Here is a 67613-nt window from a genome sequence, read left to right on the forward strand (position 1 = left end):
TGCTGTCACAAGTGGTAAGATTTCATTCTTTTCTATGATTGAGTAATATTTCATTGTGTACATGTACCACAACATTTTTATACATTCATCTATTTATGGGTACTTGGGCTCCTCCCATATCTTCCAGATTGTAAATAATGCTGTAATGAACATAAGAGTGCATATATTCTTTCAAATTAATGTTTTGAGTTTCTTCAGATATGTACCCAGAGGTGGAATCAATGGATCATGAGGCAGTTCCTTTTGTAAAGTTTTCAGGATCTTCTAAACAGTTTTCCACAATGGCTGCACCAGTCTGCATTCCCACCAACAGTGCATGAAGGTTCCCCTTCTCCACATCCTCATCAGCACTTGATGTTTGTCGATTTATCGATGGTAGCCATTCTTACCAGTGTGAGGTAATATCTCATTGTGGTTTTAGTTTGCATTTCTCTGATTATTAATGTTGAGCATCTTTTCTTTTATAATTTTTTAAATTACACTTTTTAATTTTGAGATAATTGTAGGTTCAAATGTAGCTGTAAGAAATAATACAGAGAGGTCCCTGATTCCTACAGTGGTAACATCTTGCAAAACAACGGCAGAACATTACAATCAGGAAACTCATGTTGATACAACTCACCAATCTTATTCAGACTTTGCTGTACTGTTCATATTCCCCCTTGCCTTCCCCAAAGCTACCTGTGGCACCTCCCAGAATGACTATGAATTAGAGAAAAGAAAATCTGAGAAATAATTGTGTCTTTTTATTCCATTACTGGGCATTGGTTCTCAACTGATAGTAATTTCTTTTTAAAAAAATTTTAGTAGTCACTTTTTAAGAAAAATTTATTGAATGTATTGAGGTGATATTAGTTAATAAAATTATGTAGGTTTCAAGTGTACAATTTTATAATACAGGGGAGGGAAAAGTAGGTTCACTTTTGTAAGTTGTGAGTTGTATTATTATTTATTTATTAATTATTATAATTTGTATTTGTATTATTTGTCTTTTTCCATACAAACAATTGTAAAAGTGCTTTGCCCACCCCTGCATAATTGCAATTTCAAGCCAGATCCAGAGAGTCAGAAGAGAAGTCAATAGAAATTGACAAACATTTGCCCTTCCAACTCCTTTTTTAAACTTTATTCACAATAGACAAGCAGCCTTTCAGAATTGATAAATGGGTCCTGAAGTGTAAACCTTAAAAACTGGAATAAATACACTTGTACATCAATGTTTACAACATTCTTGATTACAGCAGCCAAAAGGTGGAAACAACCCAAGTATCTATCAATGAATAAATGGATAAACAAAATGTGGTATATCCATACAATGGAAAATTATTTACCTATAAAACCTAATAAAGTACTGATACATGCTACAGCATGGATGAACCTTGAAAACATTATGCTAAATGTAAGAAGCCAATCACAAAATGTCATGTATTATATGATTACATTTATATGAAATGTCTAGAACAGGCAAGTCCATAGAGACAAAAAGCAGATAGTAGTTGCCAATGACTGAGGGTAGGTTGGAATGGGGAGTTACTACTTCACAGATACCAGATTTCTATTTGGAATGATGAAATTTCTGAAACTAGGTAGGGATGATACTTGCACAGAATTGTGAATGCATTTAATGCCACTGAATTGTTTACTTTAAAATGGTTATAGTTACAGTGATAAATTTTATCATTGTGTATGTGTATTTTACCACAATTTTTTCTTTCTTTTTTTATTTTATTGTTGTTCAAGTCCAGTTGTCTGCAATTTCCCCCACCACTCCCCCCACCCCTCCCCCCACCCCAGCCATCCCTACCTCCCTCCTTTGATTCCAACCCCCCTTCGGTTTTGTCCATGTGTCCTTTATATATTTTCCTGAAACCCCTACCCTCTCTTCCCCATCACCACCTCCCACCTCCCCTCTGGTTACTGTCAGATTGTTCTTAATTTTTAAAAGGTAAAAATAAAACCAGAATCAAAATTCACAGGCTGAAAAAACAACCAACAAACAAAAAGAAATCAGCAGCTTTTATAAGAGAAAATGATTAGCTCAGTATTATTAATTCACTTTTTTACACACTGGGTGTGGTTACTATTACTACTACTATACTACCATTTCTACACAACTGACACTTAGTTTCACAAACAATTTAATTTAAAAATTGAATGAAACTAACTTGATACTTAGAAGACCAATTACTGTGTTTAAATTAGTTTTTTTCTGTATTTGAGATTAAAATTTAAATGGCTAATTTATTTAAAAAATGTATTTCCCATGGACAGAGCCAAGATGGGGGTGGGAGGTTGGTGTGGTGTAGGGCAGAAGAAAGTGGTGGTAGGAAAGTAGAGACAACTATATTCAAACATCAATAAAAAAGGAAAAGAAAGAAAAAAACATATGTATTTACCTAAATATTTTTGTTGATATCTCTAAGCACACCAGCCAGGAGACAAAGAACTATCCTTGAGAGACTAAGCAAGTTATTACTAACTCTGGCCCTCAGCTCTTTCATCTCTAAAATGAAAGTGATAAATGAGAATTATACTTTCTTAAGATAACCTCCTAAAAAGTAGGAAAAGAAATTGATGGCATGGCTTTTCATGGCAACAATTCATGTATTTTATCAGGCTACCCAATTAGTTGGGTCCAACCATTTCTAACAAAGGAAACATAAACCAAGAATGGCAGACTCAATGAAATATGAGTATATGCCTCTATGAGCCAGTCAAGGAATAAAATAAGTGAGGAACTAGGTGGTAGCAATGGTGAATTGAAGAGCTTAATGCCCCATCGAAATGGAGCAGCCCCTACCCAATTCCAGTTTATTATTGCTACAAAAAAGAAGTGAGCCCAGTGAGGTCAGAGCTTCCTTAAAAAAGGAAAACCAAAAAATTCAGATTTCTTCAAGAAATCTGTATGTTTTGAAATATTTAAATATAGTTCAAGTTCAAGCTTTTTAAAATATTCATTTATTTATTCTTCAGAAGGGAAAGAGGGAAGAAAGAGAGGGAGAGAAACATCGATGTAAGAGAGAAACATAGATAGGTTGTCTCTCGCACAAACCCCAACTGGGGACAAAACCTACAATGTAGGCATGCGCCCTTAATGGGAATCGAACTAGCAAGCCTACACTTTGTGGGATGGCATGCAACCAACTAAGCCATACCAGTTAGGACACAGTTCAACTTCTTCTCAAAAATGTGTGCAGGCCAAAATAAACATTTCTACCAGGATATATATATATATATATATATATATATATATAGAGAGAGAGAGAGAGAGAGAGAGAGAGAGAGATATCCCAGGATCACCAATGTTCAACCTCTGGAATATTTCTTTACCATGCTTAGCTGGCAATGCTGACAGGAAAGCCACTACGTGCACCTAGGCTTCTTCAATACCCCCCATGAAACAAAGTATATTAATTATAATTTTGCTCAAATCATTTGTTCAATGTATTTATACAAAACACATAAATTGGACACCTATTGAGCTCCAGACACTACTAAGTACTCTGGCAAGACAAGGGTGAGCAAAAGTTGACACTGTTCCTGCCCTCATAGAATTTACAGTCTAGTAAGGTATATGAACCTTAATCAGAGAATCATAGTGTTAGATGAGTCATTATAAGCTGTGCAAAGTGCTCTCAAGGAAAGGTACTCAGTCCTAGAAGAACCTGTAACAAGGCAACTCTAGTAGCATCTAAATTAGGGCATTAAGGAAGCCTTCCATAAGCAAGTGACATTTAATTTGAGATTCAAACCATGATTGGAAGTCAACTGGGTAGAGGAGGGAAGGTGATGGGATTGTTCTGGGTAATCTTCAGATGCAGAGGTCTTATTGGAGGAGTGGGTGTAGGGAGTCGGAGGGACTAAGAAAAGTTGGCTGGAACATAAGGAGAAGGAAGAAAAGTTGGGGAGGGGTAAAGCTGAAGAGGACAGTAATGGCCAGCCTTGTAGGCCTTCAAGGCCATATGAACTTTGATCTTTGTTCTATGAGTAATGAAAAACCATTGATATCTTTAAGACGAGAATAACATGATCCTACTTAAGCATAAAAAGTTTCACACTGGCTCCTGAAAAGATGTATTGAAGTGCGGGGCAAAGTGGGTTCAGATTCTGGTTGAGTTTACGATAGTAGCCAATATGGGAGTTTTTGGTAGCTTGGACTAGGGGGAAGAGATAAGTGGGTTTGAGAAATAGTTCAGGAAGCAAAATCAACAAGAAATGAATGGATTTGATATAGGAAATTAAGAGGGAAGGACTGGTCAGCACTGTTTCTCCAGCTTCTGGAATACATAAATTAATGACTGGGTGGCGCCACTTATGATAAGGAGGAATACTTTTAGGAAGAAGATATCATAAATTTTGTTTTGCAGTGACAAATTTGGCCTGCTTTTGAGATATTCAAGTGGACATGTCAAGTATCCAATTGGATTTATAGGTCTGTTGCTCAGCAGAGAGGTATTTAGGCTAGAGATAGGCATTTATGCATCATTAATATAGAGATCAAAATAGAAGTTATGAGTACCTAATGGGATTATTTAGAGAACGAGCATAAAATAGAAGCAAAGAAGGCCTACAATCTCCAACATGTAGGGGCTTAGTAGAAGGGAATGAGCTAGAAAATAAGACTGAACAGGAGTCGCCACAGACATCAAAGGAAAACTAGAAGTATGGTCACAGAATCCAAGAGAAGAGACTTTCTAAGTAGAGGGAGTGGCCATTGTTGTTGAATACAGCTAAGACTTTAGGTAACAAGGTCAGGAGAATATTCACTAACTCTAACAACATAGAAGGCACTGGTAACTTAATGAGCACTACTGTGTTTCAATGAAGGTGGTGAAAGTCAGATGAGAGGGAGCCAAGTGCCTGGGAAGTGAAGAAATGATGGCATTTAGAATGCACAACTTTTTCTACAAGTCTGACCATGAAAGGAAAGCATGAGATGGAACAGCAGCAGGAAAGTGTGGGGCCAAGGAATAGGGTCTTTAGCTTTGATAGTCTTCTTAAACAATTCCATATTGAGTACAGTGAAATACTCCACTCTCAGTGTTTCTGACCCACAGCTCAGCTACCTTATACTAGCAGGAATGTACCCCTGATCAACACCCACATGTACCTCATGCAAAGTTTTACTCACTTTCAAAATACAGCATCATGAAAAAAGAGAGAAAGCAGTTCCTTATGTTTGCCTTCCCTTTCCCTCTTTATTTTCTATCTGAACCTTCTTTTTTCCCTAGTTACTTCTCGTATTACCTATCTCCTTTCTATCTCAGCTAACCTAACACATGCCCTCATAAATTCTGACCTAGACTATTTTAAAATATATTTTATTGATTATGCTATTACAGTTGTCCCAATTTTTCTCTCCTTTATTCCCTTATACACTGTACCCCCCTTCCACCAAGACCCCCTGCCTTAGTTTATATCCATGGGTCATACATGTAAGTTCTTTGGCTTCTCCACTTCCCATACTATTTTATTTTAAAGTATCTTTATTGATTATGCTATTACGGTTTTTCCAATTTCCCCCCTTTATTCCCCCTCCATCCTGCCCCCCAACCCTACAGTATTCCCCCCCTTAGTTCATGTCCATGGGTTGTGCATATAAGCTCTTTGAGTCCTCTATTTTCTATACCATTTTTTTATCTCTCCCCATCTATTTTATGCCTACTAATTATGCTTCTTCTTCCCTGTACCTTCCTCCCCTATTCCTCCCTTCTCCCTCCCCACTGAAATCCCTTCATGTAATGTCCATTTCTCTGATTCTTTTCCTGTTCTGGTTGTTGGCTTAGATTTGGTTTTTGTTGGTTTTTATTCTTTTAGGCTTGTTTGTTAATAGTTGTGTGTTTGTTGTCATTTTACTGTTCATATTTTTTATCTTCTTTTTCTTAGACAAGTCCCTTTAATGTTTCATATAACAATGGTTTGGTGATGATAGACAAAGAGACAATCCTAAAAGAAGCAAGGGGAAAGGAGAGAGTTACCTACAAAGGGGTGCCTATTAGACTATCAGCTGATCTCTCAAAAGAAACATGGCAGTAGAGAAGAATCTGGAAAGAAGTATTTGAAGTCATGAAAGGCAAGGAACTACATCCAAGATTACTCTATCCAGCAAAGCTATCATTTAGAATGGAAGGACAGATAAAGTGCTTCCCAGGTAAGGTCAAGTTAAAGGAGTTTATCATCTCTCATACTATTCTTAACCTCACCCTGTCTACTTTGTACCTACAATTTATCCTTCTTATTCCCTATACCTTTTTCCCCATTCTCCCTCCTAACCCTCCCCACCAATAATCCTCCATGTGATCTCATTTCTGTGATTCTGTTCCTGTTCTAGTTGTTTACTTAATTTGTTTTTGTTTTTAGGTTCAATTGTTGGTAGTTGTGAGTTTGTTGTCATTTTACTGCTCATAGTTTTCATCATCTTCTTTTTCTTGGATAAGTCCCTTTAACCTTTCATATAATAAAGGCTTGGTGATGATGAACTCCTTTAACTTGATCTTATCTGGAAAGAACTTCATTTGCCCTTCCATTCTAAATGATAGCTTTGCTGTACAGAGTAATCTTGGAGGGACTGGGCCAGAGCCCCTTCTTGCCTGCAAGGTTTCTTTTGAGAAATCAGCTGATAGCCTATGGGTGCTCCTTTGTAAGTAACTCTCTCCTTTCCTCTTGATGCTTTTAAGATTCTCTCCTTATCTTTAATCTTGGATAATGTAATTGTCATGTGCCTTAGTGTGTGCTTCCTTGGATCCAACTTCTTTGGGACTCTCTGAGCTTCCTGGATTTCCTGGAAGTCTATTTCCTTTGCCAGATTAAGGAAGTTCTTCATTATTTGTTCAGATAAGTTTTCAATTTCTTGCTCTTCCTCTTCTCCTGGCACCCCTATGATTCAGATATTGTAACATTTAAAGTTGTCCCGGAGGTTCCTAAATCTCTCCTCATTTTTTTGAATTCTTGTTTCTTCATTCTGTTCTGGTCGAGTGTTTATTTATTCCTTCTACTTGAAGTCATTGATTTGAGTCCTGGTTTCCTTCCCATCACTGTTGATTCCATGTTTTTCTTTATTTCACTTTGCATAGCCTTCACTTCTTCCTCTATTTTACATCCATCCTCAACCGTTTCTATGGACATCCTGATTACCAGTGTTTTGAACTCTGCATCTGATAGGTTGGCCATCTCTTCATTGCTCAGTTCTATTTTTGGAGATTTGATCTACTCTTTCATTTAGGCCATATTTTTTGGTCTTGGTGTGCCTGTTATGTTCTAAGGGATTGAGCCTTAGGAATTCACCAGGGCGGGGCAACCCACAGCACTGCATTGTGGCGCTGTATATGGGGGAGGAGTCCAAAAGGTAACACTGCTGCTTGCTCAGCTCTTGGCCAGCTCTTAGTCACTTCCTCTGCTACCCACAAGGAAATTGGACCCTTCTGCTACCCACAAGGAAATCAGCACCTTCTGGTGTTGATTCCCAGGTGGGTGGATTTGTGTAAGTTCTAGGACCCTGTGGGTCTCTCCAACAAACACTCCTGTGAGGCTCGTAGTTTCTCTTGCTGCAATTCCCACAAGTTTTTACAGCCAAAGTCTTTGAGGTTTTATTTCCCCATGCTGGAACCCTGGATTGCATGTTCTGTCTCACTGCCCAGTTGTTTCTCCCAGTTTATCCACATGTAAATGTGGGACCACCTGGTCTGCCAGCTGCCACCTCACCCGCCCAGTCCTCCAGCCGCCACCTTGCAGCACATCTTCTCCACCCCAGCTGCCTGTCTCTGCCCCTTCTACCAGTCAGACTGAATGTTTCTTCTTTAACTTCTTAGTTGTCAGACTTCCATATAGTTCAATTTTGTGTTCTGACCATTGTGATGGGGGGGAGTGTTGTTTGTTTTTTCATTTGTTGTTGTCTTTCTTTTGGTTGTGCAAGGAGGCAAAGTGGATCTACCTATGCCTCCATCATGGCCAGATATAGTCTTTCCTGGACTATTATAACAGCCTTCCAAAACACTGTCATGCCTTCAGTCTTACAATCAATCACTGCAAGAGTAATCTTTTCAAAAGGCAGCTCTAAATATGTTGGTCTCACCAAAAACCTTCAGTGATTTCTTGCTGCCCAACAAATAAACAAAATTTGCAATCTTGCTGTTGCTCTGGCTATGTCCTGCCCTGCTTCCTAATATATTACTACTGCTACTCTCTACATACCCCATGTTCTGGCATATTCTACTATTTGTAATTCCTTCACTATACACTAAATTTTGCCTCTCCACACCTTTACTCAGGCTGTTTATCATCATCATCATCATCATCATCATCATCATCATCATCATCATTCTACCCTTCCTTTATCTCTGCTATTGAAATCTTACCTATCCTTTCTTTAACCTAGGTGCCACCCTAAAGAATAAACTTTCTATGATACCCAGTTCCCCCTCTATTTCAAACCTAAATAACCATTCTTTTCACTGAAGAGTTGTAAGAGGGATTGGAGACAGGGGCCACAGACATAAAACAATGGGAATTTATATGGCATTACCTAGTATTTTTTTTTTTGTATATTTGTCAAATCTTTTTACTGAATGCACTGAACTCTTGAAAGACTGGAATATGAAAAATTTATTTTTGGATCCACCATGGCACCCAGCCAAGGCCTTGCACAGAGCAGGCCCTCAGCTAATGTTTACTCACTAAAGGATCAATGAAAAGAAAGAAATAAGGAGAAGGGTGAAGGAGAAGTAGGGATAGAAGAAGAAATCCTAATACCAGGTCCTCAAGGCAAGGAACAAACGGAAAAGTCCACTAAAAATTCTCATGTGGCAATTCATTTAACATATGAGAAACCCTTTCATTCCTGAAAACTTCTCCAGGATCTCCTAATAAATTTCTTCAAATAGTTACAGTTTCCACAGTACAATAAAATCTGTCTTAAGAATATTAATTAAAAGTGACCCACTCTTCTGGCTATGGTTAATAGCAAGTGATTTAAATGCTGAAAGATCATTCCAGGTAGAAGACATTCTAAGAACAGAGCTCTGAGCTTCTACTAAGCCCTGTTGAGTCCTTCAGCTTAAACTCTTCCTCCCCACAACTCCTATATTCCCTCAGACCAGGCTGTTGAGTCCTCCCATTGGCATTGGGACAACAGCTTTGTAACTGATCACATGTCTGGTCTCCTCCCCAACCTAATCAATCCTTACTTAGTCTATAATTAATATTTATCTAAAAATTTTTTCACTGTATACCAACCAGAATGGAAAAAATTGAAAAGATTAACAATAGCAAGTATTGACAAAGTTATGAAGAAATGAATCTCTCATTCATTGCTGGTTTGAGTATAAATTGATAACAACCACTTTGCATAACTATTTGGTAGTAACTACTAAAGCTAAATAGATATTGACCCTTTGGCCCAATGCCCCCCTCCTAGAGAAGTGAGTGCATGTATCTACCAAAATAGATGTGCAAGAGATTTTATTCATAATAGCCCACAACTGGAAACAACCCACATTTCCATTAACAGGAGAACAGATAAAGAAATTGGTGCATGTTCATTCAATGGAATATTACTCAGCAATAAAAAGAAAGAAACTAATTATCTCAAAATATTAAGCTGAATGAAAGAAACCAGTTATAAAACAACACACACTGTACGATTCAATTTATATGAAGTTCAAAAACAGTTCAACAACACTTCTTAATAGTGGTTAAACAATGAGGGCAAGGTAGTTTTTCACTGGGAAGTCTTGTAAAGGGCCTTTCTTGGGTGATGGAAATATCCCATATCTTTATCTGGGTGATGGTTACCTAGGTAGAAAAGTTATATAAAGTTATCAAACTGTGCACTTAAAAACTGACCAAATTATTTTATATAAATTATACCTCAACTAAAAATAAACAATCTATATTAACCAGGAAAATAAAAAATCTTTTGAACCTGTCTCTTCCCTAACTTCTGAAATGAATCCAGTTCCAAGACCTCTGCTTCATTGTCAAGATTCCCCATCACTTAAGGATAGCCAGCTAGCCCTTCACCACTTCTTTCCAAATAATCAATTTCACCAGTCTTCCCCTGAAACTTAACACTTTTGGAAAACCACCTTGATTTTGGTCATACCACTTCACTTTTCTATACTTCCCTCCCTCTTTCTTTTCTATAAGCCTAATCTTTCAGGTCAAGCACTAAATTTGCCTTCTCCTGAACTTGCTCTACAGTGATATTCTCTTTATTTATCATTCCTTTAGCATAACCATGTATATCCCACATTACACTGTCTACACTGGCTAGTACATAACTCTAAAATTAATTTATAATAAATTGTAGAAATTGTATAATCTCTGTCACTTCTAACATATAACTTTTCTCCCTGCTCTATTATAAATTCTAGAAGGCTGGAACTAAAGTCTCTTTATCTTCCAAATACTTCTCATCTCTCAGTGCCTGGCATAATGCCACATACTCAATGGGTACACTAAAGTAACCCTTGAGCCTCAAGGTCAAATAAAAAATAATAATAATAAATATTAATGAAATGGAATAGAAAAAGGCCCTTTGTTAAAATGATAAAATTGTCAGATTATCTATCTGACACAGGCAAATAAAAAGAGTAATCTCTACAGCTTATTTTTTTATTATTTGTACATGCACATAATTTGGTGAATTAAATAGTTCTGCAAGGCATATAAACAGCATCGGTTGTCCTCAAACTTATTTAACCATTTAACTTTATTTATAATAAATAACTTAGCTCCCCTTACCCCTGAGATGGGATAACTCAGAATGAATGTTCTTCACTGTCTCCCAGAGGTCTCCAGTGGGACTGAACCTCAGTGGCCCACACCCATAACCTGATCATTTTTCCTTTTCTTGTCCCTCTTTCTTTCTTTGCCAAATAGTTCTAATTTGATCATTTCTGAAATTCACTACTTGACCTCGAGTCCTTCTCTCAGGGTCTGCTTCTAGGGAAACCCAACCTAAGACCATGAAAAAAAGCATCCCTAGAAGTCAAAGATGAAAAGGCTATTTGTAAAGATGGGGCTAAAGAAATGGTAAGGATGGAGAAAGGGAGGGATAATGAATGAAAAGGATTAGAATGAAAGATCTCATGATTGAAATGCTACCTTCTATGCCCAGTGCTCACAGGCATATCCATGTGAGACTTCCTACTAGACAAGGCCCTCAGTACCCAGAATTCTTTGCATTGATACCAAGCACAGAATTTTGCACAACTAGAATATTAGGAATGCTTTTTTGGCTACTTTTAAAATTGTATCTAATAATGTATGAACTCAAAACTCTCCCCGTACTTGTAGAACCAATGGCCTTTGTGGGAAATTTTCTGACTTCCATACCAATTGTAAAAGACTCTGGAGATAAAAGGATTGTACAAAGGTTAAGTTTTATTGCTCCAAATATCTTGTGAGAAGTCATTTATCATGAAACAAAAGCTGAAAAAAGAAAACCAGGAAAGTGATATAGGAGGAAAAACATATCTTGAGCAAAAAACAATATGACCTTTCTGGTGTCCAAAATGACTTCAGGAAATCAGTATAATCTGGCAGGTGAACTTTCTAACAGTAATAAAGGAATCAATCTGTGCTTTAAGGTATAACAAAAGTAGTTGGTGAAATCAGAAAGCCTTCTATGAGTGGAACAATATTCCCTCTCCTTTGTAACAGTCAAGAAAGCAGAGCCTGAACTGAGGGTTGAAGAAATTTCACATCAAGATAACATTTTCATTACTATAACTTTCCCCTATTAAAAATGAACCTTTAGAAATATTTTAAGGAATACTATATCATAGAGACCATGGTTACTGATGGTTTCTCTGCTCTACCATTGGTATTCTTTTCCTTTGTTTTTCAGATTTTGGGGGGCACCAGTCTCATATAATCAAACATCAGACATAATTTTGTACCCATTAAGATGAACAGAAAATTGCCACAGATGAACAAAAAATATATAAATAAAACACTTAACTTCAAATAGGTAGAACTTTATTTTATTTTCCTACAAAAGCTTAGAAATATGCAGACCAAGGATAATATTACAGCTCTGCTCATGAAGTTGTCGGCAATGCAAATTCCTTCCCACTCACTGCTCCACCATCCTGAGGATCTGTCCTTGTCTTCATAAGCCAAGGTGGTAACTACTGGATTGTGGGAAACAGCTAAACAAAGAGATGAATAAAAATACCTTACATAATGCTTCTATTTACATTTCATTGGCCAGAATATGGATACATGGCCACACCTAGCTACAAGAGAGGCTAGAAAATGTATTCATTATTCTGAACAACATATATCCACCTAAAGTCCCTAGTACTCTGAAAAGAAAGAAAATCAATTCAGGAGTATTTGTCATTATACCAGCTTCTTTCCTGTCTTTCCTCCAATTTCATCTTCAACAATTCTCTGAGACAAGAGTTCAGATAGTAAGTCAATTCCAGGATGATCTTGACCTATGAAAGTAACCTCCTCCTCCAGCATCCCCAGTCTACTGCCACCATCATGAGACCCTGTCTAAAAATTACTTTGAGGGTGTAGAGTGATTGAGACAAGAGAAATGCTCTGAAAAGCAGAAATAGCTCTGGAACCTAACCCCAGCAGCATGATTTAAGATAGGACAGCCTGCTTAGGTGCTTTGTGGCACTTTCCCAAGCACACACATACACACACACACAAAAACACCAATTCACTCATTACTTTGAATGAAACCTATGATTTATATCCTCAAGAAGCTTGCAAGCAATGGAGGGGGATGAGGACAACTGTAACTGAACAACAATTAAGAAAAGAAGCTTGCATATTACAGGAAAGGCAAATGACAAAGAAATGAACATGAAAGTAAATATCTAATTACAAATTGTAATATGTACTAAGAAAAAGTAACAAGAGCTAGAAGATCAAAAAGAGGAAGTTACTTTAGACAAAGCACTGAGCAAAAGCCTTCCTGCATGATTACTATTCAAGTTACCATCCCTAGTTTAAGTAGATATTAGTCCATCAGAGCAGAATACAAGCTATTCTAGGTAAGGAAAAGGTGTGTGCAAACTTTCTGAAGTGGGAAAGAACCTGGCACATTTGAAAAATTAAAATAAGACCAGTATGGATGGAAGTTTGCACCCACATATGCTTTACCCAAGACACTGAATTTATTTTGTTTTTATCATATAGCTTGAGAACTCACCAAAGAGAGATTTACTAACATTAGAGATCCATTAGAATTACTTTTTTAAAATATTGCTTTTCTTTTTTCTTAAATATTTTATTTATTTTTAGAAAGGGGAAGGGAGGGAGAAAGTGAGGGATAGAAACATCCATGTGTGGTTGCCTCTTGCACCCCCCTACCAGGAACCTGGCCCACAACCCAGGCATGTGCCCTAGACTGGGAATCAAACCAGCAACCTTATGGTTTGCAAGCCAGCACTGAATTGACTGAGCCATACCAGCTAGGGCTGGCTTAGGTTTTTCTCTTGAACTGAGACTCTTTTGATATACAAAAGTGTATCAAGAAGGGTTCCAAAAATGAGCAACCCTAAAACCCACCACCATTTGTAAGGTTGTTTGAGAACCAAATTCACTTGTAAAATAATAACTGCCTGGGTTGGAAGCAAAAGTTGTAAAATGCTATAATAGTAGACTTTTTCATAATCAGGCCAGTCTTTCATGTTCTCTGTGTCTGCCTACACTTTCCCTATGTAAACACTTCAAATTTACCCAAATTATTAATTATTCTAGTAATTGGGTCAGGAGTGGCCAGAATAATTGCCAAAAAAACCTCAAGCTTCAGATAAGTGTGTACTTTCAAACCAAATATCAGAGTTGCCTAAAGTGAGTTGCACTGCTTTGCTCTGCCACCCTAGATGATGGAAGGAGACTTGGCTTGGAGTAGTGAACCCACAATACAATATAGAGATGATGTATTATAGAATTGTACCCCTGAAATGTACATAATTTTATTAACCAATGTCACCCCAATAAATTCAATAAAAATAAAATAACATAAATAAAAAATAGATAATGAAACAGTAAGGAATTAAAATGAATACAAAGGCATATAAATATACACTAGAAAGCAGAAAGACTTAGTATAAAGGAGTCAGACAAGAAATTAGGAGACTTAAGACCTTAATTTGATCAACAATCAGTAACCTTACACAAATCTAATCTCCCTGACACACATTTTCTTCATCTGGTCATTGGGGAGAAAAACCTTAAAAGTTCACAAAATTGTTATGAAAATCTATGTGATCATTAGTATGAATGCACCCCTTGACATGCACACACACAGTTAAAGTGTCTACAAATGTTAATTGTTAACAAAGAAATTATATGCAGAATAAACAGAGAGCTATATGCAAATCATGGTGGAGATTATCTGATACAACTTATTTATCTTGAAGATGACAAAATTCAGGTCTAAACAAGTTTAGTGGTTCATGAAGACTGTAGAGCAAATGCCTCGAATTCTCTTCACACCCAGCCTAGTGGTCTGACAACTGCCTGATTACTCTTTACCACCTATCATGTTGCAGGCAATGTCTAGAATGCTCATCAACATGTGTGTGGCTCTCAGGGCTTTATTGATTAAAGTCAGAAGTCACAAGTCAGTCTCTGTAGCCAATCCATCACTCAGTGCTGCTAGCTTTACTTCTTAAATTTTTCTGGAGATACAGTCCCTTCTCTTTATTTATATAGCCAGTCCCCAATCCAAGCTTCCATCCTTTCTCAGCTGGTCTACCCTAACTGCTCTACTAGCTTCCATTCTTTGCCCCTCTAATCTGTTCTCCATTCCAGAGCCAAAAGAACTTTCTCAAAATGAATATCTAATTATATCTGCCTGCTTAAAAATTTTCAAATATTTCTCATTTAAAAAACAAGCATAAGGAATATAGTCAATAATATTGTACTAACTATACATGGTGCCAGATGAGTGCTAGATTTATTGAGGTGATGATTGCTTTATAAGGTATATATATATGTCTAATCACCGGGGTGTACACCTGAAACTGATATAATTAAAGGATGGGAAAAAGTAGGTTTATTGATAACAATAAAGAACTCTGTACCAAAGTGTGCTTGAGCATGGCAAGTAGACTGCAAGAATGTGTACATAATGAAGGCTGACAATTTGAGCACTTAAGAGATTGTACCTAAGTGCACTGTGCCATTGTAATATTTTCTGAGTTAATAAAACTATTGTAATAATCATAACCTGCATGTCTTTTCCCATACAAACAACTGTAAACCTACTTTTGTCCAACCCTGTATTGTACGTCAACTTTAATTTAAAAATTATAAAATATACACTTAAAAAGAAAAAAAAACCACAATGCCTTCCCATGGCCAACCAGACTCACAGGATCTGGCACTTGCCAGTCTCTTTAAACCCATTTTCTTCTCTCTTTCCCATTCCAGAGTCAAGCCAAGCCCTGCCAGTGTGCCATTCTCTTCTGATATGTCCATGACCACTCCAAACCCATTTGCCTCATTAGCACTTTGCCCCCACAAATCTAAATCAACTCAAATGTCTTCATCCCCCATAAAATTTTATGAGCCACCCTCTAGACTAGAACAGGACTCAGAGTTTCCTGTAATTTCCTTTCTAGGTATTTTCAGAGTTTGGTATTTTTTTTTAATCTGAGTAATTATTTGAGCTATGTCAATCTCTTTCATCACAGGTCCATGGGAGCAATGCCCATGTCTGTTTTGCTAATTATTTGTTCACTAGTCAGTGCCTTGGCATGCAGTAAGTCCTCAATAACTGTTGATTGGGAAAAATAGCAAAGAAAAAAGACTCCAGGGCATAACAATCAGCATTTTTCTTGAATTCTCTAAAAATAAATAGAAATGTCTGAAAAAATAAAATGAAGGCAGTTTTTATTTTAGAAGGATTATTTAAGTTCTAATGATTCATGAACTCCAGTGGAAAACAATCCTTACTTTCAGGAAATTATCTGAAGCTCTTCCTTTTGGTCTACCAAATGATGTCAATTCCTCTCTCTCCTTGTCACTGAGCCAACAATATTCTAAATCTAAGGTTTGAATAGGTATGAAATTTATTAAAAATCAAAAATAAATATAACTTAAGATTTTCCAGCTAGGCAGAGAAAGGTAAAGAGAGGACCAAACCCTTTCTACCCAGATGCTCTAGCATACATGGAGAAAATACAAAATCTTTCTTTTTTAAAAGCAAGTGAATCAGAGAAACTCATTTGCTACCAAGCTTCTAATAAATTCCAAACATGTGCTAGACACTGTACATATCATTTAATCTCACAACAGTGCTGTTGGTTAGATATAACTCATTTTATATATAAGGAAGTAAGAAAGCAGTTAGCCCAAGGTTATTTAGCTTTATGCACTGGCACAGCTAGATTTCAAACTCAAAGCAATCTGTCTCTAAAGCTTATCTGCCTTTTCTTAAATCCCATTCAATCGCCCCTAAGAGGGATGCACAAAAGCACTTCCCATTGCAATACAATTACGTTCATTTTCTCTCTCAAAACTATCTTCCCAAACTAATTTCGGAGGATTTGCTGGAAATAAGCTGCAGATAAATCTTCACGTAGCTTCATTCATTCTGCACACTCATGATTTTGACTACTTGTTAAAGTTTGAAGCACTAAAATGGACACACACACATTTATTTACACCAGTCACACCTCTGTGCTTAGCCTGTAAGCTCCCTTAAGTGCAAGGGCCATGTCGCATTCATCTTTGGAGCCCTGGTGCTGAGTGCAGTCTTTGACTCTCAATAAATCTTTGTTAAATTAACTGGATGAGTGTGGACTAATGCAGAGATGAATAAAGCATGGTCCTTGCCCCCAGTACATTTAAGATCTAATAGGAAACAGAACACATACTAAACACAATAATAAATGGCAGTAGTAAAAGTGTCACAGATAGTCAAAGGCCAAGAAAAGGTGTTGAGTGGGGCCTGAAAGACATGGTGAGGTTACAACAAATAAGGTAAGAACAGGGTTTGTGGAGGATATTGCATGTGCACAAAACAACTTAGAAAGAGGTGCATTAGAAAGAAACCCTAAATATGATCCACAATAATTTTATTTGGGTGAAGCACAGAGTATAATAGGAGAGATGTCTGGCAAATAGGCTAGAATCAAATTAGGGAAAGTAGTCTTAGAAGACAGGGTAAGGAGATAGGCATAGAGAAAGGGCAGCATTCTAGGAAAGGCTTATTTGGAAACCATGTGAAAGATAAACTGAGAATTAGGGAGAAATTAGAAAAATACTTATAGAGAAGATAGTTACAGCTCAGGTCAGAAGAAACTGTGCTCTTAGGGTCACCTATCAATCGGGAGAACTTAGACACCATAACTTAATGTTACACTACTTTCTTCCCCAAAAGGTAAGTGAGTAAAAGCAACCAAGGATCAGGACAGGCACTGCTTTTCTTAAGTTCATTTTTTAAATATAAACTATCAGCAGACATCTCTCTTCTTTGGTATTTATCATGAAGATGAGTGAAGCATATGCTGGGAGCTAATTCCCCTGGGATCATTCTTTGGTAAATGATGGATGGAAGTTGAAGGACAAATACCCCAGCTTACTCGCTGAGGCAACTCTGAAGCATTTTTCACACTGTGTACCAGAGGCCCCCAGTAGAACTGAAACTCTATTGCCCACAGTAGTAACCTTGATGCTGTCCTTTATAAACTGGCCTTTCTTGATACCACACCTTTATAAATTGGCTCCTCTTTCCTGTATCAGTTGCCCTCTCCTCCACTGCTATTTCCTAGATAACTTCCCAAACTATTTGGCCTTAAATTCTTGTCTCAGGGTCAGTTTCTAGGGGAACTCAAACTAAGACACAGGGATTCTTCGATTATTCAAGATGGTTAAGTGTCTACCACCTAAAGGAGGAAGACCCACGTAGTACTGGGTTCATGACAGCATGGGATTAACTTTGCCATGGAGAACCCCCTCCCCAAGGTATGGGATATCAGACCTGCCTGAACCAACATACCAGGATACCCTGCCAGAGGAAAGAAAGGTATCTCTCTTCCAGGCAGTGAACTATGATGAATCAACTGACCAAATCTCTCATGTATGGTCATGGCTGCCACATTCAACAGACATACCCAAAGAAAGATATTGAAGCCAGGATTTAGGTCCCCGAGTTATCTTCCAATCTAAATTGCTGCTGTCACATATCTGGAGCTTCCCCCAAGGGCCTTTTACAGAAGCTTCCCAAACGCTACCATGGGCTGAAAAAGAGAGAAGCAAAGAGGGACTGTGTGTGGAGCAGAAAATGACTCTGCTCTTAAAACAGAAACTTTGAGAAAAAACCCAGAAACTTAGTCTAAGGACAAACACCTCAAAAAGGGAACTCACTACCTTAGTGGGCTAGAATTTTCAAGTCAAGCTTTTGCTCTGGCCTAGAATCATGGTCAAGCTCTCCATTGGTACAAGCTTAACAAGTAAGGGAAACACCTCATTACAGCTCAGGAGGTAACTTCCTAAATTGCATTAGGCTAGATTGTGCTAAAACATCCATCTGGTCCCTCTCCTAGCAGCAATTCAGGAGCAGGGAAATGGAGTGCACTTCTAAATGACTAAAAGCATACATAGGCATATGGATGCTCCCTCCCATTCTGGTTTAAAAGCTATAGACCCAATAAGTGTCCCTGAGCTTTGCTGTCTGCCATGATGTTAAATTAGGTTTTACTGCACAAACACAACGTTTAGTACATTTCAATTGTTCAAACAAAGAATGTAGTATATTTTCCTATTAAGAATGCAGTTTTCAAATACACTAAATCTCTAAGTTGTAGTTGCCCACAGCCTTTAAGATTTGGCAATGCAGAGCAACATCCTTGTTAAATGATATGAGGGACAAATTCCACATTTGGAGTTTTGAACATACAAGTCATGAGACAACAGGATCTAATAAAAAAGGCCAAGGTCCAGGTGAATCAAAATATTTAGATGATTAATGCAAAAACTTGGCATAGAGATTGCCAGGAAAAAAACCATGCAATTTCAGATCTTTTCCATCTACTTATGGCAACTAAATGGTTACTTGTTTAATTTTATCTAAAGATAACCTTGAAGGCAGTGACTGAAATAGACAGTAAGTTTAGAATCCAGTGCAATGAAAAAAAAAATATGACTGAAAAGTCATTCTTTAAGGCATAGCATGCAAGTCAGAGTACACAGCACCCTGTGTAATTGCAAAGAACAGCTGTAAAAACTCTGGAACTAGATTATTATGTCACCTTATTTTAAAACAAGCACACACTGAAGCTCATGTTTTGAGCTTATATTTTGGGGCAGAGCTCTAGACCAATGCTGCAAATCTTTGAAATATATTAATCCTTTAATTAAATCAATTCCACACCATAGAACGGGAATTTGAAATTCCATAGAACCAGAATGGACACTGCCTGTTATTGGTTGGCTTACAAAGACAAATGAAGCCCAGGCATAAGTTGGACCCCCAGGTAAGCCAGTTGGCCCTGATCCTCATTACTCCACTGGCTACTGGCTTGTTTCCCTAACTTCCCTGCCCTGCCCTGCCCTTTAATCTCTTTTCTTTGCTCTCTATCCACTAGCTTCTCACCTCCTCCTCCCCCAAGACCTGGACCTTGGTCTTTCTGTCTTTCATCTTTTCATTCTTCCTCCAAGGTATGATCCTCTCATATACCTTCAGTCTCCACCTAATAACTGATGTCTCCCAGACTTTCTCTGGGCCATGTTGCTCATTATTGTAGTTCATTTGTCTTGCAACACTCTACAAGTAAAATATTTAAAAGTAGGCTCATGCCCTGGCTGGTGTAGCTCAGTAGATTGAGCGCGGGCCTACGAACCAAAGGATCGAGGTTCGATTCCCAGTCAGGGCACATGCCTGGGTTGCAGGCCAGTTCCTGGCAGGGGATGCACGAGGGGCAACTATACATTGATATTTCCCTTCCCCTCTAAAGATAAATAAATAAAAATTAAAAAAAAATAAAAGTAAGCTCATTGATCTTGCACCTGATCTCTCTTGTTAGGCTTCCCCTTATCAAGATTAAAATTTTTCAGCTATGCATATCCCGTCCCTACTCTTTCCAAATTCCAACCCAAACCAAGCCCGCATAAACTCAAGTGGAAATTAATCTGAAAAAAATTTATTCCCCTGTCTCTACATCCTTCCCACTTATTTATCTGGTACTACTCTACATCTTATGTCCAGGATAACTAGCCTATTTATTCTTGCACACCAAATCAAACCCAAACACATTATGTACCCAATGTGTAAGACTAACCCTCATTGTATACAAGAAAGCTGGTGGCTGTCCTTCACACCTGCTGCTGATTATAGGCTTTGTGGAAGCCCCCTTCTAGCCCTGGTATGAAATGAGCTTCTTCCCTTCAGTAGCTGTCAAACTTTAGACAAGTTATAGAACTTCCAAGTTTTAATTTCTTCACTTGCATATTTAAAAAGGAGAGTTTAGCCCTGGCCAGGTGGCTCAGTCGGTTAGAGTGTCAACCTGTATACCAGAAAGGTTGTGAGTTTGATTCCCAGTCAGGGCACATACACTGTGGGTTCTATCCCCAGTCAGGGCACATATAGGAGGCAACAGAGCAATATTTTATTCTCTCTCTTTCTCTCTCTCTCTCGCTCTATCTCTCTCTCTCTACCCCTCTCTCTCTCCTTCCTCTCTCTCTGAAGTCAATGGATTAAGAAAAAAAGGCAGAGGTTAATTATACCTACATCACAGTATTGTTTTTTCTAGATTTACAGACATACGAGTGACAAATAAAAGTTTATATATGTAAGATATGCATGATATATATATATATATATATATATATATATAATGAAATGATTATCACAGTGAACCTAAGTAACATGTCCATCACCTCTCATAGATGCCTTTTTTGTGGTGAGAACACTTAAGATTACCTTTGTAACAAGTTGTATATGCAATACAATGTTATTAACTATAGTCACTATACTGTATATTAGATCCCCCAAACCTATCTATACCTGAAAGTCTGTATTCTTTGACTAATATCTCCCCATTTCCCATAGCCTCTGGCAACCATCATTATAATCTCTCTTCTATGAGTTTGACTTTAGATCCCATATATAAATGTGATCAGGCAGTATTTGTCTTACTGTGTCTCATTTATTTCATTTAGGATAATATCCTCCAGGTTCATCCATGTTCATCCATGACAGGATTTCCTGCTTTGTTAAGACTGAATAATATTTTATGATACACTTCCAATCAAGATGGTGGTGTAGGCAACATTGCTCACCTCCTTGCACAACCACATCATAATTGCAACTAAACTACAGAGCAGCCATCACTCAGAACCATCACAAATTGAATTTAATGGAAGTCCTACAACTACAGAATTAAAAAAAGAAACTGCATTAAAACTGGTTCAAGGGGCGGAGACACGGAATGGGCTGGTCCCACACCCATATGTAGTAGATAAAAATCAGGAGGGCTATCTCAGGAGCCAAGGGTACCAGTCCCACATCAGAGCCCTCAGCCCAGGGTTCCAATGCCAGGAAGATATGTGCCCATAACTTCTGGCAGTGAAAAAATCCCCTTCCACAGCGGGGACTGAGGCTGTGGCAGACAGAAACTTCTGAACTTCCTGGCAGATCCTGTTAAAGGGCCCATGCACAGACTTACTTAGACTCATTTCCTCTGAGCTACAGCACTGGGATAGCAGCTTGAAAGACACCAGTGGCATATGGGGAGAAACTTCAGTGTCTGGCATCAGGGCAAGAGCTGGGGGAGGACTTTTTCCTAGACAGAAGTGCTCGAAGAGGCTACTATTCTTTTTCTGAGCCCTCTCCCCACAGAACCAACAGGTCAGCACCATAGCTAAGACTCGATCAACTTGGGTCACACTGTTTGCCCCACCCTGGAGATCCCCTGAGACTCCATTCCACCCAACTTATGGGCCCACCTAAGCTGTTCCCAGTAGCTTTTCCACATGAATGACTTGACTTGGCTCATGCTTCAGATTTTCCTAAATTCTCTCAAGCAAGCAGCATCTGGCTTCGGTAAGCTGCACCCCTTTGGCTAGGTTGCCCCAGGTCTGATGCTAGCCTTGGTTCACAGCTTGGCCTTGCCTGGGCACCTCTAAACCCAGCACAAGTACCAGCCATCTGCAGATTGCTTTGTAGCTTTTGCTGTGTGTCCCCAGACAGAACACAGGTTGTGACTGATCTTGAATGTGGAAACAAAAATCATGGCTGAAACAATAGGAAGGTGTACATTGCCCACACAATTTGGGACACCTCAATTACCCAACTTGGGTAATAAAGGAGTTTGTGCTACTAGACCCTACAAGACACTACTACATCAAGTCATTCTACCAAGCCTGGGAGATGTATCAGTCCTACTTAAAACGTAGAAACAAACACAGGGAAACTGCCAAAATGAGGAGAGAAAGAAACATGGCCTAAATGAAAGAACAGATCAAAACTCGAGAAAAAGAACTAAACAAAATGGAGACTAAGCAAGTTACTAGACGCAGAATTTAAAACACTAAGTTTACAGTGAACTTAGTAAGAACTTCAACAGCATAAAAACAGGCATGTAATCCATAAAAAGAGAGCCAGCCAGCAATCAAGGATACACTAATTGAAACAAAGAATGATTTTCAGGGAGTCAACAGTAGAGTGGATGAAGCCAAGAATCAATTCAGTGATGTAGAATATAAGGAAGAAAAAAAACACCCAGTCAGAACAGCAAGAAGAAAAAAGAATCCAAAAAATGAGAATAGTGTAAGGAGGCTCTGGGACAACTTCAAGCAGTCCAACATTTGCATCATGGGGGTTACTGGGAGGAGAAGAGAAAGAGCAAGAAATTGGAAACTGTTTGAAAAAAAATGACAGAAAATTTCCCTAATTTGGTGAAGAAAATAGACATACAAGTCTAGGAAGTGCAGAGCATCCCAAACAAGATGAACCTAAAGAGGCCCACACAGAGACACAGAGACAATTTTAATTATTATCATAATTAAAATACAAAAGGTTAAATAAAAACAAAGAGAAAATCTTGCTTAAAAGCAGCAAGAGAAAAGCAGTTATTACTTACACAGGAGCCCCCATAACACTGTCATCTGATTTCTCAAAAGAAACTTTGCAGGCTAGAATGAATTGGCAAGAAATATTCAAAGTGATGAAAAGCAATGACCTATAACCAAGACTACTCTATCCAGCAGAACTCTCATTTACTATCAAAGAGCAAATAAAGAGTTTTTTCAGACAAGAAAAAGTTAAAGGAGTTCATCATCACCAAATCAGCATCATATGAATGCTGAAGGGTCTTCTTTAAGAAGATAAAAATATGGACAATAAAATGGCAACAAATACATATTAAATTAAATCTAACAATTAAATCTAACAAGCAGAACAGAAACAGAATCATAAATACAGAGAACATTTTGATGGTTGCCAGATGTGTGGGGATTGGGGTGGGTGAATAAGGTGGGGGGATTAAGAAGTACCAGTAGGTAGTTACAAAATAGCCATGGGATGTAAAGTACGGTATAGGAAATTGAGTAGCCAAAGAACACATGCATGACCCATGGACATGAACAATAGTGTGAGAATTGCCTGGGAGAGTGGGGGTGGGGGATCTATGGAGGAGTACAAAGGGGGAAAAACTGGGACAACTGTAAGAGTATAATCAATAAAATACTGTTTAGAAAAACATTCCATTATACATATACATATATATATATATATATATATATATATATATATATATATACTACACTTAATCTATTTATCTATTTATTCATCAACAGACACTTAGGTTACTGCCATATCTTAACTATTCTCACAGTATTGTTCTGAGTTTGGAATAAGTTAACATATATTAAAGTACCTAGCAGAGCAACCAGAAAATAGTAGAGATTTAATTAATTCGTTTCTTTTTTTTTTTTCATCATCTTTCCTCCATATCTCAACTTTCTTTAAAGCTGAGCTTAAAGCCCATTGTTCTTGGAAAACTTCACTTGGTAATTCCAGCTCTTCTGGTCAGGTTCTTTTTGTTAAAGATTTTATTTCTTTGTTTTTAGAGAGGGGAAGGGAGGGAGAAAGAGAGGGAGAGAAACATTGATGTATGGTTGCCTCTCGCACACCCCCTACTGGGAACCTGGCCTACAACCCAGGCATGTACCCTGACTGGGAATTGAACCAGCAACCCTTTGGTTTGCAGGCCATCCCTGAATCCACTGAGCCAAACCAACCAGGGTGGTCAGGTACTCTATACCCTTTCAGGTAGGGTTGTCAGATAAATGTAAGTATACATTTATGCTTTTTAAAATGATAAAATTATGAATACCTAACTATAAATAACAATTGTAAAATCTATATTTGAGACATATACTTAAAATGTATGCATTATCTGAAATTCAAACTTAACTGGGCATCCTTATTTTTATTTGGTAAATCTGGAAAGTCTCCAGGTTTATAGCTTTCTCTTTGATTTTTTTCTTAAATCTTTCAGGTTCTAATCTGCTTCATGATTGAGAGCACATCTTTTATTTCTTTCAAATTTCCCACAGCAGTTAGTCTATCTATGTCCCCAGCCCATTTTCCAAGCCTTAGGCAAGGCCACCTTCTCTGAATAAGTCTTTCAGGTTATTTCTGCAACCTGCTGATACTATTACCTCTTCAATAATAGCATATTTTCCATGTTATTTGTTTTGTAGTGAATCTCTAACTTTTGTGACATTTTCTATACTGGGATGTTGAACTGTTACTTCACTTTTCTTGTATTTGTTTCTTATTATCCTGAGTCAGTCAGTATACTTAGTTGTCAGCAACAATACCAACTCTAACTGATTTCAATGGAAAAGGAATTTATCAAAAAGATATTGAGTGACTCACAGAAATGCCTGGAGGTCTGGAGAATCTGGGTCAAATCAATACCATAAATTCCTCCACAGACCAAAAAAAAAATTCTGCAGTTACCAGCTCCAAGTGTCAGACATTGTGGACTTACCACCTATACTGTTCTCTAGGAAGCCAAGGGTTTCTCATAGTATCTATTTCTTTGAGTCACTATTCCCAGTCCAGTGTGGAACTGAGTGTGTCTGAGGTGTTGAGCTTCAATCATGTGTACATGTCTTACCTGAAAAGAAAGCTAAAAAAGTGTAGATCAGACATTCAAAGATTTCCTAGTAGACTTTTCATACCAAGACTCATTGATTTTTCTACACATAAAAAGGGGATTTGGAAGCAGAGCGACATAAAATGATAACTGCTCAAGCTGCTTTAAAAAGGAGGGTCCCCACTGTTGGTGGGATTGCAGACTGGTACAACCATTATGAAAAACAGTATGGAATTTTCTCAGAAAACTAAAATTGGACCTGCCTTTTGACCTAGCAATTCCAGTGCTGGGACTGTATCCTAAGAACCCTGAAACACCAATCCCAAAGAACCTATGCACCCCAATGTTCATAGCAGCACAATTTACAATAGCCAAGAGTTGGAAGCAACCTAGGTGCCTGTCAGTAAATGACTGGATCAAAAAAACTATGGTATGTATACACAATGGAATGCTATGCAGCAGAAAGAAAGAAGGAGCTCCTACCTTTTGCAACAGCATGGATGGAACTGGAAAGCATTATGCTGAGAGAAATAAGCCAGGTGTTGAAGGACAAATACCATATGACCACACCTTTAACAGGAAGTTAAACAACAAAACAGACAAGCAAGCAAAATATAACCAAAGACACTGAAATAGAGAGCAGGGGGACAGTGACCACAGGGGAGAAGGGAGGGAATTTCAGGGGAAATAGGGGAGGGATTTAGAGGAACAAATATAAAGGATACATGGACAACAACTGAGAAGGGTGGAAATGGGAGGGGGAAGTACGGGGGGATGGGTTGGGATGGGAGTAATAGACAGAAACTGTACTTGAAAAATAATTAAATAAAATTTAAAAATTAAAATATAAAAAAATAAAAATAAAATTAAAGAAATGTTTAAAACTGATGATTTTAAAAAGTCTATTTAAAAATAAAAGTAAATTATCATTTTTATTTTTATTTATTTATCTTTATAGGGGAATGGAAGGAGAGAGGGAGAGAAATATCAGTGTATGGTTGCCTCTGGTGTGTCCCCTCCTGGTAACTGGCCTGCAACCCAGACATGTGCCCTGACTGGTAATCAAACCAGGATCATCTGGTTCACAGGCCCATGCTCAATCCACTGAGCTACACCAGCCAGTGCAAAAGTAAGTTATCTTAATTTTGTAATACATTCTATTTAACCAAATATATGCAAAATAATATGATTGTAACATATAAAAACATTATTAAGGATATTTTTATATTATTTTTATTGTACTAAGCCTTTGTAATTCAGTGTGTAATTTACATTTACAGGTATCTCAATTCAGCCTGGCCACATTTCAAATGTTAATTAGCCACATGTAGCTAGTGGCTACTGTACTGAACCATACAGGTCTATAGCCTGTTCAACATCAGTTCAGTGAATATGCACTTGGGTGTTTACAATGTCAAATTGTTATGACAGTTTTTAAATCCTTACTCCCAATTTTTAATATAGTATTAACTGGTAGTGAATAATTCACCAACCACATAGAATGGACCGTGCTTTGAGCAGCTGTGGTTCCATTCTGTTCCAGATAGAAAGCACTCAATAACATAACTGAATATATAATGGGCATGGATTCTTAAGGGTCATTTGCTCAGGTAGAATCAGACTTGTGAGAGGCTCCTAGGTTTGCAGAGAGCAGATTAAGTAAAGACATTTTCCTTCTTTGCTCTGCCACCCAGCCCAATGCAAACAAATAGAAAATATGAAATAAAGCTCAGAATGAACAGTTTCACACAGCTATGAATACCTACCATCCAATTTCCAAGGGGCATGGAAATGGGTAAACACAGCTTAAAGTGATATTTGAATAGGTAAAATAAAACCAATTATTTTCAAATACAGGTTTGGATGGAGACAAGTAAAAGAATTCTCTTCAGTAACAATGGCAGTTCTAGGGAAATGGTCTTGTTTATAGATGTATTAAAGCCATCAAAAACCTGTAGGGAATCATTTTTCTAAGAAACAGTTCCCTTGAAAAATAAATAAATAAAACCTATTTATTCTGAAAGAGGAGGCAAAATTCATATAAAACAGCTTCAAACAGCAACTTTTCAACCTAAATGACACAGAAATGCTTCATCTCTGAGAACAAGTCATAACATAGTAAATCAGTGCTCAGAAAAAAAAGTTTAAAACAAAGTAAATGTGAACAGAAAATAAAAACCAAAAGATGAATATTTAAATGCCCCACAGGTAACCATTGAAAGGAAATCTCCAACTGAGTATAACCAAATTTAACAGGCCCTCAGTCTGTAGGTCTCACAGCATCAATAACAAGTCAGCATCACTTTGTTCATATACAGTTATGTATAGTTAACTCTTAAATAGCTAATAAATTATAGCAACGAGTGATTTGCCCAACAGATTATCTGGTACTTGGATAATTACACAAGAGCCAAAATCAAATTTAAAGATCAGATTATTAATGACCCCTCCAAAGTTTATGTGTTAAAGCCCTAATCCCCAGTGTGATTCTATTTAAACATAGGGCCTCTAAGGAGGTAATTAGCTTAAATGAACTCATAAAAGTGAGACCCTAATGCAATAGGACTGGTATTCTTATAAGAAGAGAATAGATACCAAAGATATATCTATTTCTCTCTCTTCCTCCCTCCTTCCCTTCTCTCCTTCCTCTCTCTTTCTTTCTCCCTCTTTTCCTTCCTCCCTCCTTCACTCTTTTTCCTTTTCCTCACACTCTCTCCTTCCCTTACTTTCTCTTTTTCTTCCCCACTCCCTGAGAATGCACAGTGAAGAAACTTCATCTGTAAAGCAGGAAGAGGGGCCCTCACCAGAAACCAGTCTTGCTGCAAACTTGATCTTGAACTTCACCCCCAGAACAGTGAGAAAATGAATTTCTATTGTTTAAACCAACCTGTCTGTGATATTGTTTAGAGCAGTCCAAGCTAGTTAAAAAATATGTATAGTCCACAGTATACAAGAGATTTTTAGACCATCTTTAAGGGTCCATCAATACACATGGCAGCAGCTAGTGGACTCAGCTGCTGTAATGGTGAGTGAGCAAAGTGTTTGTGTATGTATGTGTATGCATGTGCATGTGATATCTAATGGTGATGATCAGTCACACAAGTTTTAGTCTTAATCAATCAATAAGAATTTGGCCCTGTGAAAAATAGGAGACACTCTTTCTGCCAACTAAACCCCACAATCTAGTTAGGGAAATAAAACTAATGTGTATAAAATATTAAATTGTTCTCACTTGTTTTCATCATGCAATAGGAATTCTCATTTTTAAAGATATAGGATCAGTGTTTCCTTCACAAGAGTCTGGCAGAAATGTATTATCATTTGGTGCCATTGGTCCTGAAACTTCCCAAAGACTTTCTTCATATAATTATTCTAATTACTAGAAACATCTGAATACACAAAGCACCAAGATAGCCAATGTACTTCATTAAGGCCAAGGTTATGATAGTGAGAATACTAATGAGATAAAAATTATTTGAATGGTGTGATCAAATGCATTTAATCTCAACATGTAAGAACAAATATTAAAAACACTGGGACTAAACTTAAAGATCAAATGATCCAAGCTCCAAATTTTACAACCCAGGTTTCTAAGTTTTCAAAGCCTTCTCAAGAATATTAAGTGTATTCAGGCTCCATGTTGTCAAAAGGAAACTCCTTGAGAGAAATAGCAGAGAATGAGGAAGAAGAAAAAAAGGAAAGCAACACATATGGAGTATCTACAAAGCACCAGGAGATACAGTGCTAAATATCTAACGGTCATTTTCTTTAAATTTTTTTTATTGTTTTTCAAGTACAATTGTCTCCATATTTACCACACCACACCCCAACACCCCAGCCATCCCTGCCTCCCATCCTTGAAATTATCCCCTTTGGCTTTGTTCATGTGTCCTTTATACATGTTCCTTGATGGCCATTCCCTTATTATCCCTCTCCCCCCATCCTCTCTGATAACTGTCAGGTCTTTACTTCCATGTGTCTGGTTATATTGTGCTTGCTTGTTTGTTTTGTTGATTAGGTTCCACTTATAGGTGAGATCATATGGTATTTGTCTTTCACTGCCTGGCTTATTTCACTTATCATAATGCTTTCCAGTTCTACCCATGTTTTTCTGAAGGGTAGGAGCTCCTTCTTTCTTTCTGCTGTGTAGTATTCCATTCCATCAAGAAAATGTACCACACTTTCTTGATCCACTCGTTTACTGATGGGCACTTAGGTTGTTTCCAATAGTCGGCTATTGTAGATTATCCAGCTATGAATATTGGGGTGCAAAGGTTCTTTTGAATTGGTGTTTCAGGATCCTTGGGCTATAATTCCAACAGTGGAATTGCTGGGTCAAAAGGCAGTTCCATTTTTAGTTTTTTGGGGGAAATCCCATACTGTTTTCCACAGTGGCTGCACCAGTCTGCATTCTCACCAACACAGCACTAGTGTTCTCTTTTCTCCACATCCTCTCCAACACTTGTTTGTTGATTTTTTTAGGATGGCCAGTCTAAACAGGGTAAAGTGGTATCTCATTGTGGTTTCAATTTGCATCTCTCTGATGGCTGAGAATCTTTTAATATGTCTCTGGGCCCTTTGTATGTCCTCCCTGGAGAAGTGTCTGTTCAAGACCTTTGCCCATTTTAAGTATATTTTATTGATTATGCTATTACAGTTTTCCCAACTTTTCCCACTTTATCCCCCTTCTCCCCTGAACCCCCAGCATACCATTATTCACCCCCTTTAGTTCATGTCCATGAGTTCTGCTTATACACTCTTTGCCTTCTCTCTTTCCTACACCATTCTTAACCTCTCCCCATTTATTTTATACCTACCAATTATGCTGCTTCTTCCCCATACATTTCCTCCATTCCTCCCCTCCCCCTCCCCACTGGAAACCTTCCATGGGATGTCTATCTCTCTGATTATGTTCCTGTTCGAGTTGTTTGCTTAGTTTTTGTTTTCATTGTTTTTCTTTTTCTTTTTTAGGTTCAGTTGTTGATATTTGTGAGCTTGTTGTCATTTTTACTGTTCAGAGTTTTTATCTTCTTCAATTTCTTACATAAGTCCCTTTAACATTTCATATAATATGGGCTTGGTGATGATGAACTCCTTTAACTTGACCTTATCTGGGAAGAACTTTATCTACCCTTCCATTCTAAATGATAGCTTTGCTGGACAGAGCAGTCTTGGATATAGGTTTTTGCCTTTCATGACTTCAAGTACTTCTTTCCAGCCCCTTCTTTCCTGCCAGATTTCTTTTGAGAAATCAGCTGTCAATCTTATTGGCACTCCTTTCTAGATAACTCTCTCTTTTCCTCTTGCTGCTTTTAGGATTCTCTCTTTATCTCTAATCCTGGGTAATTTAATGATGATGTGCCTTGGTGTGTTCCTCTTAGGGTCCAATTTCTTCGGGACTTTCTGAACTTCTTGGACTTTCTGGAACTCTATTTCCTTTGCCAGATTGGGGAAGTTTTTCTTCATTATTTGTTTAAATGAGGTTTCAATTCATTGCTCTTGTTCTTCTTCTTCTGACACCCCTGTAATTCAAATATTGGGATGTTTCAAGTTGTCCCAGATGTTCCTAAGCTTCTCACTTTTTAAAGTTCTTTCTTCATTTATGTTCTGGTTGGATGTTTAGTTCTTCCTTTTGTTCCAAATTGTTGACTCCAGTCCTGCTTTCCTTCCTGTCACTGTTGGTTCCCTGAATATTTTGCACTATTTCACTTTGGGTATCTTTCATTTGCTCTTTCATTTTGCAACCAAGCTCAGTCAGTTCTGTGAGCATTTTGATTACCAGGGCTTTGACCTCTCCATCAGATAGGTTGGTTATCTCCTCAGTGCTTAGCTCTTTCTCTGGAAGTTTGCTCTCCTCTTTCATTTGGGCCATATTTCTTTGTCCCCACCAGTCTGGTTGTTCTAGTTGAGTGTTTAATTCCTTGGTTATTAGAGTTCCATGCAGTTTGATTTTCTGGCATTTCTGGTTGTCTATTGATTTTAGATTGGTTGGTATCCCCCTTTGGGTTGTACAAGGAAGTGAAGAGTTTCTACCTATGCCTCCATCTTGGCCTGAACTCTTCTTTGCCCAATTTTAATTAGGTTGTTTGTCTTCCTGGAGTGGAGTTATGTGATATCATTATATATTTTGGAGATCAAGCCCTTGTCAGAAGTATCATTTGCAAATATGTTTTCCCATACAGTTGGTTCCCTTTTCATTTCGCCAATGTGTTCTTTAAACATGCAGAAACTTTTTTATTTTGATGAGATCTCATTTGTTTATTCCTTCCTTTATGTCTCTTGCTCTAGGGGACATATCACTGAAAATATTGCTGCATGGAATAACTGAGATACTCATGCCTATGCTCTTCTCTAAGACAATGTTATCACAGTTTATATTTAAGTCTTTTATCCTACTTGAATTATTTTTCTATATGGTGTTACTTGGTGATTGAGTTTCATTTTTTTGCATGTAGCTGTCCAGATCTCCCAACACAATTTGTTGAAAAAGGTATTTTTACTCTATTGTATGCTGCTTCCCCCTTTGTCAAATATTAATTGACCATAGAGACTTGGGTTCATTTCTGGGCTCTTTATTCTGTTCCATTGATCTATGTGTCTGTTCTTATGCCATTATTAAACTGTTTTATTACAGGTGCCTTGTAATATCATTGGGTATCAGGTGTGGTGATCCTTCCTACTTTGTTCTTCTTTGTCAAAATTGCCACAGCTATTCGAAGTCACTTAAGGTTCCATACAAATTTTTGGAATGTTTGTTCTATATCTGTAAAATATGTCATTAGCATTTTAATAGGGATTGCATTGAATCTATAAATTGCTTTGGGTAATATGGACATTTTGATGATGTTAATTCTTTCAATCCATGAACATGGTACATGCTTCAATTTATTTGTGTATTCCTTAATTTCCTTCTTCAGTGTTGTATAGTTTTCTGAGTACAGGACTTTTACCTCCTTGGTAAGATTTATTTCTAGGTATTTTATTTTTCTTGTTGCTATAACAAATGGGATTTCTCCCCTTATTCTGATTTTTGTTTTTCAGACCAAATGTGTAAAAATGTTTTTGATTTCTCAATATTGACTTTGAACCCTGCTGTTTTGCCAAATTCACTTTTAGGTCGAATAGTGTTGGGGTGGACTCTCTGGAATTTTCTATGTACATTATCAAATCATCTGCAAACAGTGACAATTTCTTTTCCTCCTTTCCAACTTGGATGCATTTTATTTCTTCTTCTTGTCTGATCACTCTAGCTAGAACTTCCAATACTATATTGATTAGAAGTCGTGTTGGTGGACATAATTGTCTTGTTCTGATCTTAGTGGGAAAGCTTCCAGTTTTTGCCCATTGAGTATGATGTTGGCTGTAGGTTTCTAGTAAATGGCCTTTCTCATGTTGAGGAATGCTCCCTCTACTCCCACTTTGCTGAGTGTTTTTATCATAAGTAGGTTCTGTATGTTATCAAATGCTTTTTCCACATCTATTGATATGATCATGTGATTTTTGTCTTTGCTTTTGTTTATGTGATGTATTACATTTACTGATTTGTGAATGTTGTACCATCCTTGCATCCCTAGGATGAATCCCACTTGATCATGGTGTATGATATTTTTAATGTATTGCTGGATGTGGTTTGCCAATATTTTTTGAGTATTTTAGTGTTTATTTGCATCAGCGATATTGGACTATAGTTTTCTTTCTTTGTTGCGTCTTTGGCTGTTTTTCGAATTAAGATGGTGCTGGCTTCATGGCCCCATAAAAACAGTTAGAGAGTCTTCTGTCTTCTTGGATTTCTTGGAATAGTCTGAGAAGGATAAGAGTTAGTTCTTCCTTAAAACTTTTGTAAAATTCTCCTGTAAAACCATCTGGGCCATGACCTTGTGTAACAGAAGGTTTTTGATTACTGCTTCAATTTCCTCAGCTGTTATTGGTCTGTTCAGGCTTTCTGCTTCTACTTCATTCAATTTTGGGAGATTATATATTTCTAGAAATGTGTCCATTTCACCCAGGTTTTCAAATTTCTTGACATATACTTTTTTGTAGTAATCTCTTACAATCCTTTGTATTTCTGTGGTATCAGTTTTAATCTCTTTAAGTTCTCATTTCATTTCATTGGGTTCTCTTTTTTTCTTGATGAATCTGGTTAAAGCCTTGTTAATTTTTGTTTATCTTTTCAAAGAACTAGCTCCTCGATTTATTGATCTTTTGGATTGTTATTTTAGTTTCAATGTTGTTTAATTTTGCTCTGATCATGGTTATTTCTTTCCTTCTACTTGCTCTGGGATTTGTTTGCTCTTGTTCCTACAATTCTTGTAGATTTAAGGTTAGGTTTTTTATTTGAAGTATTTCTATCTATTTTAGGCAAGCCTGTATCCCTATGAACTTTCCTTTCAGGACTGTATTTGCTGTGTCCCATAAGTTTTGGGCTGGTGTGCATTCCTTTTCTTTTATTCAGTAATTTTTATTTCTTCCTTGATCTCATTATTGATTCATTCATTCATTGTTTAATAGCATGATATTAAATCTCCATAAACTCAAGTGTTTTTTAGTTTTTTCTTTGAGGTTGGTTTCTAGTTTCAGCCCCTGTGGTCCAAGAAAATGCTTGGTATGATTTCAATTTTCTTGAATGTGTTGAGGCTTGTTTTGTGTCCTATCATGTGGTCTATCTTTGAAAATATTGCATATGCATTTGTAACAAATGTGTACTTTGCTTCTTTGGGAGGAAAGGATATATATATATATATATATATATATATATATATATATATATATATAAATTCCGTTTGCTCTAGGGCATTATTCCATGCTGCAATATCCTTGTTGATATTTTGATAGGAAGATGTATCTATTGTTGACAAAAGGGTGTTAAAATCCCCTACTATAAGTGTGTTGCTGTCATTATCTTTCTTGAAGTCCTCCAAGATTTTGTTTACATATTTGAATGTTCCTATGTTGGGGGCAAATGTTTATAATTTTTATGTCTTCTTGATGGATTCTTCCCTTGAGTGTTACAAAGTGTCCTCCTGGGTCTCTTTTATGGCCTTTATTTTGAAGTCTATTTTGTCTGATGTAAGTATTGCTACTCCAGCTTTTTTTCCTGTCCATTTGCTTGCAATATTTTTTCCAATCCCTCACTTTCAGTCTGTAGGGGTTTTTTTCTGAAGTGGGTCTCTTTTAGGCAGCATATGTATGGGTCATGTCTTTTATTCATTCAGCTACCCTATATCTTTTAATTGGAGCATTTAATCCATTTACATTTAAGGTTATTATTGATAGGTACTTATTTATTGCCATTTTACCCCCTTTATACCTGTGTTCCTTTCTCTCTCACTCTTTTCCTCCATCTTCTTATAGCATTCCCTTTATGATATCTTGCAGTGTTGTTTTAGTGGAGGTGTACTCTTCTAGCCTTCTTTTCTCTGGGAAACTCCTTATTTCACCTTCCATTTTAATTGAGCACCTCATTAGGTACAGTAGGCTTGGTTGCAGGCCTTTGCTGTTCATTACTTGCAATATTTTTTGTCATTCTCTCCTGGCCTGAAGTGTGTCTGTTGAGAAATCAACTGCTGGCCTTATCAGATGTCCCTTGTATGTTACTTATGGTTTCTCCCTTGCTGCTTTTAAGAATCTCTCTTTTTCTATAAAACTGCACGTTAATTATGATGTGTCTTGGAGTAGGCCTCTTTGGGTTCATCTTGATTGGGACCCTCTGTGCTTCCTGAATTTCCATGGTTTTCCCCCTACCCAGGTTCAGAAAGTTTTCTGTCATTATTTTTTCAAACAGAGTTTCTAACCCTTGCTCCTTTTCTTCTCCTTCTAGTATGCCTATGATTTGAATGTTGTTGCATTTCATGTTGTCTTGCAGTTCCCATGAGCTATCTTCATATTTTTAGTCTTTTTTTAATAAAGCTGCTCTACCTGGGTGTTTCTTTCTACCTTCTTTTCCATCTCACTAATTCAGTCCTCTGCTTCATCCAGCCTACTTGTAATTCCTTCTAGTGTGTTTTTTTATTTCAGAAACTGTATTCTTCATTTCTTCCTGATTCTTGTTTATAATTTCTATTTCCTTTTTCATACTCTTTTAGTTCTTACTTATTTCTTTGCAGTTTTCTATGAGTTCTTTTTGAGCATCCTTATAACCATTATTTTGAATTCTATATCTGATAGTTTGCTTGCCTTCATTTCATTTAATTCTTTTGGGGGAGAGTCTTCCTTTCCTTTTGACTGCAGGTTTTTTCTTTGTCTCCCCATTTTAGATGACTCTTTTTGTTTGTTTTTGTGCTTCTTGATGCTCTACTTTTCTAGCTGTCTTTGTAGGGTGAACTTCTATGGTAGGAGTTTGGTGGAATTCAGTGATGTGGTCTCTTTGATTTCCTTGTCTGGATGTTCTAGAGTAGTTCTTTCTTCCGTTTGTGTGGGCTTTTTGTTGTACTTGGGTTTTACCTGTTGGTGGTTTCTTTGTTGGTGGGCTCTCTCCTCCAGTGGATTACTGGTGTTCACAACTTCCACCTTATTTTTACGTGATCAGTGGCAGGGCAAAGGCAATATGGATTAAGACAGTGGGAGTGTATTCTATGGGGATATTTAAAGTGCCAACAAGTAGATAACAGGTAAGAGGTCCTTTACAGAATTGCAGCAATATCCATGAAATTCCACCCAAGCAGCCAATTTTTATAACAGGTGAAAAAGAGGTAAGACTCTTATTAGATGGGAGAAGGAACAGGAGCTGAATCCAGAAAATGAGTGCTTGTGCAAGGTTAAATGTTGAGATATAGTGAGAATAAAGGATAGAAACAAGTGAAGTATGCAAGAGAATAGAGTTAAGTACAACAATAATAAACAGATAGTGAAATGGGCCAAGACCAGAGAGGGGAAATGTGTAGCATCTACAATAATATGGAGCAACAATTATTTACAATACTACTGGAACAATAATAACATGACAAGGAATACATTATCTGAATAAAAAGAATAGAAAGTAAAAGACAAAGAGTAGTGTGTTGCTGGAATACAAGTGAACTGAAAGAAAAAATTAAAATGCTACATGAAAGAGAAAACAAGAAAAACTAATCAAACAATGCAATTAAACAAATAAAATTAAAAAAAAACTAAATAGAGGAGAAATAAAAAATTATCATCAAATAAAAGAAGTAGAGACTCCCACCAAGATGGAGGTGTAGGTGGAACACTGTGCCTTCTCCCACAACCAATTTCAATGACAACAAAGTTTTAGTAAACAAAAACGCAGCCAAAACACAGAAAATTGAACTATACTGAAGTACAACAACTAACCATTCAGCCAGACTGGTAAGAGGGACAGAGCCAGCAGTGAAGCAGGGTCGGGCAGGAAAGATCCGCTGACCCAGGCATGCAGGCAGCCCTGGTGCGGATCGCAGGTGTGGGGTAGCAACAGGCAGACCCAGTAAGGGCACAAGGTGGCAGGCTGACTGCAGTCACACATTCGCGCACAGATAAACCAGCGAAGGAGCAAGCAGTGAGACAGACTGCACAGACCCCACCGGCAGGAAGCAGCAGAGGGGACGACCATTGCCCCTCTGTGACCCTGCCCCAACATACAGCGTCACAACCCAACGACTGAGTTGCCCCACCCTGGTGAACACCTAGGGCTCCGCTCCTCATATGTAGCAGACACGAACAGACCAAAACATGGCTCAAGAACTCAAAGCCCCAGAGCTGATAATTCTAAGTGACCAAGAAATAGCTAACCTCTCAGATGCACAGTTCAAAATATTGGTGATCAGGATGCTCACAGAACTGGTTGATTTTAGTCACAAATTAGGGGAACAAATGAAGGCTAAACTAATTGAAATGAAGAGAAATGCACAGGAAACCAATAGTGATGGAAAGGAAACTGGGACTCAAATCCAGGGAGTGTACCAGAAGGAAAAAAATGACCAAACAGAAAAATATGAAGAAACAAGAATTCAAAAAAATGAGGAGAGGCTTAGGAGCCTCCAGAACATCTTTAAATGTTCCAACATCCGAATTATAGAGGTACCAGAAGGGGAATAGGAACAGCCACGAGTAGAAAACTTATTTGAACAAATAATAAAAGAGAACTTCCCCAGTCTGGCAAAGGACATAGACTTCCAGGAAATCCAGGAAGCTCAGAGAGTCCCAAAGAAGTTGGACCCAAGAAGAAACACACCAAGGCACATCATAATTACATTAGCCAAGATTAAAATGAAGGAGAGAATCCTAGACACAGCAGGAGAAAAGGAGATAGTTACCTACAAAGCAGTTCCCATCAGACTGTCAGCTGATTTCTCAGAAGAGACCTTACAGGCAAGAAGGGACTGGAAAGAAGTATTCCAAGTCATGAAATCCAAAGACCTACAACCAAGATTGCTCTATCCAGCAAAGCTTTCATTTAGAATGGAAGGACAGATTAAGTGCTTCTCAGATAAGATCAAATTTAAGGAGTTCATTATCTTCAAGCCCTTATTATATGAAATGTTAAAGGGACTTATCTAACAAAAAGAAGATAAAAAATAGGAACAGTGAAAGGATAGCAAATTCACAGTTATTAACAACCACACCTAAAACAAAAGCAAACTAAGAGGACAGCTAGATCAGGAGCAGAAACATAGAAATGAAGGACACATGGAGGTTTAGCAACAGGGGAGTGAAAGGAGGAGAAGGGGGGAGAAGGTACAGAAAATAAGTAGCATAGACAGTAGGTAGAAAATAGATGGGGGGGAGGGCAAGGATAGTATGGGAAATATAGAATCTAAAGAACTTGAGACACGTGGTTATAAACTAAAGGGGGGAATGGTGGAGGAGGGTGTGCAGGGTGGAGGGAATGAAGGGGGGAATAGAACAACTGTAATGGCAAAATCAATAAAATATATTAAAAAATAAAAAATAAAAGATGTAAAAATATAGGAAAAAAACAATACAATGCAAGTTCTGTAAAATAGCAAAGTGAAATTTGTCTCAGTTTCTTGGTTGTTGGAATTAGCCTTGTGATCCCTCTCTGGATCTGTCTTTGGTCCTTTCATAGTTCCAGGTCTTACTGGTTCACTCTTGGAGGGAAAAAAAAAGCCTCCTTCTGACTTTAAACCCACTAAGCGAATTCTGCTGGCCTTCCTGGATGCTATAGGCAGAGGGGGGCTGGCCTTTGCTTTTTTCCTTTCCTGTAGTTTTGTGAGATTGGGGGCTAGGTCTGGGCTGCAATATTTACAGGTACCGATCCTCCAGCCCAGGCCTTCACAGCACTGCTGGACCCCTACTGTCCATCTGCATGAGGCTGGTGCCTTTAATCCATCATGTTGTGCACTAATTAGGACCAACTTTCACCCCTCCTCCCTCTTTGCTGGTCTAGGGCTGCACACTCAGAAAGTCCCTTCAGGGCAGTTTAGTTCCCCTATTAAATAAGTCTCTCTGGGGACTGCTACCCTTCTAAGCCCCTGCTGCCCCACTTTGGTCAGTGAGTGAGGAGCCCCTGATTTGGAACAAATTGTACCCCTCCACCTCCCTCTTTGCTGGCCCATCTGCTGTTAGAGTTCCTTAAACAGCAGCTGAGAGCTTTTTTTTTTTTTTTTTTTTGAGTAAATTCCTCTTGTTTGTGTCAGCCATTCTTAACAAGCACATAGCTTTTCACACAGCCCAACTTTTCGACCAGTCCCAGGACTATCCAGGTCAGGGTCCATCAAAGCCCAACTCTTCTCCATTCTCCAGGTGTTACCCAGCTCCCCAAGTTCTCTGGTAATGTCCTAGCCAGAAGCCACAGTCCCAGCACGGGACACTGCCTCTGTGAATCTCCCACTGCATCTTTATTCCTCTCAGTGACTTCAAGCATCTAGGTCTCTCCTGGTGCAGGGCTGCCTTCCCTGCTCTGGTAGGGGAGGGAGCTGCAGAGTTACAATTGCTGATCTGGCTCTCCACCAAAGCTCCTGCTGCAGCTGCTGACCCCAGAGCCAGGTACCAGTCCAGGAACCCACAGTAGCCTTGGTCCCTGCACTGGTCCCAGGGATCTTACTGTCCAAACACAGTCTCCTTGCTGTCTGTTTTTCAACACCCTCTGCAATTTTGGCCTCCCATTTTTATATAAGCTGGGATTCCACTGGCCACTCATTCTGTTCTTCAGAAGATCAGCTAGGAGTTCCAGTTGGGTGTACCAGCAAGTAGGTTTAGCTTCCACCTACTATGCTGCCATCTTCTGACTCCTCTACTGAAATTATTTTATGTACCCCCTAAGAGGAAAGGTGTTGTTTATACCATTTTACAGATGGAAAAACACAGTCACTGACTTGCATAAGGCTACACAGATAAAATGGCAAAAACCAGTGTTCTGTCTTAACCTCTGTACAATTCTAAACACTTCAATGGGCTTTTACATTCCCAAACACAACTCTAGCTTAATTTTAAGCATACTCTATAATCAAAATATTTTCAATGCAAGCATATCTTGAAGATAATGAAGTCCCTAAGAAGTCACCCATATCCTATTCTAGAGCAAGGCATTCATTGCCAAGAGTACTGGTTGTTGCACATTCCAGCTGAGTCCTTTCCTAGGATTTGCCCTCAGTGGACAGGAACTGCCCAAAGTCGTTCCCATTCCCTTGAGGGCAGCCACATCCAAGGACTGTTTCATGGATGTGGGGTACAATGATCCAATCCCCATGCTTCAATTTGGTACAACTCTGAAGAATCATGTCAGTTTCAGAGCTTGCCTCACAACAGGGTCAGCTGAGGCCTCTGCTGTGATTACATTGCTGTCCTATTCCTCTCTCTAGCCAATTCTGTTTCCCTTACTCCCTTACAAATGCTGATCCTGAAGGCATGTCCTATCCCAAGAAAAAATTGAAAACCTGCTCTAAGGACTACATCACTTCTAACTTTACCAAAATTTGTACATAATGCTTTTGAAACAATGTGGAGAAAGTGTTGTTCTCTTAACAACTGCTACATAAGAATCACTGCCTGCTAATGGGAAAATATGTTGATAAGTGTTTTGTGGGTGGTTAGGGGAGTGACAGCCTCAAAGAGCATGGCTGGTTAACAAATTAGGGTCACTAATTGGCTGAGATAATTAAGGGGCATTCAAGGAGTGGCAGAACTTAGTGAGAGCAGGTGACATATGTAGGAAGAACTAAAAGAAGACCCTGGATATGGGGGCAACAGAAAGCAGAAAGAGAGGACTTGGAGGTAAGTAAAACATTCCAAAAAAATCTCAAGTCATTTGCAGTGAGGTGTGTAATATCAACTCTCTTCTCTACCTCCCCTGAAAAATCTTCAGTAAATGGACACCATTTACTTTGTGTGAGTAGATTCCTCTTGGGGAGCTCAGAGAGGTTGCTGTGGAGATATCTGATATGTGAACTTCACTTTCAATGAAAAAGTGTCAAGTTCTAGATCAGGAAATGATAACATGAACTCTCAGCATCCAAGGAGATAGATGTACTGCACCTCTCTGGTTATAAGGATCTAAAGATGAAGCCCACAATTTATTGAAAGAGAAGCTATATCAATACACAAAAAAGTAATATATGAAAGACAACATGCCAACACTTGTTTGTGGATTTATTGATGACAGCCATTCTGACGGATGAGAGGTGATATCTTAGTGTGGTTTGCATTTGCATTTTTCTGATGATTAGTGATATTGAGCATGTTTTCATATGTCTACTGACCATCTATATGTCTTCTCTGGAGAAGTATCTATTCATGTCCTTAGCCCATTTCTCAGTTGTTTCAAGGGGGGTTGGTGTTGAGTTTTATAAGGTCTTTATGAACTTTTCATATTAACTGCTTATCAGATGTATCATTGCCAAATATTTTCTCCCATTCAGTGTGTTTTCTTTATTGATGGTTGTCCTTTTTGATGGTTTCTCCCATTCAGTGTATTGTCTTTTTCTTTTAAATATAATTTATTGATTATGCTATTACAGTTGTCCCATTTCCCCCTTCATTTCCCTCCACCCTGCACACCCCCTCCCAAACATATTCTCCCCCTTTAGTTCATGTCCATGTGTCATAATTATAAGTTCTTTAGCTTCTACATTTCCCATACTATTTCTACCCTACCCCTGTCTATTTTCTACCTACCATCTATGCTACTTATTCTCTGAATCTGTTCCCGCTCTCTCCTCCTCCCACTCCCCTGTTAAAAACCCTCTATTTCTGTGGTCCTCTTCCTGTTCTAGTTGTTTGCTTAGTTTGTTTTTGTTTTTGTTTTAGGTGTGGTTTTTAATTGTGAGTTTGCTGTCATTTTACTATACATGAATTTTTATCTTCTTCTTCTTAGATAAATCCCTTTAACATTTCATATAGTAGGTGTTTGGTGATGATGAACTCCTTGAACTTGACCTTATCTGAGAAGCACTTTATCTGCCCTTCCATTTTTTTAAGATTTTATTTATTTATCTTTAGAGGGGAAGGGAAGGAGAGAAGGAGAGAAGTATCAATGTATGGTTGCCTCTCATGAGTCCCCTGCTGGGAACTGGCCTGTAACCCAAGCATGTGCCCTGACTGGGAATTAAATCGCGATTGTGTGATTTGCAGGCCCATGCTCAATCCACTGAGCTACACCAGCCAGGGCTGCCCTTCCATTCTAAATGAAAGCTTTGCTGGATAGAGTTATCTTGGATGTAGGTCCTTGCCTTTCATGACCTCAGATGCTTCTTTCCAGCCCCTTCTTGCCTGCAAGGTCTCTTTTGAGAAATCAGCTGACAGTCTGATGGGAACTCCTTTGTAGGCAACTGTCTCCTTTTCTCTTGCTGCTTCTAGGATTCTCTCCTTCATTTTAATTTTGTGTGATGTAATTATGATGTGAATTGATGTGTTCCTCCTTGAGTCCACCTTTTTTGGGGACTCTCTGAGCTTCCTGGACTTTCTGGAACTCTATTTCCTTTGCCAGCTTCAGAAAGTTCTTCTTCATTATTCAAATAAGTTTTCCATTTGTTGCTCTTCCTCTTCTCCTTCTGGTACCCCTATAATTCACATGTTGGAAGGTTTAAAGATGTCCTAGAGGTTCTTAAGCCTCTCCTCATTTTTTGAATTCTTGTTTCTTCATTCTTTTCTGTTTGGTTGTTTCTTTCTTCCTTCTAGTCCACTCCCTTGATTTGAGTCCCAGTTTTCTTCCCATCACTATTGGTTCCCTGTGCATTTTCCTTTATTTCGCTTAGCATAGCCTTCACTTTTTCATCTAATTTGTGACCAAATTCAACCAATTCTGTGAGCATCCTGATCACCAGTGCTTTGAACTGTGCATCTGAACGGTTGGCTATCTCTTCATCACATAGCTCTATTTTTTCAGGAGCTTTGATCTGTTCTTTAGTTTGGGTCATTTTTTTCATCTTGACACACTTGTTACCTAGTGACAGGTGGAGCCTTAGGTGTTCACCAGGGCGGGGCAACACAGTTGCTGCATTGTGACACTCTATGTGGGGGGCGTCTCTGAGAGAGAACAATGGCACTAGCTCCACTCTGCCAGATTTAAGTCACTTCCCCCACTTCCCTCAAGCAAATTGGGCCCTTCTGGGGCTGATTCTTTGGTGGCTGTGTTTGTGTACATTTTAGAACCCTGTGGGTCTCTCCAATGAACTCTCCTGTGAGGCTGGGAATTTCTCCCAGCACTTCAACCCCCACAGGTATTTTTAGTTGGTGTTTTGAGGCTTTATTTCCCCACACTGGAGCCCTGGGTTGTGCAGTCTGTCTCACTCCCCAGTTTCACCTGGCTTATCTGCATATGAATGTGGGACTGCCCAGTTCTGCAAGCCACCTTGGGCACCAAGCCCCTCCACAATCCACCACCCTGCTGGGTTCACCAGCCAGTGCTTTTTCTTCAAGGACCCCTCTCTGCCCAGCTGCCCGACTCCTCCCTTCCTAATGGTCTGGATGAATGTTTTTTCTTCAACTCCTTGGTTGTTAGATTTCCATACAGTTCAATTTTCTGTCAGTACTGATTGTTATTTTGTCTCTAAATTTGTGTTGTTCTTATTTTGCTTATGCAAGGAAGCACTGTGTGTCTACCTATGCCTCCATCTTGGCCAGAAGTCTCAGTAGGTTGTCTTTATTGATGATTTCCTTGTGCACTGTTGGTGGGAATGAACATTAGGGCAGCCACTGTGGAAAGTAGTATCTAGTTACCTCAAAAAATTAAAAAGGTAAAAGCCTTATGACCCAGTGATTCCACCTCTGGGAATGTATCTGAAAAAACTCAAAACACTAATTCAAGACAATATATGCACTCCAATGTTCATTGCAACATTATTTACAATAGCCAAGACATGGAAGCAGCCCAAATGCCCATCAGTAAATGAATGGATTAAAAGTTGTGATACATTTACACAATGGAAAACTACTAGACCATAAAAAAGAAGATTTTACCCTTTGCAACAGCATGAGTGGGCCTGGAGAACATTACACTAAGGGAACTAAGCCAGTCAGAGAAAGAAAAATACCATATGCTCTCAGTAATACGTGAAATATAATAAACAAAACAAACTAATAAACAAAAAAGAGACAGACTCATAGATAGAGAACAGACTGACACTTGTGGAGAAGAGGGGTTGTGGACTGGATGAAAAAGGTAAAAAGACTGAACCAAAAAACAATAGACACAGACAACAGTGTGGTGCTTACCATGGGGAAAGGGGTGTGGGGACACATAGAAGAGAGTATAGGGTGCTTGCTTCAGCAGCACATATACTAAAATTGGGATGGTACAGAGGAGATTAGCATGGCCCCTGTGCAAAGATGACACACAAATTCATGAAGCATTCCATATTTTTAAGCTTCTGCAAGGCTGAAAAAACAGTATTAAAATAAAAAGAGAACCAACCATGTGGGAAAACATATTTGCCAATGATACCTCAGACAAGAGTTTAATCTCCAAAATATATAAAGAAGTTACATGACTCTACTCTAATAAGACAAGCAACCCAATTAAAAAATGGGGAAAGGACTTGAACAGATACTTCTCCAAGGAAGACATAAAGAGGATCTAGAGACACATGGAAAGATGCTCAATATCACTAGCTATGCGAGAGATGCAAATTAAAACCACAGTGAGACACCACTTCACACCAGTCAGAATGGCCATCATAAACAAAGCAAAAAACAACAAGTGTTGGAGAAGATGCAGAGAAAAGGGAACTCTAGTGCACTGTTGGTGGGACTGCAGACTGGTACAACCACTATGGAAAACAGTATGGAATCTTCTCAGAAAATCAAAAATGGAATTGCCTTTTGACCTGGAAATTCCAATGCTAGGATTATACCCTAAGAACACTGAAACACCAATCCAAAAGGACCTATGGACCCCAATGTTCATAGCAGCACAATTGACCATAGCCAAATGCTGGAAGCAACCTAGGTGCCCAACAATCAATGAGTGGATCCAAAAACTATGGTACATTTACACAATGGAATTCTATGCAGCAGAAAGAAAGAAGGAGCTCCTACCCTTTGCAACAGCATGGATGAAACTGGAAAGCATTATGCCGAGTGAAGTAAGCCAGGCAGTGAAAGACCACATGGTCTTGATCATACCGCATGATCTCACCTTTAACAGGAACCTAAAGAAGAAAACAATCAAACAAGCAAAATGTAACCAAAGACACTGAAATAGAGAACATGCTGCCAGAAACCAGAGTGGAGAGGGGAGGGAATTTCAGTGGAAAAGGTGAAGAAGAGTTTACAGGAACAAGTATAAAAGACACAAAGACAAAAACTAGGGGGTGTGGAAGTGGGAGGGGGAAGGCTGGGTGAGTAGGCTAGGATGGGAGTAAAAGACAGAAAACTGTACTTGAACAACAATTTAAAAAATAAATTTAAAATGAAGAGAGTATGGGGGGATAAATGGTAACAGCAGGGGACTTGACTTGAGGTAGTGAACACCAAATACAATATATATGATGTAGTATAGAATTGTGTACCTGAAAAACAAACCATATGATCTCACATATAAGTGGAACATAACCAACTAAACAAACAAGCAAGCAAAACAGAACCAGAGACATTGAAATTAAGAACAAACTGACAGTAACCAGAGGGAGATATGAGGGGATAATGGGGGAAATGGGGAAGTGTTTTCAGGAATATCTGTAAAGGATACAGGGTCAAACCAAAGCGGGGATCAATGGTGGGAGGTGGGGATGGTTGGGGTGGAGGGTAGTGGTTGGGAAAATGGAAACAACTGTACTTGAACAACAATAAAAAATGTGAAAGAAAAGAATTGTACATCTGAAACTTATATAATTGTATTAATCAATGTTACTTCATTAAATTCAACAAAAAAAAACAGCATGCCGTTTTCACTCTCAGTTGATTCAAGTGATTTTTAATAAAATACAGGAAAAGGAGGTGCACAGAAATTGACTATCCTGTAGTATTTGAAAGATTATTTGTTGTTAAACTTTTCTAAAAGACAATATGGTGATAATAGGGCAAAAAGCCTGTATATGTTCATGCTCTCTGATCCACTACTTAGCCATTGGGAAATATACCCCAAGAGAATTAAACCCCCAAAATTTATGTGCATGAAAATATATTCAAACATTATTAACGGTAACTAAAAACTACTCAACAGTGGGAAATATTTAAGTAAATTATGCTACATTACTGGAATTTTTTCCTCAAAGAACATTTGATGAGATGGAAAATACTTGTGATAATGGTAAGTGAAAATATATATGCAATGGAGTAGGAATTGGGCCAGGGCTCTCTGGAAGCTGGCTCGAACCTAGTTTCATGAAATTCAGATGGGGATGGCTTGTCTCTCCTCTGTAATCTTGAGCTTCAGCTGGAAGACTTGAAGGCTGCATCTTCCATCTTTTGAAGATTCATCTGCTCATAAGCCTAGAGGTTGATGTGATGGATGCTGAGGGCCTCTGTGTGACATTTTCCAATGGGCTGGTTTGTGTTTCCTAATAGCAGATGGATTTGAAAGGAATTTTAGAGGGAGGAGAAGATGGTAGAGTCACACTGACCTCCTCCCAGGGCCAATCTGGAATTACAACTCAGTTATGGGAAAATGACCCAAAACAAACAACTGAGCAATAGCCAGAGAGTAGCCATATAACTTCAGACAGACAGAAGAACCAGACTCAGCACAGCCTGTCTAGTAAGGAGTGCAGTAGAGACTCAAGAGAGCGTGCTGGGGGCCTGTAGGCAGCAGCACTGGAGGGATAATTGAGTGGCTGGTTGAATCCCCATGAGAAGAATGGGGTTTAAACCTAAACCTGGGATTCCCAGCCTAGAGCACCAGAGCCCAAAAAGTACACAGATAACAAACAGCAGTGAAAAGTGGTAGGGTTGCTCTCTGCCAGAGATGGACAGCTAGAGACACAAAGAGCCACTTAAAGGGCCAACAAACAAATTCTCATGTGCAGCCACTTACCCTGGGCTCTAGCAAAGGCAGGGGTAGAAAGGGCTGATGATGCCAGAAGAGAAACTAACGACTGAGGTTTTGGGGAGAGAACTCAGAGAGTAGCCACCAGGATCCTGATCCTGAGTCATCCCCCAGACAGCAGCAGCCAGTGTGTTCAGGCAGACCACTCCCCTCTGAGCACAGCAGCCTGAGGGGAAACAATAGCCCAAGAGGGTATCTGTCCTGGCCCTGTGGTGCTTAAGCATGACTGCTGAGTGCAGAGAGACCAGATTAAGAACAAAAGAAGACAGACAGAAACAGTAGATCACTGGTAAAGGTGGGGAAGAGTGGACTAGAGATGCTTGAGGAGAGACTGGGGATGGAGGTCTTGGAGAAAACCGAGAGAGAAGCCACCAGGGTCCTGGTGCTGAGCCAACACCCACACAGCAACCATCCTGCTCGGGCAGACCACTCCCCTCCGAACAGCATCAGTCCAGGGGAAACAATATCCCCCACCCAAGGAGGAATTCAGCCCCACCCTATAGTGCTTAAACTTGACCTCAGAGTGCAGAATGCCCAGATTAACAACTGAAGGAGACATCCAGGGAGAGATCACTGGAAGTATCAAACAGGCTGCCTAAGGTCAGACATGGTCAACATCTGACATCACCAGAGGCATATCCAGAAAGAAAAAAAAACAGTGGTAAATACAAGAGGCTACAGAGATAAAATCCATTGAGGTCTTCTCCATGATTAGTGATATTTTCTTTCCTGCATAGCTTTTTAACCTTCATTTCTTGTCCAGCAAGTTTGTATATATTGTCACTAGATTTTATACTATAATATATTTGGATTCACAAATTTTGTCCCTCCCTCCTCTTAGCCCATTTTACCTTCCTCTTTCCTCATATTATTTTCATTTCAATTTTGTTTTATGTCTAGCTACAACTTGTTTCCGTTCTACACTCTGACTATCTCTCCCCCATCCAGACACACAAAACCAATTTTCTCATTGAGAGTCATCTCACACCCTTTTCCCCTACTGTTAAAATACCTACGTTCTCTCTCCACCTTTAACAATCTTTGCTAGTTGGTTGTCGGTAGGGCAGTTGTTGTTGCATTGTTTTTCAATTTTATTTCTAGAGCCTCACTAATTCTGTATTTCAAATATTAAATTTTACCAGTCTCTTTTCCTACTTTTTTTTCATCTCAAGTTTTAATTTTGTCATCTTACCCTGTTTTTCTCTTCTGTGTCTTTCTTCTATTTCTCTCTCATCCTGACTTCTTATTTTTTCTTTATTCTCCCTTTTTCCTTTTACTTACATCCCAAATTTTAATTTTTCCCTCACTTAGTCTAGTATTTGTTCCTCACTCAGAGTATTCCCTCTCCCTCTATCACTTCAAAATCACACCCAGTCCTCTAAACATCTCTTGGACTTTTCTTTGTTTCTTTTTTTCCTCTTAATCCCATACCGCCTATATTAATTTTAGCTCATTTGTGGTTGATAGTACTGTGGTGGATCTTTCTCTGCAATTTGGCTCCTATATTTTTTAAAGATTATTTATTTATTTATTTATTTATCTTTAGAGAGGAAGGACAGAGGGAGAGAAACATAAATGTATGGTTGCTTTCATGCGTCCCCTGCTGGGAGCTGGCCTGCAACCCAGGCATGTGCCCTAACTGGGAATCGAACCGTGATCCTCTGGTTCGCGGGCATGTGCTCAATCCACTGAGCTACTCCAGCCAGGGCTGGCTCCTATATTTTTTATTAATTTTTTACTATTTTCCTTCCCTTTTCTTTCTCTCTCACTTTATTTTATTTTATATTATTTTAATTTTGGTTTAAACCTAATACTATACACTTCTCTTCTCGTACTCCATTCCACATTCTTCATTCCCTTGTTTATTTATGAGATAAATTTTACCTTCTCTCTTCACATTGCTCCAACTCCTAACTCTTATCAGTGCTTTTCCCTCTACCCTCCCAAAATCATTTTTATTCAGTAGGCCATCTTATGTACCCTCTCCTTTCTCATAATAGTCTTAATCTCTTTACGCCCTTATTAATATTGGTTCATTTACTGTTGATAGTGGGATTGTGGGGGGGAGTTATTTTTGTTGGTGTGGGTTTGTTTCCTAGTCTTTGTGGTTTTCTTCCAGCAGCATCTGCACAACAGCATACAAGTCATGGTGGGCAGAGTGACCCACAATCAAACACCTAGAGAGAAAGACCCAACAAAAACAAAACCCAATTACATCCAGAAAACCAGCATAAAAGGCATAAAGGACATCCCAAGAGCATCAAGTTCATGAGATCAGGAAGACTGCACCACTGAATCTCACAGACCTCCTACCATAGCAATTTACACCACAAAGTCAGGTTATCAAGACAGATCAATTTAACAAGCAGAAGCAAATAAGAAGAGTCTCAGAAACAATGTGAAGACAAAGAAACAACCCCCAATCACAAGGAAAGCAGGAATCCTCAGAAAGAATGCTAAGTGAAATAGAGGCAAGTTAATTATTAGATATTGAGTTCAAAACAATAGTTATAAAGAAGCTCAATGAGTTCAGTGCAAATTAACAAAAACTACAGTGAAACCAGGAGGAACTTACTGCGAATTATATCAGCATAAAAAAAGACATGGGAGCAATCAACAAGGCATTTTTGTACACCAACAATGAAATATCAGACATAAATCAGCAAAAAAATCCCATTTGCTAGGGCAAAAAGAAATACAAAGTACCTAAGAATAAACCTAATGAAGGACGTGAAAGACCGGCACTCAGAAAACTACACAACAGTGAAAAGAGAAATTAAGGAAGACACAAATAAATGGAAACATATACCATGTTCACAGATTAGAATAATTAACATCATCAAAATGTCCATTCTACCAAAAGCAATTTATAGATTCAATGCAATCCCTATTAAAATACCAATGGTATATTTCAAGCCCTGGCTGGCATAGCTCAGTGGATTGAGCGCAGGCCCGCGAACCACACGATCGCGGTTCAATTCCCAGTCAGTGCACATGCCTGGGCTGCAGGCCAGTTCCCAGCAGGGGACACATGAGAGGCAACCATACATTGATATTTCTCTCCCTCTCTCCTTCCCTTCCCCTCTAAAGATAAATAAATAAAAATCTTTTAAATAAATAAATAAAATACCAATGGTATATTTCAGTGATATAGAAAAAACATTTCAAAAATTTGTATGGAACCATAAACAACCCTGAATAGCCACCGCAATTTTGAGAAAGAAGAACTAAGTAGGAGGGATCAATGTTCTTGACATCAAACTATATTACAAGGTCACAGTGATATATCAAGACTATCAAAACAGTCTGGTACTGGCATAAGAACAGACACATACATCGGTGGAAAGAATAGAGAGCCCCCAAATAAACCGAAGTCTCTGTAGCCAATTAATATTTGATAAAGGGGGCATAAGCATAAAATGGAGTAAAAATAGCCTCTTCACCAAATGGTATTGGGAGACCTGGACAGCTACGTGCAAGAAAATGAAACTTGACTACCAACTTACACCATACATAAAGATAAATTCAAAGTGGATAAAAGACTTAAATATAATTGTGACACCGTAAAAGTCTTAGAAGAGAACATAGGAAAATCTCATATATTCCATGCAGTAATATTTTCACCAATATGTCCCCTAGAGAAAGGGACATAAAGGAAAGAATAACCAAATGGATAAACAAAAGAATAAACAAAAGAATAAACCTCATCAAAATAAAAACCTTCTGTATATCTAAAGAAAACAGTAGCAAAATGAACAGGGAACCAATTGTATGGGAAAATATATTTGCCAATGATATCTCAGAAAATGCTTTGATCTCCAAAATACATAAAAATTTCACATAACTCCATTTCAGGAAGAAAAACAACCCAATTAAGAAGTGGGCACAGGGGCCCTGGCTGATGTAGCTCAGTGGATTGAGCATGGGCCTGCAAACCACACAATCGTGGTTCGATTCCCAGTCAGGGCACATGCCTGGGTATCAGGCCAGTTCCCAGTAGGGGACTCACGAGAGGCAACCATACATTGATATTTCTCTCCTCTCCTTCCCATCCTCTCTAGAGATAAATAAATAAATCTTAAAAAAAAAGAAATGGGCAAAGGGCTTGAACAGACACTTCTCTGAGGAGGACATACAGAGGACCCAGAGTCATATGAAAGGATGCTCAGTATCACTGGCCATCAGAGAGATGCAAATTGAAAACACAGTGAAATACCACTTCACACTGGTCAGAGTGGGCACTCTAAACAAATCAACAAACAACAAATGTTGGAACTGTTGTGGAGAAAAGGGAAACCTTGTACACTGTGGTGGGAATGCAAACTGGTGCAACCACTATGGACAACAGTATGAAATTTCCTCAGAAAAACTAAATGTGAAACTGCTTTTTGACTCAGCAATTCCACTGCTGGAATTATACCCCAAGTATCCTGAAACACCAATCTGAAAGGACCTATGCACCCCAATGTCCATAGCAGCACAATTTACAATGGCCAAGTGCCAGAAAAAACCTAAGCGCCCATCAGTAAATGAGTGGATGAAAAAACTATGGTACAACTTCTGCCAAGATGGAGGTATAGGTGGAAACACTGTGCCTTCTCCCACAACCAAGTTTGAACACAACAAAGGTTTGGAGAACTAGGACACACCCAAAGACCAGAAAACGGAATTATACGGAAGTCCGACAACTACGAACCATTCAATGGGGACGGTAAGAGAGGCGGAGCCAGCAGCAGCGCTGGGTCGGGCAGGACATATCCCCCAACCTAGGCACACAGGCAGCCCGGAACCAGTAGGGGTGTGGGGCAGACTGACCTCAGTCGCACATCCACGCACAGTGAGACAGACCACACAAGCCCCAGGGGGCGAACCCAGTGGTGGAGGGCTGACGGCAGTGGCACACTCCCATGCAGTGGAATGAGACACGTGGGCCTGGTGACGGTGGTGGCTGCGGCGCCGGGGCCATGGCAGCAGGCGGCAGACGGGAAGCCATTGTTCCTCTTTGACCCCGCCCCCACATACAGCGTCACAACCCAGCGACCTAGTTGCCCTGTTCTAGCGAACACTTTAGGGCTCTGATCCTGCTACGGAACAGGCACGAACAGCCCAAAGATGGTGCAAGAAGAACTCAAAGTCCCAGAGCCAATACCTCTAAGCGACCGAGAAATTGCCAGCCTCTCAGAAGCACAATTCAAGACACTGTTTATCAGGATGCTCACAGAACTGGTAGATTATAGTCACAAATTAGAGGAACATAGTCACAAATTAGAGGAACATATGAAGGCTAAACTAATTGAAATGAAGGGAGATGTCCAGGAAACCAATAGTGATGGAAAGGAAACGGGGACTCAAATCAATGGAATAGACCAGAAGGAAGAACAAAACATCCCACCAGAAAGGAATGAAGAAATGAGAATTCAAAAAAAAAAATGAGGAGAGGCTTAGGAACCTCCAGGACATCTTTAAACGCTCCAACATCCGGATTATAGGGGTACCAGAAAGGGGAAAGAAACAGCCACGAATGGAACACTTATTTGAACAAATAATAAAGGAGAACTTCCCCAGTCTGGCAAAGGAAATAGACTTCCAGGAAATCCAGGAAGCTCAGAGAGTCCCAAAGAAGTTGGACCCAAGAAGGAACACACCAAGGCACATCATAATTACATTAGCCAAGACTAAAATGAAGGAGAGAATCCTAGAAGCAGCAAGGGATAAGGGGACAGTCACCTACAAAGGAGTACCCATCAGACTGTCAGCGGATTTCTCAAAAGAGACCTTACAGGCAAGAAGGGGCTGGAAAGAAGTATTCCAAGTCATGAAATCCAAAGACCTACAGCCAAGATTGCTTTATCCAGCAAAACTTTCATTTAGAATGGAAGGACAGATAAAGTGCTTCTCAGATAAGGTCAAGTTCAAGGAGTTCATCATCACCAAGCCCTTATTATATGAAATGCTAAAGGGACTTATATAAGAAAAAGAAGATGAAAAATATGAACAGTGAAAGGACAGCAAACACACAGTTATTAACAACCACACCTAAAACAAAAGCAAACCAAGAGGACAGCTAGATCAGGAGTGGAACCATAGAAATGAAGAACAAATGGAGGGTTAGAAACAGCGGGGTGGGAGGGGGAGAAGAGGGGAGAAGGCACAGAAAATAGCATAGATGGTAGGTAGAAAATAGATAGGGGGAGGACGAGAATAGTGGGGGAAATATAGAATCTAAAGAACTTGAGACACATGGTTATAAACTAAGGGGGGGAGAATGGTGGGGGAGGGAGTGTGCGGGTGGAGGGGAGTGAAGGGGGGGAATAGAACAACTGTAATGGTATAATCAATAAAATATTTTTTTTTAAAATCTATGATACATTTACACAATAGAATACTACACGGCAGAAAGAAAGGAGGAACTTGTATCCTTCGCGACAGCATGGATGGGTCTGGAGAGAATTATGCTAAGTAAGCCAGGCAGTCAAAGACAAATAACATATGATTTCACCTATAAGTGGAACCTAATCAACTAAACAAACAAACAAGCAAAATAGAACCAGAGACACTGAAATTAAGAACAAACTGACAGTAACCAGAGGGGATAGGGGAATAAAATAATGGGGTAAAAAAGCAAAAGGATCATCAAGGAACATGTATAAAGGACCCATGGACAAAGCCAAAGGAATGTAGAATTGAGGGTGGGATGTGGGCATGACTGTGGTGGGGGAAAGTGGTGGCAGGAAATGAATACAACTATATTTGAACATTAATAAAAAAGTGATAAAAACAATTAAAATATGTTTTAAAGATTATATATATATATATATATATATATATATAGTGACACATGTAGGAAGAAAAGAAAATATAAGTATATCAGCTTTTTAGACACCAGAATCTCAATTTTATCTAAAAAAATCTATAAATCTTTAAGCTATTTGATCCAGGTAATAATATGTGTATATGTTTATGCATACACATGAGTATATGAGTATATATACTTGTATGTATATATAGTTGTAAATTGTATAAAATGGGCCATGCATTTTTATAAGCAAAAAAATGGCATGAAAAGGTAAATCATCCTAAAAGGCAAAATTCAAAACAAACTCTTACATTTTATATCCTTTAACATGATATCTTCTTTTTTCTCATTTCTGTTAAACAAAGGAACAAATAACCCATTCAACCAGTAAAGTGATTGCATGGTTGTGTAAACTATAAAACTAATATAAGTATTCCTCTACATTTTCCCAGGATAGGAAAGAAAAAATTTCTATGAAACCCAATTGTTGAATCACCTTATTAACATTTCTAAATGGTGTTAAAGGTGTCTATGGCCATACCACCCTGAACGCGCCCGATCTCATCTAAATGGTGTTAAAGGTGCTGTTAATGACTAAAGGAAATATAATTATAAATCCAAAAACCAAAGAGCCTTGATCACTGTTTTCCAGTAGAGAAAACTGCATAGTTTTCCCCTAAGGCTAAACTCAGTGGTTTTCCTTTCCTTCCTGGCATGGTAAGCACTAACAGAGGGGTTGATAGGCAGAGAGGCATGTTCAGGTTTCACTTTGCCCTTAACTTTTCTATGAAATGTGTGGGAACTCAGGCTTTACATAAACAAAAGAATTGTCAAAGTTATGAGTCATTTTCCCTGAATGAAAAGCAGTCTCTTCCTTCAGAGAGGAACACGCTACCACTCCAAGAACAATAGGAAACAATAAAAAATATATTATTAACTTTACAATAACACTTTGTCATTTTTACCAAAAGTGAGATGAGACACAATTTCTCCCCTCCAGAACTTTACTGTCTACTAGGAAAATTATATGTGTAAACAAAAATTACATCATAATGAGATATATATTATTAAAAAGTAGAGACAAAAGGTGCTGGACCATGAGGAGTTTACCTGTGTTCTCAGTGCCCAGTTTCTGTCTCATACAAGGTGATACATTTTCTTAGTGAATAGAAGAATGGATGAGTGAATTAAAGGATGAATTAATGACAGAATAGGGAACACTTGCACATGAACTTGACTTTGAAGGATATGTAAGCTATGATAAATATAGCCACAAGATTTTTCAGGTCCTCCCATTAAAATGTAGTCTGTTTGCTCATCCTTTTCATCTGGAGTAGTTGTGCTTTGCTTCCACCAATGGAATGTAGTGGAAGTGACATTATGTGAGTTCTAGAGCTTAGACCTCAAGCAGTGTTAAAACTCCCACCTTTGATTTTTCTGAATACTCCTGCCACCATGTTAAAAATAAAAACCCACACTAGACCACCAAGAGGCAATGCCCAAACCCCAGATATGTAAGCAAGGCCATCTTAGACCTCCCAGCCCCAATTGAGATGCCAGCTGACTGCTTGTATGATTACAGGTGAGATCACCCAGTTAACCCATGGGTTTGTGAGAAGTGATAAATTGTTGCTGTGTTCAGCTAGTAATTTTTGGAGTGGTTTGTTGCACAACAACAGAAAACTAAGACTTAGACATTAACTGGGAAAGAAGAAAAGGAAAGAGGGAGGGAAGTATGGAAGGTGGAGGAAGAGAAAGAAAAAGAGGGGGAGGAAAGGAATGAGAAAAAGTTGAGGAAATTTTGTTGAAAACAGAAGAAAGAACAAATGCAATATTGCAGTGTGTAAGAACACATCATGTTTAAAGAATGGCATTTAGGGAATGGTGAGAACACTAGGTGGCAGAAATGTAGAATTCCAGTAAGAATGTGGCAGGTAGATGAGGCTGGAGCATTTGATCAAAATCAGGTTGAAGGTTACATACAGCACTTTCAAAATGATGTGACTGGATTTGTTTCTCTAGAGAAATAACCCTGGAAGTGGTGTAAAGAGGCCACTGGAAGTGAATGAATGTGGTGGAAGTGAACTGGATGGTGATAAGCTAGTAACAAAAAGAGTGGGTGTGAAACTGTGGTACAGATTCCAGTGTGTGAGAGTGAAGACCTGAATAAAGACAAAGTCAGTGCAGATGAAAATGAATGGATCCTGTTTATGCTCACAGTGTTCACACACCTGAACTTGATGGCTTCAGACAAAAGCAGGTGACATGGCATAAAACAAGCATTATTTTATTATGCACATGGATACTATGACTTGGGTATTCAGACAGGGAACAAGAGGATATCTTTTCTCTGCTTCACAATATCAGGAATGACTACTTGAACATATGAAAGTGACTCAAATGGCTGAGGCTGCACCATCCTCTTCCAAGTGCCTTCCTCATTTACACAGACAGCTAGTGCCTGGTCTGACAGTCAAAGGACAGGCTAAGCGAAGACTGTTAACTGGAACACTTACACATGGATTTTCCATATGGCTTGCATTTCTCACATCATGGTGACTAGGTTCTGAGAGTGGGGGCCCTAAGAGGAAATGACTAGTAAGCTGCAATTCTAGATCACCAAGGCAGAAGCTACATAGCCCTTTCCGACTTACCTCAGAAGCAATATGACATCATTTATGTCATATTCTATTAATTATTAACATAGATAGATAGATGCTAGATAGATAGATAGATAGATAGATAGATAGATAGATAGATAGATAGATTTGACCAATAAAATGTGGTGGAAGTGACACTCTGTGAGTTACAGAGCCTAGACCTCAAGGGACCTTGAAGCTCCTACTTTTGCTCTCCTAACACCATGCAAGAAAGCCTAAGTCAGATCCCTGACTAATTAGAGACATCCTAACAATAATGAATAATATTAATTAATAAGAATATTAATGTTAATTATTAAACAATGCACTAAAGCTGGCCCACATTCAAAAAGAGGGGAATTTGACCACCTCCTGAGGAGGGAGTGATGGATGCCATCGTAGAAGAGCCTGTGGAATGGGAATTCTTTTGTTGCAACCATCTTAAGAAAAATCCAGCTGCCATTCAGCAACATCCAGAGGGAGGAAGGAAAGAAGCAAGGGCCAGGCAGAAGAGGGCCTGAGGAAAATGGGCCCTTAAGGGGCAAGGCCCAGCTGGCAAAGCTATAACTATTGTTGTAGGCCAGAGAAAACAGTCCTTAACAGCTCAGGGGTGCAGATCCTATGCACAGGGTATGACAGATGATTCTCATAGTAAGTGGGAGGTGGCACCACATCAAAACAATTCATACCTTCTCCAATGACCACCACCCAGCCAAGTAAGAGGAGATTTAAAAGAAAAGAATCAAAGCCTATTAATTCACCAGAACCATGGGAAGCAGTGAAAGGTGGCAGAGGTTAGCTAAGGCATCATGGTGACAAAGGCATCCATGGTTAATACCTGGCCCAACCAAGAGACAAGTTTTGGGCAGCAATGTTTTATTCTAGGCTACACTGCACACAGAGGCTGAGGCTGCTAATGAGCCTCCTATTGTAAAAATAGTGATAACTACTAACATTCACGAACAATTATTGAGCACTTATGATGCATCAAGGCACTGGGCTAAGCACTTCACATACATTATGTCCCTGAGAGCTGGGTACTAGTATTATGAGCATTTTTCAGAAAAGATATTATGACTTAGAAAAATCATAAGCTAGCAAGTCATAGTGCCACACCTCATGTATAAAACTCAGTCTGTCCTACTTTGCAGAAGCCAAGCTCTCCCATCAGCCTAAGCCAAATCATAGAGCTAGTAGTAAAGGGTGAACACTGGGATGCAAACTTATGCTGACTGATTAAATTCAAGCATTTTTCCACTAATAATTTCTGCATTCCATGACCAGACTGGGCGACAAAGTGGGCCTTGCCACCTAGGAGCCCATTCCAGAAATGAAAAGGCTGAGAGCTGCAAGAGGCAAGCTTAAGAAATAGGAAAGGAGCTGACAAGTAAGAGTAGGAATAACTTGAATGTTCGTAGATTTGGAAACTGGGTGGATGTGGTGCTGTTACCCAAGGCAGGGACTTCTGGGGAAGAAGGTAGTTTGGGGAGGACATAGTGAGTTCAGCACTGGGCACTTTAAACATGGGGGAATGTTATTATTTACTTTTGAACATAGAATACAAAAGAATATCACCCCTCTCTTGGATTCCCTACTTCAGCCAATTCTGCTGAAGTCCCATCCTTGATCAGGTAAGATGTAGCTAAAGAATAAAAAGCAGCAACTTTCCCATAAGCTTTATTATGTGTAATGATGACAATACCGAATATAAAGTATACAAACTCCCATTATTGTTTATTCAGTTAATCCCAAAGGGCTTCACAGGTAGCCAACAGAGTGTTGGAGATAGGTGAACTCCAGTACCATGGCTTCTGCCAAGAAACTGAGAACAGGGAAGGCCACTGCCTCCTGCAGATGGGATACACCAGAACACCCAGATGGTTTGGCTCCATCTGGTATGAAGGAAACCTCAGTGGCCATGCTGAGCTTGCAAGATGCTGCTTTCATGACCCCAGGTGTAATGGTCAGCTGAGTAAGGAGGGCCACATGCTCAAGAGCCTTTGAGAACTTTCATCTTCAGAAGGGCCCAGTATGCAGCCAGTACTTTACTCTCTAATGGTATAAAGCATGTGGATAAGGAGGGCAGTTTCCTACATGAAGGTATTGGCAATTGATGTCAGAGATACCAGGAGGCATGAGAGGAGATTGCTAAAGCATCTACAGAGATGAAGTATCTGGAGGGCATTAAGAGTAATGCCAGTTTTCCTGTAATTTGTACAGATTCTGGAGCCTTTTGTTGTAGGTAACCCATTCAAAATATGTTAATATGTAACAGCATAAATGGTCTTAAGTAAAATTCATAAATGAGGAATATATTGCCACCAGAACCCCCAAAACTAAAATATGCTGGATTTGTTTAAATGTTCTGAGTGCTGAGAAAGTTGATAGCTGTTTCTTGACAATGTCAGGAATTTAACTGATGTAGCAATGGCCCATTCCCTTTTTGTGAGCTCATCTGTAAGTGCTTGTATGTCACAAAGAAGTGTGTCAAAATAAACTCCTTGGAGGAGGATTTCATCAGTTGGATGTCATATGTGTGCTCCTAGAGAAAGGAACATGTTAAGATTTGGAGGGTAAGATTTTGTACTACTGTTGGACTGTTGAGATACACCATGGATAGGCTGGTAAAAGTGAATACAGTCCCTTCAGAGGAGAAGGAAGACTGTGATTGAGAGGCTTTACAATAGACACAAAACATATTATCTAAATCTATTACTTCAAGGTATTTACCAGTTGCTGATTGGCTAGAATAAGTAATTTCAAAAATATTTGGTATGGGGGTCTCAGTGAATGGGACCATGGAATGATGGTTTCAGTAGTCTACTGTGAGGTACCATCCATTATTTCCAGGTTTAAGAATAAGCCAAATTAAGCCGTTAGATGGAGAAGTAGTCAGGATAATCAACTCTTCTCTAAAATATAATGGGTTTCAATTCCTCTTTTTACTTTTTGTAGTTTTCAAACCAAGCTCTGGCCAGTTTTATTAGAGAAAAATTTTTCACGATTTACTTTTCAACAATCTGTTCTGGCATGCTTCTAATGATATCAGAATCATCTGGATCAATGAGAGCCCGTGTGGACACTCTGTAGTATTTTCCACACACTGTGCCCAATTCAATATTGTTGCCACAGTAGTGATGGACACCAGTCTTGGCCAACATGGCATAGTAATCTATTTCAGATTTCCTCAGAGCTGGAAAGTTGTTAGCAAGAATGACTAGTTTGGCTTTGCCTTGTCTGATTATCTTCTGAGTCTGCTTGTACCCCGGCACATACTTGCCATTTTTCATAACATGTTAGAGCCTAGAGTTGATCAACTCCAGCAACTTTTTTATCTTCTTTGCAACCACCATCTTCCTGCATTAGATGCGGGATGGACACCTACCAAGCACAGCCTGGGTTTCAATTTTTTAGAGCTCTGCTTTAATTGGGCCCCAAGACTGAACTCGCCTTTATCTTGCATGTTTTTCCATAACTGCAAAAGTGGAAACTATGAAAAGACTTTAATTGCAACAGCTGGTTGTTTGTGTGATTACATCACCCTACAAAGCATTCCAAAATCCTAACTCTCAGAAAAAGTGGTCTCTGAATCCACCAACTCGCCATGTGGCAGCTTGTTTTCTGTTTCATACTGTCCTTGTAGGTGGTGGTCACTTCCAGTTCTTTTGGAGCTCACCATCCAAGTTACTTGAGACCTACAACTGAGCTTGTAGTAGCCTTGGAAACTCAAACTGAAAAGGATTTATATAAAGGTAAAGAGAAGGGGATGAAATGTGTTTCATTGTATGACTAATGCAACTTTCCAAAGGAGGAGACAGAAAGCTGATGACTCATTTTCTGTATTTGTTTCCTACTATAACATTTATTTATTGACATATGGCTGAGAGGTGTTGCCACTGATGAAGCCTCCGGCTGCTGAATGAAACCAGCCTAAACTATTTAGCAGGGTGAAACTTCCAGCTCTTGGATCTGGGATTCAGACCAACAGCGTCACATGTAGAATATCACTGACACTAGAAGGAAAGAAAAACAACTCTGCAAAACTCAACCATGAAAATTGAGTTAAGTAGAAATAATCCTGACAAGAGGTTTTTACGTGTTTGCTTAATGTTTTCTGCCTTTACTGCTGTTTGTGTAATTACAAGTATACTAGTTAATTCCTAATTACACATGCTGCTTATTGTTGTCTTTAGAAAATAAAATTATGCCCTGCCTGGTGTGGCTCAGTGGACTGAGTACTGGCCAGTAACCTGTAAGGTCATGGTTTGATTCCCAGTCAGGGCACATGCCTGGTTTGCAGGCCAGGTCCCTGGTTGGGGTCATGTGAGAGACAACTGGTTGATGTTTCTCTTCCTCTGTTTCTCCCTCCCTTCCCATCTCCCTAAAAATAAATAAATAAAATATTTTTTAAAAAGAAAATCAAATTAAATACCACCCCTGAAGTTGTACAATTAGGAGGTATCCTTATGTATCTATAATGTTATTTAACTCACAAAAAGTCCCAATAATTTGAGCCACATGGTCTGCATGTTTTGTTGTTAGCTTTTTTGATGTTGGTTTTAACATTGTTTTTTAAATATGTTTTATTGATTATGGTTTTAAAGTTGTCCTATTTTTTTGCCCCTTTATTCCCCTCCACCCTGTATACCACCTTCCACCAGCATTCTCCCTGCCCTTAGTCCAGGTCCAAGGGTTAGACATATAAGTTCTTTGGCTTCTCCATTTTCTATACTATTTTTAACATCCCCCTTGTACCTGCTATTTATGCTTCTTATTCCCTGTACCTCTTCCCCATTCTCCCTCCCTCCCCATGATAACCCTCCATGTGATCTCCACTTCTGTGATTCTATTCCTGTTCTACTTGTCTGCTTAGTTTGTTTGTTTTTTTTAGGTTCAGTTGTTGATAGTTATGAGTTTATTATCATTTTACTTGTTCATGGTTTTGATCTTCTATTTCTTAGATAGATCCCTTTAATATTTCACATAACAAGGGCTTGGTGATGATGAACTCTTATCTGGGAAGCACTTTATCTGCTCTTCCATTCTAAATGACAGCTTTTCTGGATAGAGTAATCTTGAATGTAGGTCCTTGCCTTTCATGACTTTGAATATTTCTTTCCATCCCCTTCTTGCCTGCAAGGTTTCTTTTGAGAAATCATCTGATAATTTTATGGGCACTCTTGACATTAGTTTTTAACAGCTTTGACATCGGCTCTAGTTGCCAAGACCCATTTCTCAGGAAAGTCACTTTCACAGCCCAAGTTTGCTGCTGGAAAACATGAGCTCTCACAAAATAGTATTCCAGAAGTCCCTATTACTTCTTAAGTAAACAAATTAATGAAAAGTTAACTTCATCAAAGCTCATAATATCAGCTACAAAACTGTTCTTTTCCTACTAAGGATACATAGTGGGGGTGGATGGAGACAGTAGGCATAGGAGCTGACAAAACTGAGTTTATATCCTGGCTCTGCCACCTCATCACTTACTAACATTTGATCTTGTGCAACTTGACTTCTCTGAGTCTGTTTTTCCTCCTCTGGAAGATGAGGATGATAATAGTATCTACCTCAAAGAGTTGTTATGAAAACTCTGGGAACCAATGTGTTTGTTCTTAGTTTTCCTGGGTTTGTTCCCCTATCACCCCATCTCATCCAAGTTCAGAGTCAGTTTTAAGTTCCTTACCTGCAAATAGTGTAGGGAGGACTGGACTAAAAGCTACATAATCTACAAGTTTCCTGGTTTGGGTTTCCAAAAGCTTAATACTCTAGGGCCTAGGAGATCTCTAGTATACAGAACAAAAGTTTAAGTGAAAAAATGAAGAGAGAAACATTTTAGGAGCCAGACTGAAGCAAGATTTTTCTGGAAAGGTGTGAGGAGAGAAGCGGGGGAAAATAGAGACATAAGACATTGTGGTAGTGTAGGCCTTAAACCTTCCTTCCCAGGATGAAAATACACTAAAGATGGACCAAGACTTCTCCAGGGAGTTAAGAATTTGCCCTTTTAAGCAATCACAATTGATAATAATACACTATCTGTCTAAAATATGTTACATTCTTTCCTCATTCTTAAACAAAGAACTTTTCCCTATTGACTTAGTCATTATTGGCATTCATTTCTGTGGAATGCTAATGAGTGATGCCCTCAGGTTCTTCCAAATTATGTACAGTCTCTGCACTCCATAGTTCCAGACTATTGTACTATTTTTTATGTTATCTCCTGATAACAGGTAGTCTCATGTCCAATGTATCCTCCAGCCTGTGGTCAGTCAGTATATCCCTCTATAGGACCTCCTCTCCTTTATTCTAATTTTATTTTATAAACTTTGTATGAGCTTAGATATGAAATAATTTTTTTAGAATTGATTATAGAATAAGGTAAACAAATTCTGAGTGAGGGAACAAGGGATTTAATAATGAAATTTGTAATATCTATTTTGACTGTGTTATAGACTTTAATAGTGCTCTCCCCACCAAAAAAATTCATACGTTGAAGCCTTAACTCCCAATGTGACTATTTGGAGATAGGGCCTATAAGGAGGTAATAGAACTTAAGTGAGGTAATAGTGTAGGGCCTTAATCCAAAAAGACTGTCACCTTATAAGAAGAGCAAAAGACATCAGAGCTCCCTCTCTCTCTACATCCAGACAGCGAAAAGGCTACATAAGGACATAGGGAGAAGGTGGACATCTGCAAGTCATAAAGAGATGCTTCACCAGAAGCCACCTTAATCTTTTTTATTTTTAAAAATATTTTATTAACATGTTAACTTATTTTATTTTATTTATTTATCTTTAGAGGGGAAGGGAAGAAGAGAGGAAGAGAAACATCAATGTATGGTTGCCTCTGGTGTGTCCCCTGATGGGAACTGGCCTGCAATCCAGGCATGTGCCCTGACTGGGAATTGAACTGTGATCGTGTGGTTCACAGGCCCATGCTCAATCCACTGAGCTACACCAGCCAGGGCAGAAGCCACCTTAATCTTAAACTGGAAAGTCTCCAGAATTGTGAGAACATAAAGTTCACTGTTTATATCACCCAACCTATAGTATTCTGTTTTGGCAGCCTAAGCAGATTAATACAGACTGTATAAGAAGTTACTTTAAGAAATTGAAATACAGTAGAAAAGAAAAATTAATGGAGGAACTCTGTTATGAGACTTACTGAATGAAAAATATAAGGTAAAATTCCAATGCCAAAAATGATCATTATCTGCATACTTGTGCATAAGTACTTTTGATAAATGTAAAGCACAACTTATTAACACTCTATAATAGAATTTCTACCATAACAGAAACCAAACTAGGAAAAATGTGTTGGTATGAAGTCCTTTCATTACTATGTTTTAATTCAGTTCTAAACACATTCTCATAATCATCACTGCCAGTTTTCCCAATGCACCATCAGAAAATGTAATCATTTTTGTTCTCTTCACAAGAAGTTCCTGGTGAATTGCAGAAAAAAAAACCATAAGCTCCAGATATTATCTGGAAGCTTTGTTTTGCTTCTTTTCTTTCTTTCTTTCTTTCTTTCTTTCTTTCTTTCTTTCTTTCTTTCTTTCTTTCTTTCTTTTTTTTCTTTCTTTCTCTCTATTTCCTTCTTCCTTCCTTTTGTTTTCTATTTCTTTTTCTTTACTTTCTTCCTTTCTAGTGACTGTACTGATTTTATTACTTTTACTAAACCATTTTATCTTCTCACAATTGATGCAAAAAAAGTTTCCTTTTTTTAAAAGAATACCACCAACTACTCAAAAATAGGTGTGTTAAATAATGATGGTGATCATTCAGATGGGCTTATCTTCACTGCCATGAATATGCTTGTCATTGTTTAAGAAGAAAAAAGCTAGCTAACTAATCCTATTCACGCAGCATTTCCCTCACAAAGAAGAAAATAACTATCTGAATTTTTTCTAAATTCTTCTAGGTAATGGATGGCCAACTACAGGTAACACATCAAACCAAAATTCTAACTGCAACCTAGACCCAAGGAAAACTGTAGAAAATTATGATGGAAGAAGAAGAAGGAGGAAGAGGAGGAAGAGGAGGAGGAGAAAAGAAAGAAGAAAGAGATGGAGTAGAAGGGAGGGGAAGAAGAAGGAGGAGAAGAAAAGAAAAGAAGAAAGAAGAAGGAAGAGGGCAGAGACTGGGGGAAGAGAAAGAGGAAGAGGAAACATGCAACAAAAATCTTATATGTCAGCAGGGCCTAAAATACTTTCTATCTGTTTTTACAGAAAAGATAATTTGCTTGATGGTATAATTATGTATTGACTTAGCCCTAAAAATGGTAGAATAATTATATTTATGTGAAATCACAATATAGGGGTAAGTAGACTCTGTGCACATTCATTTCTCTTATAGGGCAAATACCAGATAATCAATCTTCACTAACACAGTCTATTGAAACATGAAACTACTTGGATAAATTGCTTGTGGTTAATCGTCAATATATCCCTCCCAATGCAGACTGTAGGTTGACAGTCTGGGGTGTGAAAGGGTCGCCAGGTAGGGATATCCAAAGAGCAATGATACAAAAAGATCAATTAGTTGGAATTGATGGCAAATCAAAGGACATTTGAGAGGAACATTTTTGTATATGGCATTGCTAGAAGGCATACAACTTTCTAAATAGATCATAGATGTTAAAATTAGCCATTTAATTTGTCTGAGAAATAAAACAAAAGCTAAAGACATTCACATTTTTCTTGAAAAATACTTTTGATAGGGGAAATCTGTCTTTTCATCAAGGAAAACAGTGCAAAAAAAACTCTTATGTATATACAGGCACCAAACTGCAAGAGGAAATTTTTAAAAATAAAAACTGCTTTTGCTGTGAGCAGCCACCACATGAAGAAGGTAAAAAACAAAAGAGCATTTTTTTTCATTAATTTTTTCAGGGTTTACATCTATATTTGTGACAAATTTCTCCTATGCATTGAAAGATACAGAAAAATTTTGATTGGAATAGGTTGAGGAAAGGGCAATGTTATTTTTGTTCAAAAATCAAATATACCAAATGAGCAAGAGATATAGAGGTAATTAACATTAAGAAATAAAGATATGAGAAAGTGCTTATCATCCAAAATAAAGAAATGAGATTTAAAGTAATTTCGGTTCCTAACCACAAAAAAAAAATAAAATAAAATAATATTTATTACTTTTTACTATTATATTAGCAAAAAATTTGTAATGGCAATAAAAACAGGTGCAGCAAAACTGGGGTAATACTGTCACACATCTACTCCTCTAGGTTTCAGTGAAAAGAAAGCAGTGCCCACTGAATATTGGAAAGAAATGTGGTGCCTCATATTAAGAGTCAGAAGATGTTTCTTTGTCTTTTTAAAATTGTTTTATTTTTGTTCAATTACAGTTTTCCTATGTTTCTTTCTTTTGACAAAAATGCTCATTTGGGGGAACTAATTTTAAGGAAATAATTTGACAGAAGAAAAATACTTGAATCAAAAATTTTCTCTGTTGACAAATATATATTTTAATTAGAAATAACCAAATGTTCAAAAACGGGAAATGTGAGTAAATAAATGATGTTATATCAGCTTGGGAGACTATTACATAGCCATTGAAATCTTAATTATAAACACAATGTAGTGACTTGGAAAAATATTTTAGGACATTTTCAAGTTAGAAAACAAAATACAAAAAAGTATGTACACCAGATAAAGAAACAACAAAGAAAAATTCAAGCCAATGTTGCTGATGAACATAGACACTAAAATCCTCGACAAAATATTGGCAAAATGGATCCAGCAATACATTAAAAAGATAATACGCCATGACCAAGTGGGATTCATCCCAGGGATGCAAGGATGGTACAATATTTGCAAATCAATAAATGTAATACATCACATAAACAGAAGACAAAAATCATATGATCATATCAATAGATACAGAAAAAGCATTTGATAAGATACAGCACCCATTTATGATAAAAACACTCAGCCAAGTGGGAATAGATGTAGCATTCCTCAATGTAATAAAGGCCACATATGAGAAAACGACAGCCAACATCATATCAGACAGAAACTAAAAACTTTCAATGGACAGAAACTAAAATCTTTCCCACTAACATGAGGAACAAGACAAGGTTGTGCCCTTTCCCCACTTCTATTCAACATAGTATTAGAAGTCTTAGCCACAACAATCAGAAAAGAAAAAGAAATAAAAGGCATCCAAATTGGAAAAAAGGAAATAAAACTGTCATTGTTTGCAGATGACATGATACTGTACATGAAAACCCTATGGACACCACCAAAAACTGCTTGACCTAATAAGTGAATTTGGCAACAGAGCATGATATAAAGTAAATGTTCAAAGGCATTTGTGTATACCAACAATGAAACATCAGAAGCAGAAAACAGAAAAAAAATCCCATTCGATATAGCAAAAATAAAAAATAAAATACCTAGGAATAAACCTAACCAAGGACATAAAAGACCTGGATGCAGAAAACTACACAACACCGAAGAAAGAAATCAAGGAAGACACAAACAAATGGAAGCACACACCATGCTCATGGATTAGAAAAATTATCATCAAAATATCCATACTACCAAAAGCAATTTATGGATTCAACACAATACCTATTAAAATACCAATGGCAGGACTTCCACCAAGATGGAGGCATAGGTGGAAACACTGTGCCTTCTCCCACAACCAAGTTTGAATACAACAGAGGTTTGGAGAACAAAGACACAGCCAAAAAAACAGAAAATTGAATTATATGGAAGTCTGACTACAACTAATCCTTCCACTGGGATGGTAAGAGGGGCGGAGCCAGCAGCGGAGCAAGGTCGGGTAGGAAAGATCCCCAGACCTGGGCAAGCAACTGGCCCGGATCCAGGGTGTGGGACAGACCGAGGTCGCACATTCGCGCACAGTGAGATGGACCACGCAGGACCCAGGGGGCGAGGGTTGACGGCGGTGGCACACTCGCGTGCAGTGGGAAAAAACGCAGGGGCCCGGTGATGGTGGCAGCTGCCGCACCTGTGGGGGCCACGGCAGGAGATGGCAGACGGGACGCCATTGCTCCCCTCTGACCCCGCCACCACATACAGCGTCACAACCCAGGAACTGAGTTGCCCTGCTCAGGTGAAGACCTAGGGCTCTGATCCTGCTACATAACAGGAACGAACAGCCCAAAAGATGGCCCAAGAAGAACTCAAAGTCCCAGAGCCGATAACTCTCAGCGACCGAGAAATTGCCAGCCTCTCAGAAGCACAATTCAAGACACTGTTTATCAGGATGCTCACAGAACTGGTTGATTATAGTCACAAATTAGAGGAACATATGAAGGCTAAACTAATTGAAATGAAGGGAGATGTCCAGGAAACCAACAGCGCTGGAAAGGAAACTGGGACTCAAATCAATGGAATGGACCAGAAGAAAGAACGAAACATCCAACCAGAAAGGAATGAAGAAATGAGAATTCAAAAAAATGAGGAGAGGCTTAGGAACCTCCAGGACATCTTTAAACGTTCCAACATCCGGATTATAGGGGTACCAGAGAGGGGAAAGAAACAGCCACGAATGGAACACTTATTTGAACAAATAATAAAGGAGAACTTCCCCAGTCTGGCAAAGGAAATAGACTTCCAGGAAATCCAGGAAGCTCAGAGAGTCCCAAAGAAGTTGGACCCAAGAAGGAACACACCAAGGCACATCATAATTACATTAGCCAAGACCAAAATGAAGGAGAGAATCCTAGAAGCA

The 67613-nt window shown here is 38.6% G+C and overlaps 1 non-coding gene and 1 pseudogene across 1 annotated transcript; one reads left to right on the forward strand and one right to left on the reverse strand.

Annotated features, from left to right (window-relative positions):
* The first annotated feature begins 43730 nt into the window (after positions 1-43730).
* Positions 43731-43837, forward strand: LOC118979327 (U6 spliceosomal RNA). Its single transcript, XR_005064894.1, has one exon. It is a non-coding gene; the product is annotated as a U6 spliceosomal RNA (small nuclear RNA).
* A 15009-nt stretch (positions 43838-58846) lies between these two features.
* On the reverse strand, positions 58847-59283 carry LOC118979325 (60S ribosomal protein L30-like; annotated as a pseudogene).
* Between the last annotated feature and the right edge of the window lie 8330 nt (positions 59284-67613).

This window comes from Sturnira hondurensis, unplaced genomic scaffold (genome assembly GCF_014824575.4).
Source record: "Sturnira hondurensis isolate 20B ecotype Veracruz unplaced genomic scaffold, ASM1482457v3 Scaffold0022237, whole genome shotgun sequence".
NCBI lineage: Eukaryota > Metazoa > Chordata > Mammalia > Chiroptera > Phyllostomidae > Sturnira > Sturnira hondurensis.